This window comes from Cryptomeria japonica, chromosome 4, assembly GCF_030272615.1.
Source record: "Cryptomeria japonica chromosome 4, Sugi_1.0, whole genome shotgun sequence".
Classification (NCBI taxonomy): Eukaryota; Viridiplantae; Streptophyta; class Pinopsida; order Cupressales; family Cupressaceae; genus Cryptomeria; species Cryptomeria japonica.
The window spans coordinates 641359834-641431922 of NC_081408.1; the positions used below are offsets into that span (position 1 = coordinate 641359834).

Consider the following 72089-nt stretch of genomic DNA (forward strand, 5'->3'; position numbering starts at 1 on the left):
AACATCACTATCCACAATGGAGGAAGGTGGAGGAGGTAGAGAGGCTAAGCTAGGAGAGCTTTCCTTAAAGTGAACACTCCTCTCAATGAATACCTCATGTGTCTCTGGATCCATCAATTTGTATGCCTTAACACCCTCAGGATATCCAACAAATATGCAAGGTCGACTTTGAGGTTCCAATGCCTTGCATTTTTGTGGAGGTATGCGAGCCCATGCTGGACACCCAAAGACTCTGAAATGTCTCACAATCGGTTTCCTACCAGCCCAAGCTTCAAAAGGAGTAATACCTTGCAAAGCTTTGTGAGGAACCCGGTTCTGGATGTGTGTGGCACAACTGATAGCCTCTGCCCAAAAAGCGGGATCAAGAGAACGTGCATGTATCATACAACTAGCCATTTCTTTGAGAGTTTTATTCTTGCGTTCTGCAACCCCGTTTTGCTATGGAGTGTATGCAACAGAATGCTGAAGATCAATCCCCTCATATGTACAAGAATCCTCAAGTCTCTTGTTCACATATTCCCTTCCATTATCTGTGCGAAGAATCTTGACCACTTTCCCTAATTGCTTTTCCACACGAGTCTTGAAGTCCTAAAATCTGTCAAATACTTCACTCTTATGAATGAGAAAGTAGACCCAAGTGAAGCGGAAGTAGTCATCAATGAAGGTAAGAACATAGTGGGCCTTACTGAATGAAGGTGCTGGAAATGGACCTGCTACATCACTGTGAACAAGTTGAAGAACTTCCAAAGCTCTCCAAGTTTTCTCTTTATCAAACTTCTCTTCGGGATGCTTGCCCATGGAACAACCTGAACATACACCCTCTGAAAAACTGATTCGAGGAAGACCTGTGACCATGTCTTTAGTGCTTAGCTGCTGAAGATAGCGGTAGTTGAGGTGACCAAACCGCTCATGCCATAGCTTACTTTCTGAATTTGAATGAGTAAGCAAGGCCCTAGAAGGTGAACTTGGCACAAAGTGGGAGAATGAATAAAGTCTAGAGTTGTCATTGACTTGTCCCACTGCTACCAAGACATCATCATCAAGTTCCTTTACCACAGCTGAATCTGGGGTAAACTCAACCTTTTTCCCATTCCCATAGTGAGTGATTTGGTAGATGGAGAGAAGGTTGGTAGACAAGTTAGGAACATAGAGAACATTCTCAAATGTTCCATCATCCATGTCAACTGAACCTTCCCCTTCAACCTCTACTTGTGTGTCATCACCTATGTAAATGTGAGGTACCTTAGATGGCTCCAATGAAGAAAACTGCTCCTTTGTAGAACCCATGTGATATGAGGCACCCGAGTCAAGTATCCATTGCTGTGAAGAACCTGTTGTAGCCACAAATGCTTTCCTTTTTCCCTTAGACTGTGAGGAAGAGGAAGGAGTTGAATCCTTCTTTGTGTAGGCGGATGGCAAGTTGATGTTGTTTTTCTTGAGAAGATTGGTTAACTCATCAACTTGCTTTGCATGGCATCGATGCTCATCATGACCATACTTTTTGCAATATGAACAAGTTGGTTTATCCTTCTTAGGTGGTGTCCCCTTTTTGGAAGAGGATGTAAAATCGCCTTGTGATGGAGAGGATGATTGTCCTTTTTCCTGGTGTGGTTTAGACTTGGATTGCTTCTTCTTCTTGTTGGAATCTTTGTCTTGACTTCCTTGATTTCCTTGATTTGCTACCAAAGCCTTGGACTTTGAAGACTTGAGAAACCCCATGTTCAACTACTTAGATTGTTCCAATATCAACATTTCTGTGAAAGCATCAAATGAAGGCATAACATAAGAGCTCCCCACTGTCAAACGATGAGTTTGGAAGCTAGATACAAATGCTGCATATTCTGGTGCAAGCTTGTCCAACAAGTTGAATATCAATTGAACATCCTTCTTGTCAATTCCACAATCCTTTAGCTTTGCTCTTAGCTCATTTGCTTTGGTTACATAATCTTGGATTGTATCAAAATTCTTGGGATCTAAGTTGGTGAGCTCATTATCAATCTGATAACCTCTGATTTCATCAACTTGTCCATACAATTTTTGAAACATATCCCAAGCCTCTTTAATTGTTTTACACTTCTCAATGTGGAAAATGAGGTCATCTGATACATACTTGCGTAAGGTTCCAAGAGCCATGCAATTCTTTGTGAGCCATTCTAATTGAGCATTTGGATCAGCCTTAGGATCAGGTGGTGCTATTATTGTTCCATCTATGTAGTGTGTGAGACCCTTTTCCATTAGTTTACTCCATACTTTAATTTTCCATGATGCATAATTATGTGGAGTTAATGGTGGAAACTTATTAGGATTCATTGCAACAAGAATGGAAAGAGCATAAAGAGAGGCACAATCACACAAAACAGCCCCCCAAATTCACTCAATCAAAGAACCCCCCCAAATGTGATGATTTGGCACTTTATAAGTAGTGTGTATACAATGGGCCACTTGCAGAAAATGGCAAAGTGGACTTTTGATTTACAATTTTACAACTGCCTCAATAAGGCCAAAAGAGACTCAAACTGATAATGCAAGAGATCTAACTAAGACCCAAGCAATTTACAAGTACCTAATAGGCCAAATAAGACCAATATCTGAAAGTACATTTTTCACTCAAAATCTCTAAAATCTGATCATAGATTCTGAAAGTAGACAAAAAAATAAGCACTTTCAAAAAAGACAACACCTGAAAAGGAGGTCGTATGAGCTCAAACGAGGCCTTTGAAGTTGCAAAATTGAGGATTGGACAAGTACAGCTGAGAGAATCCAAAAATTCCAAAAAACCTGTGCACCGAAATTAGAAAATAACCACACCACTGCGAAGATCACAAAATTTTAGCCCATTTCAAAAAAAATTGCACCAAAAAAGGAGCAAAAATGAGCAAGATATGGCCTTCCAAAGTTGGATTGCAAAACTGAAAAGCCCAATGGAGAGGGGTCAAAAAAATTTCAAAAAGTGCTGATGTGGCGCTGATGTCAGCAATTCACTATGTTAAATTTGACGGTCGTATGACCGTCGCAAAAACTTTGCCTCCCTGCTGACTGGGCGTCCGTACTGTACGGACTGCTGACTGTACAAATGACTGTGTAGGCCGTATGGATGACGTGTTACTGTACGGACTGGCTGTGTGGCGCAGTGACGTGGCAGACGGTACGGTCTACGTGGCGTACGGAGGGCTATTTTCGGGCCACATGGCGGGGTCCTGTTGCTGACTGGACGCCTGCGTGGCGGTCGGGTCGATTGGGCGGCGCCGGGGTTCTTTTGCCGGCTGGAGTCTGTGCTTCGCCGGTGCTGGAGGCGGAGGCCGGCGGGGTCGGATCTCGGCACAGGCGGCGGCGGGAGTACCGGCGGGAGGAGAAACCGAGGTGGCCAGGGGAAATCGAGGCGGTGGCGTTCGGCAGTGGTCTGCGGCTGCTCGAAGGTACGACGCCCTGCAGAACCTGCGCGTAGCAGGTACTGTGTACGGGGGGGTCTGCAGACCCCCAAACAAAAGCCTTTTTTTTTTTGAAAATTTTTCAATTTTTTTTTTTCGAAATTTTTTTTTTGAAAAATAAATTTTTTTGTAAAAAAATTTCGAAATCCGTACGAAAATAGCCAAGATGGGAAAAAAAAATTTTCTCACCAAAATAGGTCGACTTTATAGTCAAAATTTATGGAAATGGCCTCCCGGATTCAACGGTGATGTCCAAATCGCTGTATGATGCCCCCCAAAAATGAAGATCCCCAAATCCGAAAGTAGAAGCCTTCCACGATGTCTCCAAAAACTGATCAATGAAGCCCCAAAAACTCTGATACCATGTTGGATTTTGCCAAGATCAAGGGCACAATGAAAAGCATAAAAGAGACAATAGAATGACAAGAACAAACTGTATTCTCATCAATATACAAAATGATCAACTGGATTAACCAATACAATGAATAGAGGCCTGCTTATATAGGCAAGGCCATATGGATGTATGAGCACACAAATATGACATGTGGCTCAATGAGAAACAAGGGTAGGTAAGAAATACTAAGGGTAGGTAGGAGAAATAATATAATATTCCACAAGAGGTGGATGACCCACCGAATGTGGAGTGTAACAGCAAAATAAGATCACAAAAGGTGGAATTTCTCCTACAAGCTCTATCCCTAAGTGCACACTTCCCTAAGTGTCTCAATTCCAGATTACAATGAGATGCATTAACCTAAGTTAACTTAAGTAAGTGTAATAATATCCAAAATGAATATTTATTTACACCAACACACCTCTTTGCCTACCCTTTGCCTTTTAGGGGATTTTTGGATGTCAGTGACATCTTCTATTGCTCTCTTTCCTTTTGAAGTAGAGGGCTCACCAGTTATCGGCACTAGCGCACTATACCTTGGCTTCTTATGCATCACATAATCACCCAGAGGGATGGCCTTGGAAAAGGTAGGCTTGGCTAAAACCAACTTAGCCCTTTCAGGATCGTTCCTCATTATAACCTCCCTCTTCTCCTTTAATGTCTGCATTAGGTGTTCAAAATAAAGAATTAAGAATTTAATTTTCTCCTCAAAGGGAGTAAAACTAGACAGAGTATCATAACCACTATCAAATTGGTGAATAAAATCAAGAGCCTTCTTGTATGCTACCCATTTTTCTCTTCTCAATTCTTGCTCATCTAGATTGAATTCATTTCTGATCAGATCCTCAGGAAAATGGAACTGATGTGGTCTACCTTTACATACTGCTCTCTTTCTGAACATACCATTGAAGAAATCTTCAGGGTCAACAAATCTTGATACTGCAATAGGCAACCTATATGGTTGAAAGAAATCATCAAAGTGTTTCCAGCCACCCTTGGTAATTACAAATTGATGAGCAATGGTGATGGTTGGGAAAATGGTCCCTTTTCCCCTATTTGTTAACTCTTCCTCTTGGACACCTCCGATTTGCCTTAGGATCTCTGCAATTCCTATCTTCAATGGGACTTGATAAGGAAGAAAATATGGAGTTCCTCTGAATCTATAAACTCTAAACACCGTAGAGACAGGGTATAAATATACATCACCCCAGTTGTGCACAATCTTGATACCTTCAGCAAATTCTTTAGGCCTAAGGAACTCTAGGAGGGCCTTAGGGATCCTAAGGTTTTGTTGGCACAAGAGAATCCTAAGCCTAGATGTAAAGCATCTGTCAAACTTCAAGTAACTGGCATCCTCTCTATCCCAAGACAAAATTGTGCTCCATAATTGCACAGGCATCTCTTCACCATCCTTTTCCTTAACCAGATCCATTTCATTAACGAAGTAATCAACACCTTTAAACAAAAACATATGCATGAGAAGAGAGTACCACCTAAAAGGTTTGTCTACCTTACCATTTTTAATCCCTATCAGCCCTGCATGGATTGCACCAGTGAGATAAGGTGCATAATCAAAAGTTACTGCCAGAGAGGGTTTTAAGATCTGTGCTATCATTAGCATATAGTGAGTTGGCATAGTGGTTTCAGCATCTTCCCCAAAAATATGACAAAGTGACCAATACATGCCTTTAGCCCTCAGAGTAAACAAATTCAGAGAGAAGTGTTCCACGGTACTAGGGCCTACAACAGTTAACCCTCCTATTTTGACAAAAAATTCTTTCAAAGGGCCGCTTCTGAGGTGATCTCTCTGCACATTGTAGACCTGTGCAACTGTATCAAAATTGATTGGCTCTAAGTAGTTTGATACCTCCCTGAGATTAAACACCTTCCTAAACTCATCATTGTTAATCTCAAATAAGGCTCCCCCATTCACATTTATCACACATTTAGCAATAGGGTCATAATTATTTGCAACCTGGGTTAATAAATCTACATCCATAAAAACCCCAGGGACTATGAGCTTTCCCACATCTAATTCCCATATACTGTTCATTGGAGCAGAGGAATGTCTTTGGCCAAAACCCACCTTGAAAAGTCCCAGCCTTGATATCCCTATCTGTGAATCCCTCAACCAGTTCCCTTTGTCATACAAACCATCTCCAATTCTCAAACGGGCAGCCTTGGGCACTAATTCTTTGATCTTAGCAGCGACATTTGTAGACATGGTCAATTGTTCCAAGAAATCATCACATATAGCTCTATCTTGATAATTCACTTTCCTTGTGAAATCTCTTCGTGGTGCCATCTTGAATTATAACTATATCAATTTAAAACTCAAACAAACCTCTGAGAATTTAAACACCCGATGAAACCAATTCGAACTGTAACTTTCAAAATGAGTGCAAAACTTACTTGTTGCCTGAAGAAACTCGCTCTGTGGAATGGTTCCTCTGCAAAATTCCTTGAAATGATACTAAAATTCCATTTATGCGAGGCTTAATAGGGCAATAGAGAATTGAATTGCGACATTAATCCATATTGAATTTTAAAAAAATCTCCAACTGACCACAAAGGAACTCTCATTGTCCTGGCTTTTCCCTATTTCGCGAAGATTAAAAACCACTCATTTGCTCAATCTTTACTCTCCACGGTGACTGCTAATCCTTTTCACTAACCATATGAAGTCCTCAATGCTAATGGTTTTTGCTATTTCACAAAGTTTAAAAACCTTGCATCTTCGGGCTGTGAAACAATGCTCATCATTGGATCTCTTTTGAGATGTGCAACCACTTGCCTTATTGATTGCCAGTAGATATCTCTTATGTGTCAGCCATTTATTCGTCCAGGATTGCGATGTGTTTTACTTAACCATGACAAATTACCTTTTGCCTTATTGATTTCCAGCATCCAACTATTCTGCCACATCATCCGCCATGTAACCGCCAGCTCATTTCACTATTTCGTGAAAGGTAAATTTCATGTTGCTTCTGGTTGCGAATCAACGTGGGCCATCCGATCAACTCCAAGTTGATCGGCCTTTAAAAACTAGGACTAGTCTATCTATTGGGCCCACCAAGCCTCCTTTCGCTACTTCGCGAAAGATAAACTCCATGCTATTTCACCCAACAAAATAACGCAGACCGTCAGATCCTTTTCAAGATGCACCTTCTTTACTTTCCACGTCATCCTCACGCTAGGCCCACTTCCCTTTCGCTGCTTCACGAAAGATAAACTCCAAGCATCTTTCCTTTACGAAACAACGTGGGCCATTGGATCAACTGGAAGATATCATCGGTTAACCTTCATTCTTTAACCCACCAGCCGGGCCCACCAATCTTTTCGCTGTTTCGTGAAAGGTAAACTCCGCACATTTCTTTCATATGAAACAGTGCCAACCATCAAATCGTCTTTGAGATGCGCGGTTTTTAACCAAGGGATCCACCCACCTTTCGGGCCGACCACTCTTTTCACTTCTTCGCGAAAGATAAAGTTTGGGCTATTTTCCTTTGTGAATTCACGCACACCGTTGAATCTACTAGAACTTGCATGGTTTTTACGGGACCCGACAAAGAACTATAAACTTAGGAAAAGGGTGCAAAATAAAACATTAATAGAGACCTGCCTAAGGCAAAAAGTCAAGGGGGGACCCCTTCACGATGGACCGACCCTTCCACTTAAGTGGAAAAGTAACATAGAAATAGAACGCGGGGATTCCAAGACATTAAAAGGGTAAATTTCAAAAACCCTAAACCTTTAGATAGATAGTATGGATTGACTAACACACATGTTAGTTGCGCATTTTACACCGTCGATTTTGCAGTTAACGGTTGTGATTGACTAACCTGTCACTAGTACGATAGGTCTATTTTAGAGCTAGAATAGCCGTGGCCTCAGACCAATAACTCAGAGGCAAGATGAAGTGCTAAGCACAATTTTGCAGATTTGAGCAGACTATGGAACAAAATCACCCAAAAGTCAAAATGGTAATAACAAGGAGTTCATCGAGAGAAGTTGTGCCAATAATGCAGTGGTCTTAGTCAGAATGTGGATTGGTATATTGAGATCATCGGGGTATCGGAGGGACAAGAAATAAACTATCCCCACACCTGATGACTTAAGTAAAAGGAAACCAAAGGTGAATGCATCAGAGAGAGTTATACCGATGGAGCGTTAAAATAAAAGGCAAAGAAGAGATTGAAGTGATGCCCATCGCGATGAAATGAACCATTGGGATAAAGAAAAAATAGCTATTCCGAGACTTGATAAGTGGGTCAGGGTAGTTTGTTCCGATCATAAAGCAAAAAGTGGTAAAGTATTAACAAACGACGCCAAACATTTGAATCATCGGGAGGAGTGTCACTGATTAGCCATTGGATTTCGTAATGAGAAGAACTAACTGTGACAATATAGTTTCCAGTAAGTGCATAAATTGAGTACATTCATTGCCGCACGAAGCAAATCTGTCAAAGATTGCAAATTTGTCCCAAATAGCTAGTATTGCAGAGCAGCATTTCTCACGAAGTAATTGCAAAAAGATATTAAGTGCTTACTGAGAAAATTTCTGAGTTACTGACTATAGAGTGAAATAATTTGCAGAAATGGAGGGGTCGGGCTCAAAAGGGAAGCGAAAAGCTGCCGAAGTATCCAATACTGCAACAAAGAAATCAGGTAGAAAGCTAAATCAGGACATGATAGACCAAATGGGATCTCTATGAGCTAGGTTACACAAAGCTAAGACAAATTTGCCTATCCATGAGTAGTTAGAGGACAAATACAGAGAGATTGGGGATATATTCACCATAGTGCGAGGGCACGAGTTGTTCCCTTTCCATCACTTCCGCAGGGATGAGCCCACACCAATTTCAAACCCATGGAAAAGGGGTCGCGGTAAACTTGTAGTACCTAATGTGTTTGTGAACATTGATTTGTTGAAGCTTTTAGTAAGAAATTATAATGCAAACAAGCGATGCATTATGTTGCCTGATGGGACTTCTCTAGTGCATTTTGCAAAGGCTACAATTCAGGAAGTTCTTGCAGTAGATTTGGAGGCGAAATTGCCTTTATCTTTTGTAGATTTGGAAGAAGAGTACAGGAAGATGGACACTACATACCAGGGTTGGAACCTCATTGTCCATAAACAAGAGAAGGGGAGGCTAATAGAGGATGAAGGTCCTCCATATGACATGACTATTTTTAAGAAGTATCTGCAATATACATATATGGCTTGTGGTCAGCTGGGAGGAGTTGAAGCTCCTGATGTGAAAAACATAGGACCACTTGTTCTAGCAACATAAGTTCAGAGGCATGAGCCTAGGGAATTTGACTTCGCTTCTTACCTGGTAGATAGATTGCATGAAGGTTTCTTAAACCTGAAAGACAATCCAGACAAATATTTCAGCAGTACTCACTGTTAATGCACATCATTTTATTTTATGGGATACTTAGAGGGTTATGGCCAGAAGAATTGAATGTAAATACAATTGGGAAAGATGGAAAGGAGCAACCAGTGCAATTATGGGTTTCCCTTTGGGATTATAGGTTTGCGAGTTCTCATTACCTCAAATTTGAGGAGTTCTTTGTCAAACCAGTTTTCTTTCTCTTTGGTGAGCCTCAGCAAGGATCATTTTCGCAGGAGGTTAAGAAGTTTCTTAGGCCTCACGAGCACCAAAATCCAAAGGTCAATCACAACTGGGGTGATTGGTACTCGTGCCAAAACTTCACTTTTGTTCGATGTTATGGATTTGAGGGTTATCCATATGTTCTCCCTAAGCCTGCACCAGACAGGATTGCTTTCTTGGAAATTGTAAGGCAGTTAAGTGTGTCTAATGCCAAACATTTCGGAGGAGCACACAAGCAAGATTTCCTCCCTGGCACACTTAACTTTCAGGATTTAAAATTGTATCAACTAGGGCATATGAGGCCATTGACAAGAAGCTCGTGGATGAATACAATTTGTTTCAGCACCTATCTTAGAGCATGCTATGATCCTGAGGGTTACATCCATTCAAGCAGGAAAAGACATGATTTGGCAGACTACCTCCATGAGGAGGATGAATTTGAAGACATGTGCAGGAATAAGGAGGTGGAAGAGCTTGCATGAGTTATGGAGACCTTGGAGAAGAAGCTAGGGGAAAGAAGGCACAAACTACAAAACATGGAGGGAGAACCAACCCAAAGTGATTCAGGGGAAAATGAAGTAGTCTCCAAGCTTCGTACCCCTGAGAAGGAGAAGGATTCAGAGGCAGAGGATAGGCTTATTGTTTCTCTAAATGCAGAAACAGATGAAAGAATTGCTGAACATGTTTCTTTTATATCTGATGATCAGTTCATTAAGTCTAAGGAATTCAAATAATTCTTGTACCACTTCAAGGGTAAGAAATTGAGGGAAGCAGTGCCAAATGTGACCCCTGAGAATGAAGCAGAAATGATGATGAGGTTGAAGAAAGACATTGACACAGAAGTTGAGACTATGACCCCGCAAAGGGGTAGGCAATTGCTAGTAGAGGCAGGAATAATTGTGTTTCCAGGATGGGACCTGAGCGCTTCATTTATTTTTGATTCTTTATTACATTCAGATAATAAGGATATGAAGTTAAACATCCAAGGAGTGCAAGATATTTTTACTGGATCAAGATATGATCCAAAGGAGGAAGAAATGTTATTGCGGGCCTTATATCCTCCTAATAAGAGGCCAAAAATCATTGATGTAGATAAAGCATTTTGTCATATGATGATCTTGAAGGTTGGAGAAGTAGATCCTATAGTCACAGCTGACATGGGTATCAATATTTCAAAATTTAATAAGGCCCAAGTGAAACATGAGATAGCAGAGAAGAATAAGTATAAGGCTTTGTATGAAGAGACCCTTAAGAGGAGTGGGCACCCTGTTCCCCAAATTACAGATTCAGGAGGCCAATGGAAGAAAAAATTTGAAAAGCTATCTTATGAACATAACAAGTTGAAAAAATAGATGAAGAGCATTAGGGTCAATACCACTTGCATGTTGCTAAGTAGGAGGTGGGAAAATATGGAGAAAGCATTGAATGAATTCTGGGGTGAATATCAAAGGAACATGGACAATATGATTTCACACACTAGAATTTGAGATAGACTCGACATGATGTTACAGGATGCAACAACCAAAGAGAAAGTAAAAAAGAAGGTGCAGGGTCTGCTTGTTACACATAATGGAGTTACAGAGGCATTGAAGTCTGAATTTGATGAATGCTAGCAGATTTGTGAGCATGGGGTTCTCAGTCTGGTAGATGATGTAGGTGTGATCAAAGACAAAACTATATGGATCTTTGAGTGTAAGTCTATGCTTAATGCAGCCCAAGCCATTGCCAGAGTAGATGTCCTTGACATGAATGACACGACTGATCAATTGGAAAAAATTTATACGATTGAGAATGCAGCCAAGGATGCCATCTTCAACGCTACAACATATAAGGATCCGACCTACTTGGGGCATATTAAAAAATTTGGACGACGGCTAGATCGAAAATCCTAGTGTGGTGTTTTAGTTTATGTAATGTAATTGATATCTTGGTTAGGCGTTTTAATTTCTCTTCAATTAGTTGTTAAGATAATGAAAGGGTGTGTCCTTTCATTCCTATCTTTCAGCATTTGTATTTGTATTGAGTCATCTTGCGTAACAAAGGGAGTTTTTTTTTTTCGGGGGGGGGGGGGGGTGTTGGAACATCATTACTGTAAGGACTGAAAGTCATATGTATTAGGAAATTTAATAGGAAGCAGAAGTGTCATTTTGTGTAAGAAAATTGCAATGAAGTATCTCCAAGTGTAGCTTCTTTGTACTGTCATTTCTTAGACATTAATATACAAGATTCACTATTTCTACTTCAAATGTATTGATTACTTTCTTTGTTGATGAAACATGCTTTGTCCTCTTCATAAATCTATTTAAGAATTTGCTGTAATGTGAATCACATTCTTTTACATTAAATGTGAGATTGGGTTCTTATTGTTTATTTGAGACATACTGAACCATTATAGTGATTATTCATATTGTCTCTTGAGTTGATAATGTTATCTGTCCACAAAGTATCATTATATTTTGAGATAGAGGCACTGTTAGGTTGTTAATTCTTTGAGATCCTGATTTAATATGCATTAGGTCCTTGAGAGATAATTATTCTTCTGAAACCTTTTGAATTATTCTATTGCATATTTCTTGAATGTCCTGAAACCATTTTATTTCCAAAATATAACAATCTTTGTACACAATTATCTTTTCATTCAGTTTTCAAATTTTAAAAGCATTCAAATAAAAGTAGTTAGCAGCAGCAGGAAATTATCTTGTGAAGAACTGTCTTAGTAAAGTTTAAATCCACTATAAATAACCTCTTTTGTGCTTGAGAGGAAGAGGCACACCCACCTGGGTTTAGTGGAGTCTAAAGTATAGAGGGAATTGGTCTTTGAACATCCCTGTTCGTTGCCCAAGGCTGATTGCACTACTTGAGGGTTTGGTGAGTCTTTTTGTTTTCCAATCTGTGGTTTTGGGCACCAACAACATGTTCGACCAAATGGAAGAGATAGGCAAATTAAGACCATGCTAAGGAGATTCATCATACCAAGTGAGGTGTTAGGAAACTATTTACCAATTTTTATGCATTTTCCATATTTTGAGGTGATGGTCCATATTTTGGATTAGGTTTTTGAATAATAGAATGCTCAAAGCTCCATATGTGTGTTTGATATTCATTTCAAGGATGATTGTCCCCTAGGTTGTTACTTTTCTCAAATTTGGCCTATGAGCCCTTGTAAGCCCAAAATAGCATAAATTTGCATTATGATCTAAAACAACTTCTAAAGCCTCATTAGGCATTTAGGCATATCGGTTTAATGTTAGGAAGTCATGGTAGGGTGTTTAGTATAAGTAAAAATGCATAAAAGGCAAAAATACACATTTGAGCAAAAGTTGTCATTGTTGCTTGACAACTTTTTGCAACTTTTTGAGAAATTTTGTATTTTTTTAGCAAATCGGTGGTTAGGCAACCGATGAAGTATTGGTTATGACCAAAATGGCATATAAAATGCTCTGAGAATGACCAAAATGACCAGAATAGAAACTCAATTGTGCTACAAGAATTTTATTTTATTTGTAGTCATATATATTGAAATGTTCGACTTTGATGTTATAAAACAATTTCAAAACAGAGAAGATAAGAGTACCAGTTGGTGTCAACAATTTTTTTTTTGTCTGCTAAAGCTATATTTTATATTAATTATGAAAATGTTTACATTCTAAAAGATAAACCTCGATGGCTAGCCGACTAGACCATCAAAGTCGGTGGACAGTATACATAACGGTCCATACATAACACATTCAAAAACATTTAAAAAAAAAAAAACAGTCCTTGCTTCAAAAAAGGTTGTATGTGCCATCTCGCTATGCCATGTGAATGGTGACCATGCCCTCTTCCACATCCAACACTTCCATGTTCCTAACTTGGTTAATTTATGTCTCCTTGTTGGAGCCTTCACCAAACTACAACACACGACCCTTCTTAGTTGTTCTTCCACAAGGTCGACCCCATCGTTTTGTGCATATAGGAACCGTTCATTGCACAAGTGCTCTATATTCCGACCAAGGTCCCCATTTTGCCATCTCCACACACACTTCCCAAACATCGACCATCTCAAGGTTTAGCTCTAGGAGCAATTGACAAGTGATGCATGATGAGATTTGGATCTATCCCTGGCATGTTTGCATAAGACCAAGTAAAGTTTATTTGCTTCTCCTTGACAAATTTGACAAATTTAGGTTTTCCTTTTCCGTCAGTGATACCGCTAGATGTATGGTTCTTGCTGCTGTTTAAGTGCTAATATTTATTGATTGAGTTGGCTCAATCAAGATGGGTAATCTCTCCTGGTAATGTTCAGGAAGAGTGTCAAGTCTCTCATCTTTAGGAGCCTCAAAAAGGTTTTCACCATTAGATACATCCTTTTCTTTTACTTATTTGTGATCTAATACTGCCATTAGATAGTTTTCACCATTAAATCTTTTTTCTATTTTGTTCATTTTACGATTGAGAGACTTGGTACTCCCCTGATTGCAGATATTGTTATATGGTTTGCTGGTGGAGCATGTTTTAAGGTTTACTGAGCAAAGGTATTGAACAATGGCCTCATCATTTTGGAATGTTGGTATGTCATTGTGCTCAGGTTCTTCACAATCTATAAGGTCAGGATATATGAGAGGTAGGGAGTCATTTGGCGGGTTAAGATCTGCCACTGTAAGAGTCATGATAGATATATTGTCATAGTTTTCCATAGCATGGGTGAGGTCTATAATAGTCTCAAGGTTTTTGATGGTACTATCGTTGATATTTCCTCTTTTGTATTGAAGTTGTTCGTTCTCTCTAGCCTCATAGATATATTGTGGTTCAAATTCAAACGATCTAGATCTTGAGCCTTATCCCTCATAATGAATGGCTGTGTATGCATAGATTGTATCCACCTCAATATCCTCAATGAAATCTGAATAAGTATCCCATTCATACTCATTGGAATCTGTTTTAGAATCGATGTCCGAAGTTACCCCACTGGACCGGACATAAATATTGTATGGCGAAAAGAGCTTACTGATAATCGATACTAGTTGGGTAGCTTGTTCTGATTCAAGATCTGTACTTGTTTGTACTATTTGGATTTTCTCATACATAGTTTCCCTTCTTTGAGTAGCAATCTCCTCAAGTTGTGGTTCGCATTTGGTTTGATCAGGGGCTTGTATATGATGTACTTTTTCTAAGAAGCCTCCTCTCTTTGGATAGCAAGTTCTTCTTGTCTCTTCTCATTTTCTTCATGCTCTTGTTCTTTTCTTGTCTTTCCTGTTGCTTGGTGTAGCACCTCTTTCCATGAGTCATTGTTATGTGTTATCTTTTCTCTCCATTGGGGTTTTTGATGGTGATCTCACTTTTGCATAGGTTGAACATGCTGGCCATACCCATGTCCTATTTTGTCTTTTGCAAGTTATGAGTGGGGTTGTATGGGTTCTAGGATGCCCTCTTGACGCTTGCCAATAGGTCCTTTTCCTTTGTATCCCATTCTTTGCATGATTCTAAACCCATTTCCATACTGTTATGTGGGAACAACTACTTCTAGGGTAGCAACTCTTATTTATTCCTCATCCTTATATAGCCAGCTAAGGATGTCCTTATCTTCTGATTCTTCCACAAGTGTGCTGATTTGGATAAATTTACCATCAAATTTCTTGATGGGTTGTGCTGCTTGATGTCTTGATGTGGAAGGTTGTCTGTGAGATTTTGGCAAGATTGGCATTTTTGATAGACATAGGGGTTCAAAAGAGAACTCCCCCATACCTTGGTCCTTTATCTTCATCTTTTACTCAAAGTCTATGGGCAATGACCTGAGATTTTCTTGATTGTGGATGATGAGGAAGCTTGGGCCTCCCTATTGTGCAGAACTAGAACATCTTGTGTTTCCCCCATAGCATTGTAGTACTGAAAGGGGTTAGTTTCTGCTGATATTGAAATCTCTTGTCCATTGTAGGGGAATTTGAGACATTGATGGTACGTGGAAGGTACCACTTGCATTTAATGGATCAAAGGATGACCCAATAGTATGTTGAATGTCAAGTCAATGCCCAAGACTTGGCACAATGTGTCTCTTTGCACAAGTCCTACTTGAATGGGTAGTACCACTGTTCCTTTGGATGACCTTTCTTCATCATCATAGGCTTTGATAGTGATCTTCTTTTTAGGATCAATAGATTTCTCGGAGAAGCCCAATTCCTGGATAACCTTTAAGGTACATATATTGAGACCAACTCCTGCATCTATTAGCACTCTTTTCACCCACTGTTTGTAGACAAGGACTTCAATATGGAGCGGGGTGTTGTGCGGGTGACTCAAGGAGACGTCATCATTTTATGAAAAGGATATGTTATGTGGAACTATCATATGTGCCACCATGGCTTGGAACCGATCGATATCGAGATTGTTTTTTCTACAAGAGATTGCTCCAAGATATCCTTATGCTTTGGTGAAAGTTTGAGTAATTCTAGTATTGATATTTGAGTGGGTGTCCTTTGTAATTGGCTGACTAGGTTATATTGAATCTTGGGGAGAGTTGTTATTTTGGATGTACCCCCCTTCAAGACATATTTTTGAGACCTTGTTGTCACATTTACATGTTGTTGTTTATCTTTGATTTTTATGACATTCACTTGATTGTCACATATTGATATATGATTTATGGTATTTTTGTATAAGTGATTGATGTGGGCTCCTTTGTTGTTGTTCGAAGTTGAAGCTCCTCCCTTGTCGTAATTAGGAAGAGAATTTTGAAGGCTTCATGATCATCATTGGTTTTATGACCATCTACCATTATGTCACCATTATCGATTAGATCTTGAACCAAGTTTTTCAACCTTAGGCAATCATTTGTGCGATGCCCTTTGTTTCTATGATATTCACAATAGTGCGTATTGTTCCACCATGGTGGTTTGATTTGGGGGTCAAAATCTCTCATGTTTGGTAATGTAATGACCTTATTTGCCAATAGTTCTTGAAATGCGGATTCAAGGGTTTGTCCAAAAGGTACTAACTTTCGTCGATATGGTCCTGGATTTAAATTAGCATTATTGTTATTCCCTTGGTTGATATTGCCTTGATTGGTTGTCCCTAGATTGTTGGTTCTTTGATTATTATTATTTTGGGGATTGGTCGATGGAGTAATGCTAGAGAGGTTTAACACGGGTAGTTTTGATTTAACATTGTCTACCACACCATCACTAACAATGTTTTTTATTTCTTGTCCAAAATTCGGACTTGTCTGAGTTGTTGTTATTATATTGATTGCTATAGGTGTTATTTCTTGATGAACTAACACCTTCCTTGGAGAACTTCAAGGTCCCTTTCTTGATGGAGGCTTCCTCAATCCTCTACTTAGATGCCATTCTTGTTCAGCTTTGCAAAACTAGGGAGACATTGTAGTTTGAGTTGATAACTCATTTCACTATTTAAATTGTCTATGAAGATCTCCATTTTTTATTTTTTCAGGTACATCTCGTGGATATCTTGAGACAATGCGCCTCCATCATTGTAAGAACACCATGAATGTTTCATTGTTCTTTTTCTTCGTATTGTATATGTCAAGCATGGTGATCTTATGTTGGATATCGAAGGAATATTGTGTAATGAATTTATTCACCAACTCATTGAATCATCTGATGGGAGGTGTGAGTTTTGACGAATCCATTTTTTTCCCTTCCAAATTTCTTGGGAATAGTCGCATCATGTATGTATCATTATGAGAAAACTTCAGGCTCATAGGACAAAATTCCCTGACATGATCATGGGGATCACTCTTACCATTGTATTTATCATACTTTGGTATATTTGAATTTGGCGGGAAAGGTATCATGTTTAGCCTCCTATCAAAGGGGTAAGGACAAATGTCCTCCAAAGAATACCTCGTTGTAGACCCTTGTTGCAGATTTGTAACTGTCATTGGAACGCTTGGAGTTGTTGTGTAATAATAGCTAGGGCCACATTGGACCTTTGATGATGAACATCCCCTTGTTCACTAATGTCATCATGATTATAGGTATTGTCTTGTTCATGGGTATGATTTTGGGTGTCATCTCCTCTTAGGTTCTCTTTATTCTGGGTATTGTATGTATAGGTCCTTGCCCTTGTTTGTGAGATTCTTTCATCAGTATTCCTTAAATTTCCTATGTCAAAATCTTCAGGAATCATAACTCCTTTACTAGTTAGCATGAGGAGATATTTTTGTTTATCTGAGTCTATAAGCCTTTCCATGAGTTTTTGGAAAGCGACATTCTCTTGAGATTGTTGGACAAGCTCCTCAGTGATCTCTTCTTCTTCCATGTTCATATTAAAAGGATTAGACTCCATTTGACTCATACTTGATTATGGTTGCGGGTCCTTTCCTTTGTTTATTTGAGATTGAGTGACAACGGGCATCAATAGATTTCTATAGTAGTGAATTCCTCCTCTTATAACGGGGTTCTTCGTGGGGTTGGTGGTTCAGATCAATCTTCGTGGTAGGTGATGCAATTTCTTGGAAACAAAGCAGGATTGATCCTTCCCCCACTGTTAAGGCGTTGATTGAATGCTGCTTTCTGAATGTAAGCTCTACTTCTCAAAGGTTCCTTGTCAAACTCTTTAGATTTTCCTTGGAGATACAATTGCATATGATGCAAGAAAACATGATGTGATTTAAAGAGTTGATGGTTGATGTAGAGAAATTTACTCCTCTTGATAAGTGCCTGAGGACTAGGTTGTCTCTTCTTCAACTTAGTCTTTTGATGAAGACTTCCTCTCAAAATATGAGAAGTCGTCATACAAATGATCAAAGAGTGTTGATGTTGGTGGTTGATATGGATACTTCATTTTAAATAATCAAGCTTACTAAGTTGAATAGAGGTTTTGTTTGATACGCCCCTATGAAAAAGCATGTCAAATGATATGGATAAAGTCTCCCGATATGGAAACTTGATTTGACTATCTTTAATACCCAGCTAGATATTGTTGTTGAGATAGTTGGATTATAAACTCTTGATCACTTGGTTTTGATACTCCTCTATGTTGATTGGATGAAAATCTTGCCTAAAGATAGTTGAAATGTTGATAACCACCTCCAAAGGTGCTTTATTGGATTTGTCAAAAGACCCAAAAGGGTATCTGAAACTGGTTATGAAATTTTCAAAAGGTTGATAGATTGCTCTCTATTTTTAGCCATTTTTGGCCATGTGCTAAAACAGAACTCTTGCGTGCTAAAAGATGAGTCCAAAGCACTACAAAGTTTGTTAGATGTGCTATACTACCCTGTAAATGCGCTATTTAGCATTGTCTGATAACATAGATGTTGATTTTGTAATGCACTAATCTTCTTTGCGCAAGCACTAATTTTTGGTTCCCATGCGTTATCCTATGGTCGCTATGCACTACACTGATGTTGTTATGTGCTAAAAGGGTGTTTGCAAGCGCTATCTGATTTTTACCAATGTTTTGCTACTTATGCGCTAATTTGATCTATGGAAGTGCCAAAATTTATTTTGAATGCGTTATTTTGTGGTTGAGATGCGCTATACTGATGCTCTGATGCGCTAACTGTCTTGATTTTCTTGGTTTGATGATTTTGTTGAAAGTTTGAAAATGATCTTTATGTTTTGATGGATGATTTTTTGATAAATGATTTCAAAACATAGTAGACAAAAGCAATAATAATTTTCCTATGCTAACAATAGTGTATGTTCTTTCGAGGATGTGTTCAAATCCCTGATGTTTTTGCTAGTTCTGATACAAAGAAGACATATCAAGTAGACTCTTTATTCAAGGGCCATTGACAATATCATAGCCCACTAGTCTCGATAATCCATCAGCTCAAACAACCTTGTCACCCCCTAGAGGGCGCCCATTTTTTTGCCTTTTTCTAGAAATTAACCCAAAGTGAATTGCTTCACAATTGGGTAGTTATCTTGGGAGATATATGGTGAGTAATATTGGTGCACTATGGCATTGCCAATGTTTGTCATCTGACTCGGCTCAAAGTCTCTATCGCTATGACTTTTAGTAAAGGCTTCTGTTTGAAGATACCCTTTGGTCACGCAAGTGCGATTGAGGCCTATAGCCCAACAAAGTACCAAACAAGATGTAGTCACGCAAGCGTAATTAAGACCTCAAGGCCCTAGAAAGTGCTCGATATGAGATCTCCAAAGAGATAACTCAAATATGCTCCATCCCCTAAGATTTTCATCTCAAAAGGTGATTTGATTATAGTGAGTTAGAATACTTGGCTTTAGTCGTACTCACTTGGGTCGTACCCTTCTCACTAGCCCCCTCAAGGCTTCGGGAAGGCAGACCCTCTAAAGGTTGTATTTGCTAAATTGAAAGAAAGCTTTAAAAATGGTGTGTTTGGCTTTTTGATCATGCAATTAAGGGGAGAGCATATACCTAACACCTTCGAAACACGGAATACACACTTTCTTTTTATCCAATATTGCAGTTGTTTTCTAAAAAGCTATCTTGGAGATGTTGCTCCAAAAGACATGTGGTTCTTTTTAACCCAAGATAGAAATGTGTGAAGGTAGTAAAACTTTGAACTTTTGAAAGTAAACCTTGTCAACAAAATGAATCACCAATTTAAACAACAACGATCTCAATTTTGAAAGCTTTGAAATGGTAAAGTGAAGGTTCTTTTTAAGCTTCCAAAATAACAGTGAGGTTCATTTTAATGAGAACCAAAGGAAAATGATGTTCAATTTTAACTCTTTGCAAAAATTGGAAAGTTTGTTTTGTTCTTTTTAGAGCCCAAAGGAATGTGATTCCTAACCTGCATAAAAGAAATATTTGAGTTTGTTGTTCCTTTTATCCATGCAAGAAAGAAAGATGAGTCTTGTTTTAAGCACCAAAAGAAAACATGAAGTTCATTTTATGCATCCAAAAGAAATCATAAGGTTCATTTTAAGCTTTTTATAAGAAAAGGAAAAATGAGTTCTTTTTACTAACTTTGAAGAAAGCAAATAAAACTAAACTAATTCCTTCTGTTCCTGCACAAAACTTGTTAGAACCTACACATAGTCAAATGGAAAAAGTCAAATCTTGATGGTGGGCTTCACAAGCCTAAATTTTGATCCTTTTACAAAGTTTTTGCTCTCTACCTGGTTTATGCACTAAAATACGGGACTGATGCATTATAAAATGATGCCAAAGCGCTAAAAGTTAGAGTCTGTGTGTTACTCTTAGGCCTTGATGCGCTAATTTGGTACTCCTACGTGCTAAGATATTAGAGAGGAATATGCGCTACAAAGAAGATCAAATGTGCTAAGGGATGGTTCCTGTGCGCTAAACAATACAATTAATGCGCAACATAAGGTCTCACATGCGCTATTTTGGTGTTTTGACATGATTTCTCTCTTCAACCTACACAAAAAATGATGTTATTTTTTGGGACCAGCCCCACGATGGGCGCCAAAAATGTATGCAGGATTTGTGGTGATCAAAATATCAAGATTGAGATCAAAATGGCCAAAATACCAATGAGACACTTGAGTGCAAGATTAACTAGTTTAACATCCCAAGGTGTGTCCCATTGGTCTCTATCTCATAGGATCCCTAAAGTCAATGTTTTTCTCTCAGATCATTGAGAAAATGACTTAGGAATGACAACTCCAAGAATGAGTGATATTATGATCTATATGCATGAATGCATTCTAAGATCTATATAATATGTTCAAAATCATAATATTAAACTAGGATGAAGATAATGATATGATAAAGATACTAACAAACTACCCTAACATGGATATGTTATGATATGAAATGCTTCTTAATGCTAAAATGCTATTATAACAAAGAGAGGCTAAAATTCTTGAAATAATTAGACTATAATGCAGATGCATGAAACTTGGATATGGAGAATGAAGAATGTGAGCTCTATTTATAGAGGAAATAGGGAAATGGATGGTTAATATTCAATAATATTAACAATGGCTAGGATTGAAAGTTACTCAATCCATGTTTACAATTTTCACCAATGAAATGGTGACAATTGTCAACAAGAGGTGGCTTGAGAGGGGATGCAAGAGACATTAAATTCTTGAGAAGACATGAGGGTCACCCTAAGAGAGTGTGGTTAGGGTTAACTGGTTAACTAGTGGATAAAGCTTTTAACCAAAGGGTAAACTCTTGTGCAAGGGTTAATAGGATAACTAGGATCAAAGCCATGAGTTCTTGATGAGACCCTTGGGTTAAATGAGGGTTAAGCTAGAGAGAAAGTCTCTAACCATGTGGTAAGGTTGAGTTAATCATTAATGGTTTGGGAGACTTTGCGGGTTAACTTGTTGAAGGCATAAAGCCTTTAATGCATTTTGAAGACTTTTGAGAAGTGACTTCTCTTAAGGAATGTGCAAATGTTTAAGAGATGAATTCGGCTAATTTAGGATGATTAGAAGAATCTAAAAGGCTCTAGAAGAAGATAATCATGCAAGTGGGAGAAATAGAATTTTAATTAAATTGAAATGTTTTATTTCAACTAAAATAGATGCAACTTGCATTTATAGGAAAATACAAGTTGGGGGGTATAATTTATTTATATGCAAGGATCAATTTAATTAAAATGGAGAAAGGGGATTTAATTAAATAAAGTGATTTATTTAAGGCTAGAAAGGGAGGGGGTTAGATGAATTTAATTAAATAAATTGAATTTTTCATTTAATCAAATAGATGAAAATGAAGAAATTAATTAAATATGATTTAATTAATAAGGGGATGCAGTTTAAATAAATATTAAATATTTATTTAAGAAGGTGGTCAGATTTATATGTCTACAATATTTTCACTATATCATTATATATGCACTATTGCAATCTTCTATATATTTCACATGTATCAATCCTTCACTTCTTTTGACATTATATCTCATTATGATTGTTGGTATTTTCTATCATGCAAACTCTTAGTTTTTTTCTTTTTGGATATGTAACCTTAATTTTATTCATTTACATAGTTCTTGTCTCATTTGTTTAGTTGAAATTGAATGTTGATTGCACATTTGTACACTTATTTGCTAGTATTGATTGATTTAATACTACCTCATCAAATCCATAGCCATGGTCATCTTCATTCTTTGTCATCCCATTATATCCTATTTACTTCCAATATTCATCATTGCTTCATGCAATCTGAATGTTTCCTTAACTGAGAAAACATATACATAATGCTAATTTTTACTATCTAACAATCAAGTTGTTACAATTTTGCATAGAAAATTAATGTAAGTCTCTTCATGGGTTTAATGCATTTTATTTTCTATGAAGGATCAAAGTGAATGAGTGCCCACACGAAATTATTAAAGTCTCTTTATAATAAAGAATCAAAACATAACAAATCTATAGCAAAATATCTCTTTTCAATTAATATGAAAGTAATGCTTAGATTTACAAAAGATAATTCATTTTTGTGTGATGTATGAACTCTAATTTTATTAATTATTAAAAGATTTATGAGTTGGGTGTATGATATAATTAATAATGACATTAGGAAACTTATTAACCTTGAAAAATTCTAGTAATTTTTCACATTTATGCAAACCCTATTGTAATCTATACTCAACAAATTCAAGTAATATTGATCTTTGCAAGGATTGACATAAGTATGAATAGCTAGAACAAAATTTAACGATATAGATCATTCGTCAAATTGTTCTAAGTATAGGACATGCATGATTTTATTTATATATTCTTCTTATAAACTTCCTTTGTACCATCAATCATTATAGTACTTAATATTTTAAGGATAATTTGTCTATCATTTCAAATCAAATAATCATGGTTATTATTGTCAACTAGACAATTGTGGTTAATGATTGTCAATATTGATTTTGATGGTTGGCTAGTTAGTCATAGATGTTCTAGTTATAAAAAAGGTAATCAATTTTATAAAGTTAACAAAATATCTAAGTTTTAGTTTTTATTCTTAACAACATGATATTTCTAACTTTAAATGTTGTATATCAAAATGTTATTTTTACTTAGTTTTGTGAAGGACAATAAAATGAGTAATATTAGAACTATTAATAATATTTAATTAAATTTATTAATTATTTTTATTATATCTATAAAAGATATTATTTTTCACTAATTAGAGTAGATTGAGAAAATGATATCGAATTATACAAACAAATCTAGACATAAAGTATTATTATTTATAAAATATACATAATTATTGCACCTCCATTACAATCTTGGAGTAAAATTCATAAAGAATCTAAAATCAAGATTATATTTCAAAATTAGATTAGACAAAAAAAAAAAGACTTTTCCATAAAATATTGTAAATTAAATTACTCTACACATATAAAATTATATTACAAAATTATACTTATAAAATTAATTTATATAATTCTCTAGACATAACCCACCTGAAAAGACGATGGGCATGTCTTTATTAGCTGGTGAAGCGACGTTTTATGGACTATGCACGGTAACGTGCTTCTCAAGAAAGCACACATTCCACAGCGTTAGAAAAGAAAACTAAACAAAAATTAAAATAGCGAAAATTGGATGGTTGCGATTTTTTTTAACGTCTTTGTTTACCTTCTCACACAATCTGCGTCATCCATGTCTCAAAGTCAATCGATACGCCTTTGACATAACTATTTTTAATAATTATGTTTTATCATTGAGACCTTAATAGGAGATTTTCATTGAGCCGCCGTGACGTCTGAGAGTATTTTTAGATCTTTGGTGATCGAAATAATTATTCAAAACTTCAATGTGATCAGCTGGGTTTGGAAAAATGTATACAACAAACTCGCCTATAATACGGGATTATCCCAAACAAACAATCGACAAGTGCCTTCTTGTGTGTTGCTCAAGTTTTTGGAGGTTCGTTCCACTAATCAGAAATGTCGAATAACCCTGAGCATGGGCTTGTCGAGGGTTTTGATGGTACAATTGTTGGAAGTTGAAGTCCAACAGACTTCTTCCCTGTTTGCCGTCAAAATTTTTGGCTATTCATATTCTTCCTGGAAGCTCTTTAAGAGCTGATTGTAATTCATTTTTTAAAGTTGATTGCCAGAGCTGATTGCAGCTGTGTAGATGCAAACCAGATTGGTGAATAATATAGTGATTCCCCTGCTTCAAGTGTGGATGTAGGCAATTGCCGACCCATGATAAATCTGTGTGTTCTTGTTGTTTGTGTTGTGTATATTTAATTGTGTTTATCTGCTGTTTTCAATTCAATTTTTTCATCCTAACAATTGGTATCAGAGCGAGGTTAGATCGTTGTTTAGATTTTGGTGTTTGAATTTCCAGAATCATGGAAGAATTGAAGATAGAGAAGTTCTCCGGTCAGAGTTTCGGATTATGGAAAGTGCAGATGGAGTCTTTGTTGATAAAGCAAGACCTTTCAATCACACTTGAAGGGATAGCAAAGAAACCAGCTGGGATGGCTGATGAAGATTTTGTAAAATTGGACAAGAAGGCGAGAGTGACAATTTTTCTTTCGCTGTCCAATAATGTTCTCTTCAATGTCACGGGTGATGCAACAACAAAAGAAGTATGGGATAGACTCTCAGCCATGTATGAAATGGCTTCGACTGCAAATAAAGTTTTTATTATGAAGCGCTTGTACAAACTGAAAATGAAGAAAGGTTGTGCTATGGCAAACCACATCAATGAATTTAATACATTGATTAGTCAAGCGACTTCGGTGGGGATGACACAAGATGATGAAAGCAACGCTGTTTTGTTATTGTGTTCTTTACCAAGCAACTGGGATGGTGTTGTAACAGTAGTTAGCACATCTATATTTGGTAAAAATAAATTAGTTTTTAATGATGTAGCAGCTACTCTTCTCAGCGAGGATTTGAGAAGAAAGAATGATGAACCTTCATTCGGTGAAGCTTTAACGGTGGTTAGCACCGATAATAGAGGTAGAAGTCATAACAGAGACAGAAATAATTACCATAGACGTTCGAAATCAACAAAGAGATCGAAGTCTAGAAACAGAAATGGTGAATGTTGGTTTTGTGGCAAAGCGGGTCATGTGAAAAAGGATTGCAAAAATTTCAAAAGAGCACAAGAGAGAGTGCGGGACAGCGAAGCAAATACCGTTTATGATAAAGATGATAGCGTCTTAATCCTTTCAACAACCGACACTACTCCGGATTCATGGGTGCTTGATTCCAGTGCCTCTTACCATGCTACATTATGTCTTGAAGCATTCATCAACTATCATGAAGGGCACTTTGGCAATGTTTTTTTAGGAGATAACAAAGCTTGTGAAATTGCAGGCAAAGGGGATGTATTGCTGCCATTAGAAGGTGGTAAAACATGGCTGCTCAAAGATGTTCGCCATGTCCCAAAATTGAAGCAGAATTTGATATCTGTTGGATAGCTCTTTAGTCAAGGTCTAAATGTTAATTTTCTTCCAGATACATGGAAAGTAACACATGGTACCATGCTGATTGCAAATGGTAATAAAGTGGGAAGTCTTTACATTTTTAAGACTCATGGTGAAGTGGGAGCTACGATGGTGATTGAGGATAGCAAAGCAAATCTTTGGCATCAAAGACTTGGGCTCATTAGCAAGAAAGGTCTCCATGTTATGCATACAAGAAATCAGCTACCGGGCCTCAAGCTTGTGGACTTAGCCTTTTGTGAACATTGCCTCTATGGCAAACAAAAGAGAGTCAGTTTTTTGAAAGGTGGGCGTGACACAAAGACAACACCGTTGGAGCTTGTACACTCAGATGTTTTTGGACCAACTGAGGTAACCTCCATTGGAGGAGCTAACTATTTTGTAACATTTCTTGAAGATTGCACAAGAAAAGTATGGATTTATATGCTTTCTAGGAAATCAAAAGTGTTTTCAAAATTAAAAATTTTCAAGGCATTAGTTGAAAATCAGATTGGGCATAGGATTAAATGCTTACAAACCGATAACGGTGGGGAATTTTGTTCACATGAATTTGATAATTTTTGTGCTGATAATGGGATTAGAAGAATCAAGGTTGTTCCTTTCACTCCTCAAGAAAACGGTGCAGCCGAGAGGATGAATAGAACAATCCTTGAGAAGGCACGATGTATGTTGTTTAATGCAGGTTTAGGAAAAGATTTTTGGGCAAAAGCGTGTAACACAAGAGTGTATTTAATTAACCAAAGTCCATCATCTAAATTGGATTTTGGTATTCCGGAAGAGGAATGGCAAGGGAAGAGGATTTCATATTCGCATCTTCATGTGTTTGGATGCAAAGCCTTCTCGCATATACCCAAAGAAAAGATGTCGTGCCCAAACTTTAGGGCACAAAAACGGAACAACAAAATTTTTTTTTGACGTCATGAACTCGCTATAAATCCTAATATTAAAGTTTTGTCTTATCTATGATGTAACTATATTTACTTCCAAGGTTGGAGAAATTAACCAACTCGAGCGAGCGACTTTCTGGGAGGGGATTAATTAGCCTCAAGGATTTAGTCAGCTAGCTCAATTACCTAAGACAAGCTGTCGCTAATTAAATCAAGGGATATTTGATTATCTTAAGGTATTATATCGTTCCCAATCCATATAAGGATAATGCTATTAATTAAATGATGCACATGCGAAATCATTATATACATCCAACTGATGAGGGTTCGAATTTCTACAATGTCATTTGCCCACTAAAATTCCGACAATAAACTAGGGCCAATTCTAATCTTTCCTAAATCCCCTGATATGGTCGATTAATTTAAATTTGGCCCAAGCTTACCCCCAAGGGTTTATGGTCCATAAAAGTGGTTCTACAAATTCCCCTTTTAAATTTTCCTAATACCCCAAATATAATGAGGGAAGTCTATTGATTAATTAATTAAATTAATCGAGTTAAGGTATGGTGTTTCCAATTTTGATAACCCCTTCATTCTTAAATCCCTTTTTAAAATTTTACTATTTTAAAATTTCAAATCTCCTAAGGAGTAAATGGACGTATAATAATTCTATCATTAATTAACCCCATTTCATATATTAAAACCAAGTTTAAAAACTCCAATCTAAATGGTCATATAAAAATTCCATTATGGAATTGCCCCCAAATATATATGTATATTTAAAAATCAAGGTTTAAAATCCCCAACTTAAACTCCTCATCTATATATATAGATTCTTAAATACTAACCCTCATTATAAAATTAAAAAAAAAACCAATTTAAATGCCCCCAAATCTAAATCTCCTATATGTAGATAAATATATTCATTTATATATATATATATATATATATATATATATATATATATATATATATATATATATATATTCTTATAATGCTAACCCTAACCCGAAATGGGGTTAGGGTTGCATTTTTTTACATATTACACTTGTCTTATGTTATTTTTACCCTTTTCTTTTTTTTTACATATTATACCCTAACCCGAAATGGGTTAGGGTTTTATATTAACCCTTTTTCTTTGTTTGTTTTCTTTCTCTTTTTTTTTGTTTTGGAATGTGACTGCAGGTACGGAGGCGGAGGGTTTCATGCGGGGAGAAGCGGTGGAGGAGGAAGGGTTTCGGGCGCCGCTGTGCATACGCACAGTGGCGGCAGCGCCGCCCACTGTGTGTACACACAGTGGCGGACGGCATAGCCGCCGCCCACTGTGTATACACACAGTGGCGGGCACCGTTCACTGTGCGTAGCACAGTGGCGGCTGCGACCGCCCACTGTGTTACACACAGTGCGGTGCCTTTCGGCGCCGCCCACTGTGTGTAACACAGTGGCTCGGCCGTGGCCGTCCACTGTGTTACGCACAGTGACCCGCGTGTCTCCTCTCTCTTTTTTTTTTTAAAAAAAAAAACATTATTAAAATGCATAGTTCGTGGGTTGATAAAAACATGTTATAAGATGTGATTTTTTTGAATATATCGAATATATATATATATATATATATATATATATATATATATATATATATATATATATATATATATATATATATATATATATATACTTGTATATATATGTTTAAATACACATATATCCAATTGTTATGATCAGATCATAACATAAATGTCTTTGTTGGTTTTGTTCTACAGACATCTACAGGGTATGTTTTTCAGATGCAGATATATATATATATATATATATATATATATATATATATATATATATATATATATATATATATATATATATATATATGAAGTTCATTCTGCAATTCTTTTGTATGTTTGAAACAGAGATGCGCAAGTCCAAAATGCATCCTTTATTTTGTTGTTACAGGGGTATGCACATACAGGAAATCTTATATATATATATTTTCTATATATATAGGCATATATTTTCAATATATATACTTATATACATATAGAAATATATTTATGACTAAATGTTGAAGTAATAGGGTTAAAAACCCTTATATCGTTTTGAGATTTTAAACATCTACATTCTGTTTCTTATTTTTTTGTTTTCTAACAGTATTTAGATTAGATCTATTTTCTTCTTCTTCCTTTTATTTAAAATTTTCTACAGAAATAAAACAAATTCTGTTTACCCCCTTTTTTTTTTCAGTCATAAAATAACAGAAATCTAAATTGTGCAAATTAATAGTGAGAAATAAAAACAATACTAGTTCTCTGTTTTCCTTTTAAAACAGTCATAAAATTACAGAATTTACATTATGCAAGTAAATAATAACCCTACTGCATTTCTTTTTCTTTTCCTTACTAATGCAGTAAATAAACTAGTGATTAGTAAATAAGGGATTCTAGTGCATTTTTTTTTTCCTTTTTCTGTTTCTTTCCTTTAATATTGTAGTAAATAACAAGAGAATAGACTAGATTTAAAATGTAAACTACAGCAAACACTATAGACATTTAAGCATAAAATGAAATTTACATTGTTTTTTCCAGAATGATAGTTACAATAACCCAAATAAGAAAATGGGTAGGAAATCTAAACAGTCATCTTTCTCTAATTTTTTTTTTTTACACAGAAAATAGAAATCACATTTATTTAAATAGAACAGAATCATTTAAGCCCTATATTTACATATGCACTTTCTCTTCCTTTTTCTTTTTGCTACAAATCATAAGGTTACATTTCTTTCTTCTTTTCTGCATTTAAATGAAAATCAGAAATCTGAAATAGAAGTCTGCAACACAAAATCTGCAACTCCTAGTCTTTTTCCCCAAGCCACCTGCAAGTAAATTTTAGGACTGTGACCATGGGATGCTCACCTCCCAGCCTAGGCTTACCAGAAGCCACCCCCGAGCTAGGAGAATCAAGACCTAGACGGGTTACAACCAAGCAATACAACATAACAATAGGGAAAACACACAACACATACACCTTCCCATCCCAAGCTACACTATCACCACATTTGTGGAGATCAATCTATGGGTGGAAGTGGACCAAGTACCATTGGGGAGACTGCAGCCAAAAATATAACACAAGCCACCTCATGGCAACACAAAATACCCAACAGAATTCATCTCACACACCTTATGCCCCCCAAAGGCTCAAAGCCATTTCTCTCCCCTTATGACCCCCAAATGCATACACAAGGCTATGCAGCAAGGGTCACAAAGGACACCCTTGAGATCACTCTCCTTAAGGAGAGCCTCTCACCCAAGGCTGTCATGCTTCTTCCACCCCAAGATCATCCTACTCTCCCAAGAGTAGAAGATCTTGGACACTCCCAAAGCAAGAACACAAAACAGAAAAAGAAACATAGGAAAGAACTACACATTATTTTCTTCAACAACATTATACATACACACTTTCTTTACAAGCATTTCTTTCCTTCAACAAAACAACATAACTAAGATAAACAACATGAACAAGAGGAGATAACAACCAACCTTATTCTGCCAATAGGTATGCTAAACTTAGTTGGAGATGAGCTGCCCAATCCACACAACTTTCTGCAATCCTTGGCCCCCAAATTCCTCTAATTCCTAAAACTGGTTTTCTCTTCCAAATTTTTTTCCAAAAATCTCCAAAAGTGGAGAGTGGGTGATTAGCTCACTAAGCTTCCATTCTTAGCCTGAGAAGGCCTCTCTCACTCCTTCCAACCTCTTGGATAGAGTGAGTGATCTCCCATTGGGTTGGTCTTCCCTAGGTCTTACACACTCCCTAACCTAGGTGCCTAGAGAAGGGAAATGGAATGGGGAAGAGGGATTACTATCTCCAAGAAGGTTCTCCTTCCAAGGATGGCACTCCTATAGATGGAATTCGTCCATCTTGGGAAAACCACTTTTTTGGGTGGTTAAACAAGTCCTAAGGGAAAGACACATGGCCAATTTTGGCCTTCACCCATAGGTACCCCATGAGGCCTAATAGAAAAGCTCTAAAATTGACTCTAGGAGTTGATTTGACCTTCAGAAAGTCCACCTGAAGTTAACCTACGGGTCAACTCTGAGTTGACCTTCCTTGTGGCTCTCTAACCTAGATTTCTTGGTTCCTTCAAGGATAATTAGGGGATATAACCATTAACAAAAATAAAACTTTCAAAAAGGTGACATGACAATTGCCAACACAACATACTACATAGGTGTCAAGTGACACTACAAAATAATTCCACATCACAATAACCACATGGCAATTGTCCCTTAAACAATTTAATCAATCAAATAAATACAAATTACACTCATGCAACATTTTACATTTACGAATAAAATACAGTACATACGGGGTGTTGTCTCTCCAAATAGACAACCCCTAGCTTTACTAACGCACATTGGCCTAGGCTTGATTCTCCCTAATATTTCCATGGTCACATGGATATTTTCCTGCACATCTCAATTTAAACATTAGTACTTCCCAAATAGCCTCATATAATATATAAAATCACATAATCAGAATACAATACATTCATTCTACAAAGACTTGACATTATGAAATATAATTTGTCACAATTCAAAGCAATTTCCTCATAATCCTCAAAATTTGATCCATCTACAAGATATGCAAACATTTTCCTAACATTATATCAAATCCTGAAATTCAGATAATAATCTGCATCATCACAATATTACCCTAATCTAGCATCATATAATACTTTATAATCCACAAGGCATAGAAATGAAGCATCCACATATATCAATGTTACCAAAATCGCGGGACCATGAAAAGTTCTATATCCATAGTGTGTCAAAACTAGCATCCAAAATAGTTCCAAAATAAAAATAACTGAAGAGATAGGATGGGTCGGGGTAGGGCCTCACAAAAGCGAACAGAATTGGATTAAAAGTTGCTGAAATGTATCTTTGTGGGGTATGGAGAAGAGTAGTTTGGTTTCAGATTGTGGGATCCAGTTCACAAAAAGATTGTTTGAAGTAGAGATGTAGTTTTCCATGAAACCTCCTTTTCTGCACTGAAAGATGCAAATAAATCAGAGACAGATTATGTCCCTATGTCTCTATTTCAGAATTCGACTACCAATGTTCTGCCTCTGACCTCTCATTCAGTGGGAGCTCCTATGACATCTACATCTATTGAATACAATTCTCAATCTGAGAATGATGAAGTGAGTGTTGAAAATAATTGGTCTTCTTTTAATTCAAAATTTGGGGGTCTGTAAAAAAGAGCACATTTGGAAGATCACTCTTATGGTGAGCATCTTGGCTCATGTTATTCAACCTTGGTTGAGCATACTCCATGGTGCTCTGCATCTCCACCACATTCTACAAGTGCATTCTCCCCAAGGCATGATGCAATGCCTTCATGTGCAGCACACCCACTGCAGTCCCCACACTCTGCAGATTGCAGCTCTCCTCATGAGCTCCCTGTAGCTTGCGCACCCTCCACGCGAGCTCCTTGCTGCCTCCCCCATGCTCCTCCCGCAGTCTCCTCTCCACGCAAGCTCCCTATTGGCCTCCTTGCCTCCCCACCCCGCGAGCCCTCCTTGTAGACTCCCCGCGATCCCTCGACAGCTCCAACTCCTTCGCAGGCCCACTCCCGTCCGTTCCCTGCCTGCAGACCACTCCACGGGGCTGCCCCTGCAGAACTATCCTCTGGAGTCCCACCGTGGGGTCATCCTCCAACACAAACCATGGAGGATGCCACCATGGCTCCCCACTCTCTACAAATTCGACAACCCCCTGCAGTGGGATATGGTGCCACGACACCTAGCTCTCCTCACACGCTCAGAACGTAGGCAAAGCAAGGTCTTCATTCTCGCAATTTGACAGCAACAAATGTGGACAAAAATCCACAGGTCAGTAAAACTCCTAGGCAAATTAAAAATGGGAGAGATGTTCGCTTGCTTGAATAGGGATCACAAAAATTAAATGATTCTACTACTCTAGCCGAGAGTCAATTGAGGAAATCAACCAAACAGAGGCGACCTCCTGCAAAATTTTCTGATTATGACTTATTGTTCTATGAAGAGGCTGAACCTTCTTTGCTCATCTCTGATCAAACAGAGCTTGCAACATACAAAGAGGCTTGTAAAAATGCAGACCATGATAACTAGCACGTTGCAATGTGCGAAGAAATGGACGCACTAGTGAGGAATCAGACATGGGATTTGGTGCCACTTCCGCCTAACAGAAAGGCATTGAGAAATAAATGGGTGTATAAACTAAAAGATGAAGCCGATGGTCACAAACAATTTCGAGCGAGACTGGTTGTAAAGGGATATGCTCAGCAGCAAGACCTCGACTTCAAAGAAATTTTCTCGCCAGTAGTTAAAATGACTACCATCCGAGTAGTATTGGGATTAGTTGCAGCATGGGATCTTGAACTTGAATAGCTGGATGTGAAGACAACATTTCTCCATGGCAACCTTGATGAGGAATTATTTATGCATCAGCTGGAAGGGTTCATTAAAAATGGGTAGGAACACCTTTATTGCAGATTGAAATGTAGTTTGTATGGGCTTAAGCAAGCCCCCCGGCAGTGGTATCTTAAATTTGACAAATTCATGATTGATCACAAGTTTACTCGGAGCGAGTCTGATCCTTGTATCTATTACAAGAAGCTTCCTAATGGCGAATTTGTCATTCTTCTCCTTTATGTGGATGATATGCTCGTAGCCGGCACAAGCATGAGGATTGTGAGTGAACTTAAAACTCACTTAGCAAAGTAATTTGCCATGAAAGATTTAGGGGCAGCAAAGAAGATCTTAGGAATGACTATTTTTCAGGATAGAAAAAAGAGAGAACTCAAACTATCTCAGCAAGACTACATTAAAAAAGTCTTGGACAGATTTGGTATGGCAGATGCTAAGACTGTTTGTGTACTTTTAGCCTCTCATTTTTAGTTGTCTTCTCAATTGTGTCCTAAAACAAAAGAAGATAAGGAATTTATGGATAAAATTCCATACAAATCTGCAGCTGGAAGCCTCATGTATGCTATGGTGTCTACTCGATCGGACATTGCTTATGCCATGGGATTAGTGAGCAGATTTATGGCTAATCCAGGCAAATCACATTGGGAGGCAGTTAAGTATATCTTGAGGTATCTCAAAGGTACTTCTGACTTTTGTTTATGGTTTGGAAAGGACAAGGCAGTTTTGCAAGGGTTTACCGATTCTGATTTTGCCGGTGACTTAGACAAAAGAAAGTCTACTTTTGGTTATGCTTTCACATTTGCCGGGGCAGCAATTAGTTGGGCTTCAAAATTGTAACATACAGTTGCTCAATCAACCGCGGAAGCAGAATACATAGCTCTTTCTGAGGGAGCAAAAGAGATGGTATGGTTGCAACTCTTGTTCAGCGAGTTGGGTTTGAAGCAATCAAATTTTGCTTTGTTTTGTGATAACAACAGTGCAATTTTTATGACTAAACATCAAACATCTTAGCCGAGGTCAAAACATGTTGATGTTTGCAGTCATTATGTTCACCATACAGTTGAAGAAGGCAAGTTTCATGTAGACAAGATTCATACCGATTTGAATCCAGCTAATGTACTCACTAAAGTAGTTAAGTGGGAGAAGTTCGATTTCTGCCAAGCTTCTCTTGACCTTTCCAATAACTGACAACAGAACTAAGTGGGGGAATTTACTTGTTGCAGCAATTCGTTGGCCTTCAGTGGGAGATTGTTGGAAGTTGAAGTCCAACGGACTCCTTCCCTGTTTGCCATCAAAACTCTTGGCTATTCATATTCTTCCTGGAAGCTCTTTAAGAGCTGATTGTAATTCATTTTCTAAAGTTGATTGCTAGAGTTGATTGCAACTGTGTAGATGTAAACCAAATTGGTGAATAATATAGTGATTCCCCTGCTTCAAGTGTGGATATAGGCAATTGCTGAACCACGATAAATATGTGTGTTCTTGTTGTTTGTGTTGTGTATATTTAATTGTGTTTATCTACTGTTTTCAATTCCATTTCTTCGTCCTAACAACAATTACACTTCACAGCGATGGATCCATTGTTCGGGCAGAGAACACACTTCAATCTTCCTTCTTTCCAGAGCATGATAATTATGGACACGTTCCATACAAAGACATTGTGCTTGATGAGGACTCTGGTTTGTGGGTGCGCCTCTACTTGGAACCCGACACAAAAAATAGAGTACCCGTAGTAATGTATTTTCCCTGGGGAGGATTTAACATGCTAAGTTCTGCAACCACGCAGTTTCACCATATGTTGCAGATGTGGGCAGCCAAATTGGGCGTAATGATCATGTCTATGAATTACCGATTAGCTTCTGAGCACCGCCTTCCCGCCGCCTACGAAGATTCCATTGTGGCGCTACGGTGGATGGAGAGAGAGGGTGTCACCAGGGATCCATGGTTGCGCTCCTATGCCAACTTTTTAAAGCTATTTCTAGCCAACGAAAGTGCAAGAGCGAATATCACCCATCATGTGGGCGTCTAGGCGGCGAGCGAAAGTGTGGAAAACAAAATCCAAATCAAGGGGTTGACTTTGCTGTACCCGTTTTTCAGGGGAGAAGAGTGGATGCTTGTAGAATTTTCCAAACCTGCAAACAAAGTGCAGATCTGCACAAGATCTAGCTAGAAAATAATAAAAGCAAAACTACAGATAATAGCACAATAGATGAAAACTAGAGCAGCTAAGAAAGGAAATTGTATTAACCCATTGTTTAATTTACAACTGCAAAATATGCAGATTTATACAAAATAACCTTAGAAATGATGGTAAAGTTTTGGGAGATTGTGAAGACTAACTTGCTGTTCACATTAGTTAGCTTATTACAAAGAGCACATAAATCATGCAAATAGCATGCAATCACCAGTTTTTCATAAGTCACAGCTTATTGTAAGGAGCATGCATCAACAGTTATCCATAAATCACGAAGAGTTGAACTGCAGGTAATGTTACGCTAACAATGCCGTCGAAAATGGAAGACGGTTCCTTGTTAACTGTGGAGAATTATGAAAGCATGTGGAGATTGGCTCTGCCCATGGGAAGTAACAGGGATCATCCTTACTCGAATCCTCTCACAAAAGGGGAAAGATTGTGCACTCTGGAGCTTCCACCAGTGCTGTGTGCTATTGGTGGGCGTGATATACTGAGAGATAAAGACTTGGAATACTGTGAGGCTCTCATGAAATGGGGGAAACAAATTGAGGTGCATAGTTTCGCCGAGGAAGACCACGACTTCACTATCATGAAAATGGAAGGCCAAAGCTCGCTCCAAGTCCTCGGCCTCATCGCTGACTTTGTCAAATTAAATGTTGCATGACCCGATAGAAGAGATTTTTCCTGTGATGATACGTTGTTTCGGAAAATATTAATAAAAAGAGTTCAAATTTCTGCCTAAAAGACTTTTTAGTATTTTTCTTTTTCTTTTTTAGAATCTAGGGAGAGGATCAGTAGTTGAGCTCATTCAAATTGTTGTGATAGAAGTTGTTGATTTAGGATTTAATCTCCATATTTGTTGATTTAATGTCCAATTTTTGTACAACATTGCACCAATAATTGTGACTTTAAAGCTATTACAATAATTGAATGAAATATACCTTTTGTTGTGAAAAGAAACCAATCATATGATGCCACATCAACTGCACAAGTATTGAGGCACATTTTGCATGTCTATTGGCCTCACCTTTCTTTTGGGCTATTTTTGACACCTTGTCAAAAAGCATGCTGATGCGGCATCATATTTGATGATGTGGCCCTGAAACCTTAGTTATAAGCAGGCAATTTGCCAAGTAAGTTGCTGTAAAAAATTGGGAGTGATTTGAAATTTTCACATAGGATTTTGAGAAGCGCAAAGTTAGGGTGCACAACTATTGGGTCCTCTTCCCTATCCCATCGATATAACATTAGATTTAATCAACAATTTTTTGGTTGAATTTAAATAATTGGTATTATAGTCAATATATTGGTTTGTCATGGGAGAAAATCTCAAATAAATAACTAATGTTCAGATTATAATGTATTTAAAATTTGATTTTTATACAATTTAATCTTTTTTATTGTCTCTTGTTTATTTTGTTTATTTTTTCTAATATAAAAATTATATATATTTTTCTTAAAATTTACAGAAATTTTAAATTTTTATGATTTTATATAGAAAATAAAATTATTTTTTCGATTTAGTTTAAGAGAATCTAATAAGATGTGTACATATAAATACTAGCAATGACACCTTGGTGTGCAATGGGTATGCTGAAGAGGTGTGGAAGGTTGATTAGGAAAAAATCTAGTCTATTTTTTGCATAAATTTATGTATTAGGTGAAGTGAATTAGTAGTCCATGATTTTGTTTGTGCAACAAAGGTCACAATGCAGAAGGGATAGCTTAAAATCAACTATGCATCCACTTACACTATCCAATTATAACTAAAACAAAACCTTTGAATAAAGAAGAAAGTCAAGTTTCATTATGTACAGGTTCATGTGCAAAAGGGTAAGAGTGAGAGAGAGGTTGAGATAGGGATAGAAAGAGGTATATATAGAGGGGGAAGAGTGAGAGAGGGATGGGTAAAGAGATAGAGATAGAGATAGAGATAGAGATAGAGATAGAGATAGAGATAGATAAAGGAAGATACACATAGAAATGAAGATAGAGCAAGAGAGGAAGGGGAAAAAATGGATAGAGAGATACAGAGGTAGAGGGAGAGATAAATATATAAAAATATGGGATAGAGAGGGAGAGATAGAGATATAAGGAGATATAGAGTGGGGGAGAGGGAAAGCAATAAATAGATGGACAAATAGAGATAACTAGAGATAGAAAAACATAAATGGAATGTGACAAAAATAGAGGGAGATAGAGCAAGAGAAATACATATATTGGAAGATAAAGAAAGAGATATATAGATATAAAGGAAGAAAGTAGGAGAGACGGGTAGAGATAAAGAGATAGATAAGGGGGTAAGGGAGGAAATGAGGGAGGAAGAGATGGGTAGAAATAGAGAGGATGGGAAGATATATAGAGGGAAGGCCTAGGGGAGGAGAGAGAGAGAGAGAGAGAGAGTACATTAGAGAGATCAAGAGATATAAAAAGAGGGAGTGATGAGGAGAGAAGGAGAGAATATATATATATATATATATATATATATATATATCAGAGAGAGAGAGAGAGAGAGAAGATGGAAATCAACATATAACTTCTTAGCCAAAACTGTGATATGATTTGCTTGTGCAGTAAAATGGTAATATTTAAGAATGACAGTCCACATTCACATTTAACAGTATATTTGTATTTTTGTGTTAACTTTGAATACTTTGGAGATTGTTGTTATTTCTTGTAGATGGCGAATATTTGTAGTGGAATTTGAATAGTGCCATAATCAGTGAATATAGTGAGCTCATCATTTCACATTGATGGAACAGTTGATGTGTTTTGTGCGTGGCTAATGATGGCTTGACAGTTGCGCACACAATAGATTTTCTTCATGATTCAAAGAGGACAATTACTTAGAGATTAAATGACCATATAGATTGGTAAGACCAACATATCTTACCCAGGGGGAGTCATTGTCTTTATTACTTAAGTGAATTCTTGTTGTAATTTTCAGAGCGCTTAGTGTGTTAATCTTGATATCCGTGGTTAGTATCAGTGCTTCCTTGTTTAGACAGTGTGTTTTCATGGTATTAAAAGATATGATTTTGTCTTGGTCAAACTGATTATGCTCTGCTGAAATGGTATGGTAAAATAATAAATACTTGTGTCAAAGAAGTGTCATGCATGGCATAGTGACAAGCCAATTGCCTTTGAAGAGAGCATGAAGATTTCATCACTAAACATATTTGATCTAGGTTCATGCATATTCCCAAGGGGACCTTTCATGTTAATACTTCCGTTTGATCTTTGATAATGATTAGCAGTGAAAGTTGTGCATACTTTTCAACAACAAACTAAAGTGAATACCTTGTTGTAAAACTTGCAATATCTAATAGTTTTTGTGGCTCATGACATGGCTATGAAAGTGTTAAGTTCCTTGCTATTAATTTATACTACTGATCTTCTTGTGATATGAGTTATCTTGATAGAGCAATGGAAAATTAGTTTGTCTTCCTATCTTTAGGCAAGGTTTTCAGTTTTGGATTGCTTCATTATGGTGATATGATTTTCATGACATTGGGTATTGATGACAACACTTGGTTGACATGATATGATAGGTAGTTATGGTATTGGAAATTACTATATTGTTTCACTAATCTTTTCAGATTTGGAAAAAGACTAGTTTCTAGTAACTTGTTATAGTTGATAATGCATTTCAGCAAAAGTGATAACATTTTTGTGGCTACATCCATACTTCTTCATTGGTGTACATGTTGATTGTAGGAACACAAGATTCAAATGTTAATGTTGTTAGTATCAATAAAACATGAAATAGAAATGAAATTACAATCCTAAGCATGCATATCAAGAGTGATATTAAACAGATTATAGAAAGCACACAAAATGGAGGAAAGACACTAAACCCTCCCAAATGCTCTCCAAAATGCTCATAGTTTCTCCTCCCTTGTTCCTCTCCTCTCCAAGTTCCACATGAGTGTAGCTCTCAGCTTTTTGCACTATTATGGATGTCTTATGGAGATTCAAGATTATGAAAAATGACTAATTATGCAAATGCAACAAGCTACATATGAGAAAATCCTAATTGATCTATGTTAATTTTATCCAAAATTACAAAGAAAAGTGCTCCTAGATGCTCTCTCAAATTTGGTATAAGTTTGATGCATACAAGATTTTTGGATTGGATGAAGAAGGAATGGGCTCTATTTATAGGAAAAACAGGGCAATGGATGGTTGAGATTGAGTAATCTCAACAAGGGTCAGGATTGATGGGTTTATGATCCATGTGAGGGCTTTCAACCCAATCCTAGGATGACAAATGTCAACATGAGATGGCTTGAGAGGAGAGGGAAGACGCATTGAATGCTTGAGATGACTTGAAGGGTACCTTGGGAGGTAAGGTTAGGCTTGAGTTGAATGAATAAAGCCTTTATCCAATGAATAATTCCTTCATCCAATGGACAAAATCTTGTGGAAGAGTTAGTGGGGATAACCATGGTCAAAGAAATAAATGCTTGAAGACACCCATGAGTGAAATGAGGGTTGAGTTAGAGAAAAAGTCTCTAACCATGTGAGTGAGTTGAGTTTAACCATTGATGGTTATGTAAGAACCATAAATGGTTATGTAAGAGCCATTAATGGTTTGGAGGAATTTAGGGGTTAACTTGTTGAAGACATAAAGCTTTTAATGTTGAAGGAGCTAAAATGCATGTCAATAGCGCTAAAGCGCAACCTGTGTGTGGCAATTTTGGCAGTTTTCACAAAAAAGTTACTTTTTCAATCAGAAGGTTGTGAGTTCGATTCATGTCGGGTTCACCAAATGATACATTGCAAAAAGGATGTCAGGAACACAAGATTCAAACATTAATGTTGTTAATATAAATCATAAATGAAATAGAAATGAAACTACAATCCTAAGCATGCATATCAAGAGAGATATTAAACAGATTATAGAAAGCACACAAAAATGGAGGAAAAAAAATAAACCCTTCCAAATTCTCTCCAAAATTCTCATAGTTGCTCCTCCCATGTTCCTCTCCTCTCCATGTTCCACATGAGTGTAGCTCTCAGCTTTTTGCACTATTATGGATGTCTTATAGAGATTCAATATTATGAAAAATGACTAATTATGCAAATGCAACAAGCTAAATATGAGAAAAGCCTAATTAATCTATGTTAATTTTATCCAAAATAACAAAGAAAAGTGCTCCTAGATGCTCTCTCAAATTTGGTATAAGTTTGATGCATACAAGATTTCTGGATCGGATGAAGAAGGAATAGGCTCTATTTATAGAAAAAACAGGGCAATGGATGGTTGAGATTGAGTAATCTCAACAAAGGTCAGGATTGATGGGTTTATGATCCATGTGAGGGCTTTCAACCCAATCCCAGGATGACAAATGTCAACATGAGATGGCTTGAGAGGAGAGGGAAGACGCATTGAATGCTTGAGATGACTTGAAGGTTACCTTGGGAGGTAAGGTTAGACTTGAGTTGAATGAATAAATCCTTTATCCAATGGACACACTCATGTGCAAGAGTTAGTGGGGATAACCATGGTCAAAGAAATAAATGCTTGAAGAGACCCATGAGTCAAATGAGGGTTGAGTTAGAGGGAAAGTCTCTAACCATGTGGGTGAGTTGATTTTAACCATTAATGGTTATGTAAGAGCCATAAATGGTTATGTAAGAGCCATTAATGGTTTGGAGGACTTTAGGGGTTAACTTGTTGAAGACATAAAGCTTTTAATGCTTTTCAAAGACTTTGAGGCTTTGCGAAGTGACTTCAAGTTGCTTAGGAATGTGACAATAATTAGGGGATGGGATTAGGCTAATTTAGAATGAATTAAAAGAATCTAGAATGGGTTTAGAAGAGTCAGGTGGGTTTGGTGGGTGAGAGAAAATAGGATTTTAATTAAAATACAATTCATTATTTCAACTAAATAGGTGCAACTTGCATTTGTAGGAGAATGCAAGTGGGGGGGTAGTTTATGGATTTAAATAAATATTTGTTATTTATTTAAATGGGGAAAGGGGGTTAAATTAAATAAGTGTGCTTTATTCATTTAATTGATTTAGGGTGTGGCTTAATGAATTAATTTAAATTAAATTGAATAATTTATTTAGTTAATAGGAGAAGAGTTTGAGGATGAAATTAATTAAATATTATTTTAATTAACTGATTATTGATGGTTAAATAATCAAATAAATAGTAAATATTTATTTAATTAAGTGGACAGATTTATGTGTCTACTTACATTATACTTAAAATATACTAAAAAAAAAACAATTCTAATTTAATTAAAAAATCCATATAATTGTAATTATAATAATAAAATTATTCTTAAACTTAATTATTAAAAAAAAATTATATTATTTTAATTATATTTATGTGATATGAATTATAATTGATCTAAATATTTAATAATCATATACTTGTATAATAAAAATATTTAAGTAAAAATAGACATTTTTTAAATGATTAATTAAATTTATGATTAATAGTTATTAAATTATCTTTTATTTACTAAAATGATTAAAAAGAAAATCATGATTAAAAGTTATTAAATTATCCTAGCAAAAGGGAGTCGAAGTTAGTTGTCAAACTTTCTTATGCATACATTAGTCCCCTCACCTTTAACTTCCTTACTTGAGGTCTTAACTTTGCCTTGACTCCCTACACCATCCCACACGTTGACTTCCTTATCGAGATTGAAAATGTGGTTCATGCCCTCCCTATTGATGTTGCTGAAGAGGTAAGACAAGATTGTGTCGTGGCTTTACGTCTTGCTAAACCTTCCAAATGCAACATTCCTAAAGCAGAGATGCTTGCCTTTAATAATCTCACGTGGAATAATGACCTTATTATTTCAAGAGTGGACAAAGGTAACACCATGGTCATTATGAGCAAGCATGATTACTTGGCCAAAATGGAGGATGTTCTCTCAAATACCAGTAGCTACAAAATTGTTTCTCGTAATCCATGCCCTAAGATATTGAAGAAAGTTAGATTGGCTATCTCCAACTCTTCCTTGGATGAAACTACCAAACTTCGTCTTCTTCATTCCAAGGAAGTGACCCCATGTATATATGGGGTCCCAAACATTCATAAAGCCAATATTCCTTTGAGACCCATTGTTGATACCATTGGATCTCCTACTTACAAATTAGCCACCTTTCTTGTCAAATTAATCTCTCCGCTTGTTGGTAACTCCAACTCTTTCATTAAATATTCCAACCATTTTGTCCAGTTTATCAAGGACACCAAGTTGAACACTCATGACATCCTTGTGAGCTTCAACGTGGTCTCCCTCTTCACTAAGGTCCCCATTCCTGACTCCATTGAGATAGTTAAGCGTAAGGTCAATGAGGAGATCACTTCTTTGGTGGAACTTTATTTAAGGTCAACCTTCTTCTCTTTCCAAGGCATTAGATATGAACATATGGATGGTGTAGCCATGGGCTCCCCTTTCTCGCCAATTATAGCTAACTTATACATGGAACATTTTGAGGAAGTGGCCTTACATTCTTTTCCCCTCAAGCCAAAGTGGTGGAAGCAATATATGGATGATACTAATTTCTGTTGGCCTCATGGTTTGGACAAGTTAGAATATTTTTCGGCTCACCTCAACAAAATTTCTCATACTATCACATTCACCTAAGAGCTTGAATCCAACAACCAATTACCTTTCCTCGATGTCCTAATCCTTAAAAAACCTAACGACTCCCTTGGTCACTGGGTGTTCCGCAAAGCTACCCACACAAACTTATATCTCCATTCATCTTCGCATTACTGCCCTAGCTAGAAAGTTGGGATCCTTAAGACCCTTTCTTTAAGAGCCCATCATATTTGGGACAATGATAACTTAAACCAAGAACTCTCCCATCTTCGTCAAGTCTTCAGGTGGAATGGCTACTCTTACAAGAGAATCACTACGGCCTTCCGCCAAGCCAAATCCTATTTCCTCTCCATCTCCAACCCTTTGCCCTCTCATCCATCTTTATCCCCATTTGTTTTTCTTCCTTGTATTGAATGAATTTCCCATAAGTTATAAAAAAACCTTTTAAAAAAAGGTCTTCATTGTGCCTTCAAACCTGTCTCCACCTTAAAGAGACATGTCCCCCCGCTTAAGGACTCCCATAATGCCTTTTTAGATTCAGGTGTCTATAAGGTCGTCTGCTCCTATGGCACCCCGTACATAGGAGAAACAAGCCGATCGTTCATCACTAGAATTAAAGAGCATGGTGGCGACATCAAACATGAGTGTGTCCTCAAATCAGCCTTAGCTGAGCATTCGTCAACCACCAAGCATCACATTTGTTTGGAGGACACTCAGATATTGTATATGGAGGAAAAAATCTTCAAAAGGAAACTAAAGGAGGCTATTGAAATTATTAATCATCTGTTCAATCTTAATCATGATGATGGGATGAACCCTAGTATCTCCTGGCACCCGTTGCTTTATTTCCTCAAGTTTCATCACCGCCCCCCCTTGACTTCTCCCCCTTTCTTTGAAATTTTTCCTTCGCTCTTCTCCCTCCTCTTTTGTTCCTCTTCCCCTCTTTTTTTTCTCTCTCACTCTGTTTGGGTTCCTTCTTTCTCTCTCATTGCTTTTTGTTTTTTACCTCTTTTTAGTAGCTCTTCTTCTAATTTGACTCATCTTTTTTGTTCCCTTTCTTATTTGTCAGTTTGATTGGTGTTTTTTATGTTCTCTTGTGCTCTTTTTGCTCTTCCATATATATATATACACACACTTAGGTATGTATGTATGTATTTGCATTTTTCTTCTATAGATATGGGTTTACATATATATATATTTTTCATTTTTGTCTGTGTTCTATATTTTCTTGTATATTGACTTTTTGTCTACTATTCTTCTTCTTGCACTTTTTTGTGTTGCATATATATAGTAGGGTATTTTTAAATATATATATATATATATATATATATATATATATTTTGATCGATAATGGGCCGAGGCCGTAAATTTTATTAATTTTGAAAAAAATAATTACAATACTATACAAATTCGGTTTGGTGTGGGCACCGGTAGGAAAGAACCAAATGAAAAAAACCTCCCTCCCTTGCCCAAGGAAAAATCCTGGAATAATTTACATGTCCCTGGTAGCCAGAAATATGGCTTCTTAAGGGATTACAATAATAATTTGACCAATACATCTTGTTGTCGACAATTTAAACATGAATTCTACATTAAGGGACTGAATTGTAGGTGAATCCTTCAGGTGGTAAGGAACGAGCGGGGAGACCAAGGATTTATTCGAAGGATGACCGAGCTGGGGATGAACGAGCTAGATTCTAAATACTGCAAACACAAAGCAATGCATTCCTGCACACTCAGAGTTAGAATAACAATATTACCACATAATATCATGGAAGGAAGGAGGCCGTCTGCATCGACTCCATCTAAGACTCAGAGACTGGTGCCCTTAAAGTTCCCATAATAAGGTTGTCCTACAAAACTGCATTCTACAAAAATGAAAACATAAAACGAATCAAGGCCATTACAACCATGGTCAAAAAATTGATGGGATTAAAGGTGAGCTGCTTGGTAGAGCAAAACGAGGGGAGGGAACCCAATGTACCCCATCCACATGATCCCGGATGCATGAAGGTGAAATATTAACAAAAGTATCTACACCATCATACCTATAACCACATGAATGCAGATATGTTAATATTTTTGCTTTGCATTATATGAACACACCTGTATCTATGTGTGTATACTTGTGCTGAGATAGATACTTCATTAATAAACTTATAGCATAAAATTGCATCCTTTCTACGTCCTAAAGTCGATGATATAAATATGTGAAAACCACTAAAAAAGGTATTGCATATCATAGGAGTTATCTTAAGCGTCTGTATATAATAGTTTTTATCTTGAACGTCTGATTACTATAAACATATAGCTTCAGAAAAGAAAGTAATCTCCTATCTTAAAAATAGTAAAGTATCAGAGTCTTTCAAATAGATTAGCTTGGCTTAGATTAAACATATTGTTGCCAACAACATCATACTCAAAAGGCAAGCCCTTTTCATCGAGACCTTACTTGGTCTGATGGTGAACCCTTTGGTGAATCAGAGGATTTCAAATTCTCCATCTCGGCTATCATGTCCATGTTGAGCCCTTCGTCCCGAAGGTATATGGTGCAGGAGCACCTGAGCACCTGAATGCTCAAATCCTAGCAGGTATAGCATTTTGTTGCAAATTAAGCATGTGTGTTTATTTTATGCTTCTAGTAGGTTTAATAGGTTTGTTTTGTGGTGTAATAAGGCTTGGAACTCATTTGTGTTTAAGAGTTTCCAAGATTTTTGTTTTTTTCTCAGTGGGCCAAAAACTGTCAATTTTGGGTCCAAATGAGCATTTTTGAATTTTTGATGTTGTAAATCCTTGAAAGGAATTGGAGCATGTTTATTTAGTGTTTCAAATGATTTTGAGTCATTGGTTTGAGTGCCAAGTCACCGGGAGTCAAAATGCAACTTTTTGAGCAACAAAAGTTGTCAAAAGTTGTCAAAAAGTGCAAAAAAGTGACTTTTGGTGGTTTTGGTTAGTTCCAGCCTATACCTATCCATACAAAGGCTTCAATAAGTTGGCACATGTTTAAAAACCATGTTCCCATGATTGTATGTATGGTTCATGTTGGAAAAGTAAGAGAAATACTTGTTTTTGCTCTTGTTTTGTGAGTTTTAACTAGTTTTCTGCACTTTTGAGAGTACAGTCCGTACCATGGCCCCATGAGTCTGTACTATTCCTATTTTTGATTGGTGTGATCTCATTTAATGTTTGATTAGTGGTTTGGAACAAGTTTGTTTGAAGTGCTCTTGAGAAAGGCATTGTTTTGTGGTTCCAATGGAAGATCATTCATGGTCCAACTGATTTCTTCAAAGTCTCTTCATCCATGGCTTTGAGGAAATTTGTTGGATCCTCTGTACATACTGTATCATACATATATTTTCCTTTTCTAGCAATGCACAAGTGTTTTTAAGCCCATGGCAAGTGTGTGAAGTGAGCAACTTGGCTTGGGTGTTCTTAAATTTGTTTGAATGGTACTTTGTTGTTCATAGCACTGTACTTTGAAATGTTGAAGAAGAATCAAGTTGTCAAGAGTCATCATTGTACTTTACCATCCTTGTCTCTCTCATGACTTGGTTGGATGCAAGAAGAAAAGGTGTAAACAGACTGTAAGACAGTGTGTCACTGTTTCACTGTTAAAACCTCATTGCCAACCTCCCTAAATGGACAGTATGGAATGATGGATTCCTCTTTATGCATTATGGGAATGTATTTGCAAGTTTTTTAAAATGTTAAGAAGACAAGATACACCATTTGATTGTAAAGGACCTAAATAAGGATCCTAGAAAAGTGTATTTCTTTGTCACAGTCTTATAAGGCTATCATGTTTTGTGGCATTGTTTTGAGTATTCAAACTTATAAGATCCTTGAAGAGGATATATGTACTGTTTTACCTTGTCATTAACACCTTTTTGCAGGCCAGGGACAGAGTAAGGAAGTGAATTAAACAAGAAATAAAGTTGCAATCAGTTTCTAATACTGTCAAAATGCAGTGATGGCGGGTGTATGGGCAAACAGTCATAAGAAAACCTTTCCTATTTGTTTTGCAGGGTGTTACAACTTCTAACAAGGCATAGTTGCATCTGTATTTGATAACCTTTCATTGTATTTGGTTTACCAACGTTGAAAATGTATGAAAAACATAAAAAACATGTTGTCCCAGTCCTCTAGATTGTTATTTCTGAGTAAATGCAACAGTATGACATTTGTTTGATATAATGACAGTATTAGAAGATAAGTTTTGAATCCTTGGGAGTGTTGTGTAGATGTTATAACAAGGTTTTAACATTTAAATTTGGGTCTAGTATCATGGGGAAGACCTTTAATTTACAAACCCTCACTAAAACCTTCAAAAACCCTTGAAAAATGCATTTTTTGTGGGACAGTCCTCAAACAGTCTGTACAGTACTTGCCATAGCAAAAATCCTTGATTCTTCATCATCAATAGACCACATCTCCAAGGGTTTGTCATGAAGTTTAGCAGGTTGAGCAGGGTGAACAAATTTCATTAAAAACTAGGGCTAATTCTAGTAGCCTTTTTGGAGCAAATTTGACAATTTCATGAAATCGGTAAGGAAGGAGAAGCAAATGATTGTTTCAAACCATCAAAACTGATAAGTTAAGACCTGAGACACCCTACTACAAGATCCATAGCATTGCATTAAGTCATTTGATCAAAATGACCATTTGAACCTAGAAGTTGCCTTGAGCAAACCAACGTTCTTTGCATCCAATTTGGATATTTTCATTCTTGGAAGGTGATGGACAATCATCATACTTTGCAAACCTTTCCAGATGCTCAATCAATAGATTAATATGATTGAAATCCTTAAAGGTGTAAATAATATTAGGTAAACCATGGTTCTCCAACAGTTGCCCATTCCTGGAAGAGAGGAGATTCAGCCAGTTGGACAACCAAACTTGTTCATTTTTGGTGACACACAAGAGGACCTCATTTCAGACTTGAATGCCTTAGCATGGAAGGTAAGGAGGAGTGATGTCCAATACAATAGGGTGCAAGCAGTGTTGAATAGAGAGGAGGAGATAGGAGAAAGGTTTAGAAGAATCCCATTTGTGCCTAGGGATTGATTTGGGAAGCACATTGAGAACAAAAGCCCACCAACCTCAAAGAAGACCAACTTCTACTCTACCTCCTCATCAGTATATTGCTAACCAGTGGCTATAGGGAGGTGTTTTCACATTGAACCACCACATGAGGAAGTTGACATTCCTCTAGATGATGAGCCGTCTATTGGCAAACTTCGCGGGGTTGTCATGAATTAGTATAGGGAACCGAGGAACTTGGCGGTTGTTCCACATTAAGATATCATAATGCCTTGGCTTGGGGTCCAACAGATCAGAAATATCATTAACCATTACCTAGTCAAGCTCGATCAAAATGCTATGATTAAAAACCTTTAAACATAATTCCCTGATGAATTCCCTATTAGGCTCGAAATGAAGAACTACGGCTAAGAACATAGAGGAAATATCAAAATTTTCTCTGGTCCTATCCTCATTTTTGATAAAATCTTCCCCTAAAATCTAAGTAACCTCGTTAATGACTAGGTTGTGAGGGTATTTCATAAGGCCTTTCAGCTGAGCTGCCTTTATTTCCCCAGATTTGGTCATTTGTCTTTTAGAGCTCGAGGTCTTTTTGTATTTCGCTTAGCAAAAAATGGAGAGGCAGAGAAGAGGTGGCCTAAATAAAGTGAGAGGTCTGTCTCAAAAATCGGGAGTGAGAATGAATTGAACTTAATGTGAGTGAGCCAAAATAATTATTCCTCATCAATAAGCATTGGTGAGAGTACTTGCTTGAGAGGCATATCGTAAAGAAATGAATGCAAAGCCATCCTCGAAATTCCATCATTTGACATCGCACATGCTTAGTGTCTGATTAATATTTGCATGATCGACATGTGTGGAGATGATTGATACAGCTCACCTGTCGAGATGAAATTCTCAAAAGAGGGTACAGCCGGATTTCAAAATTCGAAGTGGATTAATGAAGTGATAATAACGGGAGAGGAAGACATCAAGCATTAGGATTGCCGAGACAATGATTTCCTAGCAATCTCCAGTAAAATAGCCAAAGCCCATAGAGTGGATAAATGAGTGGATGTCGAATATATATATATATATATATATATATGCGTTTATGTATGTATAAATATTTATATATATATCATCTGATGTTATATTAATGAATATATATCAATATGTATATACACATATGTATAGATATATGTGTATACCTATATATAAAATTCGTTGATTGGTATATATATATATATATATATATATATATATATATATATATATATATATATATATATATATATATATATATATATATATATATATATATATATATATATATATATATATATATATATATATATATATATATATGCAGATACATATATGTCTATACCTTATGTATATATCAATATTCATATATCTAAATGAATACCTATATATAAATGTAACTACTTATCGAGGTGTGGATATTAAATATATATATATTGTGAATTTAGTATATATATATATATGTAAGTATGACTACATGTGTATCAACATATACATACATATATGTATATTTATGAGTATATATATATGTGTGTGTGTGTATATATATATACATATACATATATATATGTATATATATGTGTGTGTGTGTGTCTGTGTGTATGTGTATATATATGTATATATATGTATATATACATATATATATACACATATATATATACATACATATATATATACATACATATATATGTACATACATATACATATATATACATACATATACATACATATACATACATATATATATGTATATATATGTATATATATGTATATATATATACATACATATATATATATATATATATTGATACTTGTCCTTGCAAATGTATCTCTCGAGCTGTGAGGGGAGGAATGACTGATCTTGAATTCAGGGTTTGGACCATTGGATTCCTATTTTTGAATATGTAAGGAAAGTAAAACAGACTGGGGGTGGAGAAGAGCAGGGATGAAGGATAAATATTTTCTCGCGGAAGGAAGACCAAAGATTCAGGATGAGTGATAAAACAAACCTAGAACAAATGAAATAACTGAAAGGAACTAGAGCAGGCTATTGCTTGTATCTGGGAGAGAAGGTGGGGGGAGATGGGGGATTGAGCCTGGGATACCAGCCTATTGCGGATGACATATGATAAAATCTAGGTGGACAAAGGCATTGCCTTATCAGGCAGAGAATTGATTTTGCCTAAGATTTTGAGCTCCTTGCCATCTGCTCCTATGTTAGAAAGTTCATCTGCTCTACGATTTCCTTCTCTGTAAGTATGATTGATGATAACAGAGTTGAAATAGGGAAGAAAGTCCCTGGCCCTTTTGATTAAATTATTGATTTTCCAGTTGCAAGAGATACCTGATCTGAGGGAATTGATGATGATTGCAGAGTCTCCTTCAATTTCTAGATTCTCGATACCTAATTCATGGCAGAGCAACATCCCTTCTACCACCGCAGTGGCTTTTGCCACATTATTAGTGGTTTTCCCTATAGGTTATGCGATAATTATATCATAAAAAATTATGCGATAAAGGTTATGCAATAATTATATCATAAAAAATTATCAAATAGTGTTGTCTAATAACAAAAATTGTAAAGCTCATCAAATGCATGATAATAAGTCGTGTTCCAAAAATACGTCCCTTCCAATTATATCGAGTGTACTCGCTATGTGCATGCAAAAACCGTGTTGCCAAAAAAAACATTCATCAATAGACCTGCATTTTGAACACATCCTTAATATACACATAACAAACTTGAACATTAAGGTTTAATGATCATTGTTTGAAATGAAATGCATGATAAAAAAATAAGGCACCATTAAAGACCTACTACTCAAGTGTTTCTGAAGGGTCATCTCTTTGTTTAAGAGTATCCAGTATTGCTTCATGATTAGCAGTAGTCACTGTCCATAGCTCTTTGGTCTTCAGTTTTGCTTGATGCTTCAACAACTTGACATTTGTAGCTATAATAAGGTGTGAATAAATTATAATGGTTTTGTGTCTCTCATAGTCTTCAAATGCAGGTATGCCATTCTTTCTAATCATGTATGTTCACAACCAAGTTCCCACAACAACAACTGAACCTGTAGGATATGTGAACCCATCATCATCTGTCACTGGTTGTGTTAGCTTTTTTTTTCCCTATACACATCATGCCAACCAATATTCTGATCTCTCTTCATTCCCTTGCAGTGCAACAACTACAAAAACATGTCCTGGCTGTACAAGATCTGATAGACGATCATACTCAAGTGAACTTTCCATGTCATCGTTTGACAAGGATATTGTTTGAGATAAAGGAGTTAGATAGTGGGGAACCCACATATCAACCCACTCACTTGACTCGCACTGATCCTAATCACACCAAACACAACTCTGACAAAAACAAGCCAATGCTCGTGTCCAAATGGTCCATGTACTTGAATCTAAGCTAAGAAATGAATGCATCTTTGAAGAATCTTTAATTGTTTGACAATCCAATCTATCTCCCACTTTTCCTTGCTCAACCAACCAAAAGAATCTGCTCACTATTGAATCAAGAGTACCTCCATGTGACAATGCTGAACTACACCAATCAACAATAGAATGTGCATTAGAGAAATTTGCACCTGAAATCTTCAATTGCTCCTTAACTAGAGCTCTCTTCAAACATGCACCTGCTCCATCATGCTCTCCCTTCCCATGCCCCGTCTCAAAAAAACACCAAATATGAGGTATATGCCTCTCCACATGCATTCTACTCAACCAATAAAACATACGGGCATTCTTGAATTGACTCATACAATTATCTAACCATATTATATGTTGGTCAATTGCAATATATTTCTCATGCAAGAACTCAAAAAAATTCTTGAAAGAATGTTGCACATATTCGGAGGAGTGTGATCTATCATCACTCATATAAAAATGATACTCCCTGATTATCTTCCTGTCCTCTTCTATACTATCAGGAGCATGTCTATATGTAATGTGAACAAAAATAGCAATCTGGACTGAATTGTAGTACTGAGACTGTACCTCATTTTGTGGTTGCAATGTATAGTTCTCTGCAAAATCAACCACCGATACAATAGTGCCATTGGGAAAGAGTTCTTACACATCCTGAATTGTTGATCCAACCACTGAGACCTATGGGTGTGCCTTTCATACTTGTAGAAAAGATTTTCATTAAAATCCAAAATAAAATCAGCAATACTCACTTCTCTTGAGACTAATTCGCATCTAGAACCTTCACCTCCACTCTTCAAAGTATATTTCACTGTCTCATATCTTTTTTTCTCAACATAATTATTTCCAAACTCGTGTTCGTTGCCCTCATGAAAACATGAAACAAACTTTGACAACCCACCACATTCTGAGCACTTCTCATTCAAGCAATCATTTCTATAGAAATAGCAGCCATCATCTCTAGGGCATAAAAATAGATCTTGCAAGTCTCTTGATGATCTTGGAAATAGCATTGCACCACACTCCTACAAAATCTCATTAGTATGCATCATAGAACGAATATGACATAAAAGTTCATGGTACATTGAAAACTCCACATGGTACTTGCAACAACAGGTATTGCGAATCTTAAGAGGAACACAATAAAATGGTTTCAAAGATTCAAGGCCCTTTGTGATATTTGCAAATTGGATGTAATTCACAAAAAATTTTGTACAACATTGTTTGGCTTGATTCCAAGAAATGTTTGGGATGCGGTGTGCGGTCTTGGTTGCTGATTCTTAATTTCAAAACGTCCTTTACATTGGGTGACACTCTAGAATTAGAGTGCCAAAATTGTTGAATCTCTTCCTTCACATTGTCAATCAACTTTCTATCAACATGTGGAAGCCTCCCACCAAATGCCCATGTATCTTGTTGAAGTGGATCGTCAAGCCTTTGTCTTTGTGCAGTACTCTATCCAAAGTTTTACGGTTTATGTTAAAATCAACACAAGTTTGTCTCATTTGACGAGCCTTCCTCAATTGATGGCTTACTAAGGAGGTTGTACTCACTCTTCGAGTGGCTCTCTTATCTCTTTCTTTGGTATTCTTTCCAATAGAATTGAGAGCGTCAAATAGATTTTTTGCAATAATAAAATTTCTCTCCGTCTTCTTGTTCATACGAATCTTCAATTTCTTTAGCAATGGTCTCATCTTTATCATCTTTAGCAATTGAACAAAGAGTTGGCATTGCTCGGTCAATGTCTTATTGCTAAAATTTTGGTTGAAAAGTTATGTAGCCCACAACCAAACGGTTCTTGTTGACCTCTTGCCTTCAAGATTCACAATAATGTTCTCATCGATTTCAAATAACCATTTTGGGGTTCTTGAAGGTCTTGGATTTGGAATTTGTCTTTCATCCATGAGAGGGTCTTCATTTCTAAAGTAATTAGGTGTTACATATGGTTCACTTGGTGAGGCAATTCCACCTTCAATGTTAAAGTTTTCCACATTTTCACCTCCTATGTCAAAATTTTCCACATTTTGAGCATTTTCATTATCACTTTCAACATTTTCAAAATTTTCAATATTTTCACTTTCAAAATTTACATTTTCATTTACAATAACTTGTGGCACATTTTCAATTTCAATTTCCTCTTCAGTTGAAGTAACATTAGCAATATTTAACATACCTTGTCTTCTCCTCCTATGACATTCTCTATCTCTTTCTCTATACACTTCAACTTGGTCATTTGAAAGTTTTCTTTTGCGTTTAGACTTCCGACGACTACTACTCCCCATTTCCCTCCACACATATGCTCCTTCGTGATTGACAATGTAAGTTTTCACTTTAAGAATCTCCCAAAAGCACAAATTTGTCTCTAGCTGTTTGAAACCCCGTGATCCTCGACAGAAAACATAAGACCCAGACTGTCGGCCGTTGGAATCTACAGAATGGCCCACAAACCCTTTTTTTTTTTGGTTTTTAGTACTAAAATCGGATATCGGATATTGAATTTTATCTGATATCCAATTTTTGTACAAAAATATGTGGTCCCCCCAAAAAATTCTCGTTGCCGCCATTTATGAACTAAACTGCCACATGACAGAAATCCGATATCCGATTAAATCGGATATCGGATTTTATTGGTCATATTTTAGAGAGAGAGAGAGAGAGGAGAGAGAGAGAGAGAGAGAGAGAGAGAGAGAGAGAGAGAGAGAGAGAGAGAGAGAGAGAGAGAGAGAGGAGAGGGAGAGAAAGCGAAAGAGAGGGAGAGAAGGAGAAGAGAGAGAGAGAGAGAGAGAGAGAGAGAGAGAGAGAGAGAGAGAGAGAGAAAGAGAAAGAGAGAGAGAATATGACCCCTAATGTTATGATTTGGTGTCTTAAGGGGTCCTATGGCGTCGTTAGGGGTCATATGGTGTCTTGTGACACCATCGGACCCCTTAAGACACCAAATCATGTCGTTAGGGGTCATATTGTGTCTTCCGGGGTCGTAGGACACAATATGACCCCTAAAAACATTATTTGGTGTTGTTAGGGGTCATATGGTGTCCATAGGGGTCATATGGTGTCTTGGGACACCATAGGACCCCTTAAGACACAATATGACCCCTTAGGACACAATATGACCCAAAGCGACCCAATATGGTGTCATTAGGGCTCATATGGTGTCCTAAGAGGTCATAAGGGTTCATGGGACACCATATGACCCCTAACGACACCATCAGACCCCTAACGACACCATCGGACCCCTTAAGACACCAAATCATGTCATTAAGGGTCATATTGTGTCCTACGACCCCGTAAGACACAATTTGACCCCTAATGACATGATTTGGTGTCTTAAGGGGTCTTATGGTGTCATATGGTGTCCCATGAACCCTTATGACCTCTTAGGACATCATATGACCCCTAATGACACCATAGGACCCCTTAAGACACCAAATCATGTCGTTAGGGGTCATATTGTGTCTTACGGGGTCGTAGGACACAATATGATCCCTAACGACATGATTTGGTGTCTTAAGGGGTCTGATGGTGTCGTTAGGGGTCATATGGTGTCCATAGGGGTCATATGGTGTCCCATGAACCCTTATGACCTCTTAGGACACCATATGACCCCTAATGACAACATATTGTTGTGTCTTAAGGGGTCATATTGTGTCTTAAGGCGTCCTACGGTGTAAATATGACCCCTAACGACATGATTTGGTTTCTTAAGGGGTCCTATGGTGTCCCAAGACACCATATGACCCCTAACGACACCAAATCATGTCGTTAGGGGTCATATTGTGTCCTACGACCATAGGACCCCTTAAGACACAATATGACCCCTTAGGACACAAAATGACCCAAAGCGACCCAATATGGTGTCACTAGGGGTTATATGGTGTCCTAAGAGGTCATAAGGGTTCATGAGACACCATATGACACCATAGGACCCCTTAAGGGGTCATATTGTGTCTTACGGGGTCGTAGGACACAATATGACCCCTTACGACACAATTTGGTGTCTTAAGGGGTCTTATGGTGTCACAAGACACCATATGACCCCTAATGACACCAATCGACCCCTTAAGACACCAAATCATAACATTAGGGGTCATATTGTGTCTTATGGGGTCATAGGGGTAATGATTTGGTATCTTAAGGGGTCCGATGGTGTCGTTAGGGGTCATTGGTGTCCATAGGGGTCATATGGTGTCCCATGAACCCTTATGACCTCTTAGGACACCATATTACCCCTAATGACAACATATTGTTGTGTCCTGAGGGGTCATATTGTGTCTTAAGGGGTCGTATGGTGTAAATATGACCCCTAACGACATGATTTGGTGTTGTAAGGGGTCCTATGATGTCACAAGACACCATATGACCCCTAACGACACCATAGGACCCCTTAAGACACCAAATCATGTCATTAGGGGTCATATGGTGTCTTGAGACACCATAGGACCCCTTAAGACGCAATATGACCCCTTAGGACACAATATGACCCAAAGCGACCCAATATGGTGTCACTAGGGGTTATATGGTGTCCTAAGAGGTCATAAGGGTTCATGGGACACCATATGACACCATAGGACCCCTTAAGAGACCAAATCATGTTGTTAGGGGTCATATTGTGTCTTACGGGGTTGTAGGACACAATATGACCCCTAACGACACAATTTGGTGTCTTAAGGGGTCTTATGGTGTCACAAGACACCATATGACCCCTAATGACACCAATCGACCCCTTAAGACACCAAATCATAACATTAGGGGTCATATTGTGTCTTACGGGGTCGTAGGACACAGTATGACCCCTAATGACATGATTTGGTGTCTTAAGGGGTCCGATGGTGTCGTTAGGGGTCATATGGTGTCCCATGAACCCTTATGACCTCTTAGGACACCATATGACCCCTAATGACACCATATTGGGTCGCTTTGGGTCATATTATGTCCTAAGGGGTCTTATGGTCTCTCTCTCTCTCTCTCTCTCCCTCTCCTTCTCTCTCTCTCTCTCTCTCTCTCTCTCTCTCTCCCTCTCCTCCTCTCTCTCTCTCCCTCTCTCTCCCTCCCCTCTCTCTCCCTCTCTCCCTCTCTCCCTCTCCTCCTCTCTCTCTCTCTCTCTCTCTCTCTCTCTCTCTCTCTCTCTCTCCCTCCCTCCCTCTCCTCCTCTTCCTCCTCTTCCTCTCTCTCTGTCTCTGTCTCTGTCTCTCTCTGTCTCTGTCTCTGTCTCTCTCTCTCTCTCTCTCTCTCTCTCTCTCTCTCTCTCTCTCTCTCTCTCTCTCTCCTCTCTCCTTCTCTCTCTCTCTCTAAAATATGACCAATAAAATCCGATATCCGATTTAATCGGATATCGGATTTCTGCCATGTGGCAGTTTACTTCATAAATGGCGGCAAAGGGAAATTCTTTGGGGACCACAAATTTTTGTACAAAAATTGGATATCGGATAAAATCAAATATCCGATATCTGATTTTTGTACTCAAATTTTCAAATTTCAAATTTCGGCTCGGGAATGCTTTGGTATTAGGCTTGGAAGTGACAAGCCTGGAAAGTCAATTGAAAAAACGTGTTTTTCAGTATTCCTTGATTTTCCAAACTTTACACTGGTGGCTGGCGACTTTTTTTGTAGCCAAAATTGATAAAATGAAAAGGGTTTTTTAAGGACGTTCCCAGATTTCCAATAATATAAGGCTTGTCTTATTTTGACTTTAGTAAATAATTATTATTTATTTTCTAATTGAATTCTAACAATAGTCCTAATTGATATACTGATTGAAAAACACTCATAACTTTCAAACGGTATAACATTTTTTGAAACCGAAACATGTGTCACATCTTATGCTTCGTCTACTATAGGGAAATTTTTTTTAAAAAAAAATTCATAAGGTTTTGACCAAGTTAAGGTGGTCAGACGTAGGAGTTTTTGAATTTCTGAAAAGCTGTAGTAAAAAAATCATAAATAATTATTTAATTCATAAAAAATTGAAAAAAAATATGTGTCACATCCGGACATGAGTCTAATACTTATATTATAAATATTATAAAAAAATATTAATATTTGATTGTGATTAGGGTGGTCAGACATACGTCTACTTCTTATTTTTTTCCTGAAATTTTAGTACCACTGCATTGAAATTTGAAATTTTCATCAAATAGGATTTTTTTTTTCCAAAAAACAACTAGTAGCTTAGAAACTAAATTCAATTTTCTATATATTCTCTTCTTACATATTTTAAAAATAATGTTCACAACTTATTCAAATTTTCATGTCAAGTTGCATAACTCTGATTTTTCTGAAATTTCATTGCCACTTAAGGGCCTGTTTTGGCACACCATGATCCTGCACATACCCATTAACCAGAATAAAGAATTTGGGGGTAGAGATGCATGCATAAATCAGGTTAATCCAATTTTTATTAAAGCCAAAGGTTGCCATGAATTTGCATAGGAATCTCCAATCCACTTTGTCGTAAGCCTTTTTGATATCTATCTTGATGAATAGAGGGCCTAGAGGTAGTATGAGCATAATAGATTGCCTCATGGGTGAGAATGACCCCGTCTAGGATGGATCTGCTAGGCACGAAACCTAACCATTCTTCCGAGATGATAACTTGAAGCAAAGGTTTGAGTCTATTTGCTAATGCTTTTGTGAACATTTTGTAGAGCGTGTTGTAGAGGGCAATCGGTCTAAATTCATCTAGGGTGGCAGCAGAGGCTTGTTTTGGGATGAGGGCAATAAAGGTGTTGTTAATCTCTCGAAGGATCCTACCTAAATTCCTAGCTCCTTCAAGAGAAACCACTAATTCTACTCCCAGAAAATGCTAGCATGCTTGGAAAAAGGCAGTTGGAAAGCCGTTTGGCGTGGGAGCTTTATTAGGGTGTAATTATTTAACTACTTTCTCAATTTCCATTATTGTGAAGCTCTGGTTGAGAGCCATGTTCTGTTCGTTAGAGATTAGTGTGGGGATATTCTGAAGGAGGCTTTCCTGGACGATCAAGTTGGAAGATTCCGAATAGAGAAGGGTTTGGAAAAAAATTGTGGTATGGTTGGTTATACCTTCAGGATCTTCTATCAAATTGCCATTACCATCAATGATTTTAGTGATTTTGTTTCTTCTCCTTCTTACTTTAGTATTGGCATGAAAGAATTTAGTATTTCTGTCCCTGTCAGTTAGCCAAGTATCTCATGATTTTTGTTTCCAAAATGTTTCCTCTTTTGACAGGATGTCTTCATATTTTTTCATGAGGGTTTTCTCCTTCAAATATCGTTCTTGATCCATACCACCCTTGATCACTAGTTCATTTAGATCATTTAGTTCAAGTTCAATTTTTTCCTAGTTCCAAGAGAGAAGAGCTTGTTTGATCAATTTAAGCTTAGATACAAAGCAAAAGAGCTTGGACCCAGATACCTTGTATGATGACCACCACTTTTCTAACATATCTATGAAATTATCTTCTTTCAGCCACATGAGCTCCAGTTTAAATGGACATTTCACTAGCTTGAGGTCTTCAGCTAAAGATAATTGGATCGGAAAGTGATCCGAACCTGAGAAGGGGAGAATGGATGCCTTAACTAGGATATTGTTGAGGAAGCCTGAGTTATCCTTAACAAGGAACCTATCCATTCTTTTTGCTACCATGCTGAAACCAGATCTTCTGTTGGTCCATGTGAAGACACCATTATCTGTTTGAATGTCCGTGAGGTTATTCTGAAAGGTCCAATCTTTAAAGTCAACTAAGGATTGGGGCTCTCTGGAGCAACCACCAGATTTCTCAGCTAGACTACTTATGGTGTTGAAATCGCCACATATAATATAATCTGTGATCTTATTCCTACTCATGGAAGAGGATAGTTCCTGCCAGACTACTTGTTTTAGGTTATTCAAGATAGGACCATAGACATTGATCAAATTAAATCTAAAGTTATTATTAATGCATTTGATATCTAATCCCATCCAGGAACTGTTGATCTCTATGATATCAAGAGAAATGTGACAAGGGTCCCATATAATACCTAGGCTTCGAAACACCCCAATCACAGGGACACCTATCCAATTGTACTTTCCTAAATGTTTCCCAAAAGACTCCTCTGCAAGAGAGTCAAGCTTGGTTTCCTGAAGAATAGTGATTTCAGCTTTTACTTGAATATACAATGCTTGAAGATGCGCTGCTTGTTAGGGGCATTTATACCCCTGTAAAGCGGAAAAAATCGAACCCTAGTTGTTCTCCCCTCCCCAACTCTGAGGAGAGAGAAGGGAGAGTCACTAGGGGTGATGGTTTTCACTTGGGAGAGACTTTACATTCAAAAGAGGGGTTGAAACCCACAAGATCCAATCCTGCACAATTCAAGATTGGATTCTAAATGAGTTTCAAGGGTTGTGATAGCAAGGATACCCTCTTTTGTAAAGAATGTAGATAGAAAGATTGAACTAGGAATGCATGTAAAGTAGGAAAGATTCGCTTATAAGCAGAGATAAGGATATGGGATGAAGCTGTGGACCTGGAATTAGCAGTAAAATGTCGAGACGGTGCTGTTCTGCAAATTTGAGCGAAAGTTGACGTGACGATGGCGCCCGGTGTGCACACGGTCCTCCGAAAAATCTGCGAAACGAAGGGGGATCTGTTCGTCTCTGCACAAGGATTCCAGATCTTCAATTACAGCCGCGTACCTGCAACATGCGAAGGTGTAATGTATGTAGTATGTAATGTGTTGTAAGTGATCTCCTCTTCAATGGTTGAATCCTTGTCTTGAATGCAACACCTAGCCTTGAATGGAGACTTAGAATGCTCAATTGCTTGAAGGAATGCTTGAATGCTTGAATGTTTGAATAACGCTTTCGCGCCTTGCTCACATATGTCCTCCTCCCTTTTTGAGAGAGGAAATGTAGTTTATATACTTGTCAATTAGGGCTGATAAACTGATTTTCCTAACCTTAGGCCAACCAGGAAACATTATTTCCCAATTTGCAAACTTAAAGACCCGAAGCCCCATAAGAGACCGGGCCCAAAATAGGGCCAGGGATCAGGGCGCTGGGCGCCATGGTCCCACCTCCCGGGACAACAGGGTGCAAGGAGGATCAGGCCAGGGTGTTGAGAAATGCAGTTTTTGGTGTCATGAACAAGTTTCGGGGTCTCCATTCAGGTTCCGTGTTGCATCGCCATCGTGAAGACCCAAATGCAGTCGAAATTGCAAGTGTCGCAATTTTAGGACGCTACATTTAGCCCCCACTTTAGCGGGAGTATAAGCGTATGGTCATACTTCCGGTAAAGTACAAGGAAACAACATTGAAAAACTTTCACCACGTCAAGGAGGCAAGATACACCAAGCCCCCAGTGGACTAAGGATCTTACGACTTCGATCGACAAAGTAAAAGGGAAGATCACGAGGGAGAACCATGACTGTCAGTAGTAAGGTTCCCTCACTATGAGTCATGCAAGAAAGATATCAAAATTTTCAAGGCAAAGCTAAATTTGTCAAGAAATTTTCAAGTATCTTGAAAAGATATGAACGGGATGTATGCCCCCCTACATTAAAGCGATCGCACATGCCTCACCGGGGGTGATTGCTTTAAGGTAGTGATACATATAGGAAATGAGAAAGGAGCACGTTATCACAAGGATTTAGCCCCCAAGTGTAAGATAAGCCCAAGGATAATGGACACAAAACACAAAGCACAAGGTGACTTCGCTTTCCTCGGGGTCAGTATGCTGTATGATAATTCATGTATATCATATGTATGTATGCATAATTGTTCTTCATTCCCCAATCAAGGAAGGTCACCTAGAAGAAGGGAACACATGTGTCTTTTGAGTCAACATGAGAGAGACCAAAAGAGATCTTAATGCTTTGCATCGTCCTCAAGTAGACAACACTAAGGACAACCAATAGAAGAATGAGAATAACACATAGAAGAAGTAACAAAAGGTCAAGAGAGGAGGAGAGAGTCTGCTATGCTAATGAAACTAGTCTAGCACGTCATCTACCCCCCGATCTTGCTGATCAATATTTCGGTAAGGTAGGAAACATGCTAGAGGAGGAACAACCAACACAGCAGATGGAGCTATCACAAGATCCAAACAAGGGCTATGTTCATGTTCTGAGCCACGTTGTTCTTGTCTAGGAGCTAGGATAAGTGCTTTAGAAAATTCGTTAGATAAATGGTTATCAACATCAACATATTCATATTCACTATCAGAATGAACAGGAGTAACATTTTCATCATGCATAACATTTTCATCTATATCATCATCAAGATTTATAAAAATAGGATCTTTAACTCGCACAGGATCAAGGCCATCATGCATCTTATGTTTAGGAGATTTCGGCTCAATCGTCGGCTGAGGAGAGAATGGAATAATACTGGCTGAAGGTGTTTTTGGGGATTGCAAAGTTTGAGAAGCAGCTGCCTGAGCTCTAAGATGACATTTTCGTCGGTGTTCACGTGCAGAACGATTTCGTCTAGTCTTAGTAGGAAGTTGAGAAGATTGAGGAGGAGGAATGTTCTCATCCTTATCACTTGGGTGTTTAGGTTGTGGTCTCTTAGGTTGAATAATAGGAGAAGAGGAAGGTCTCTTCTCTCCATAAGAGGAAGGAGGAGGAACTGCTCCATACAAAGGAGGAATATTTGGTTTAGGAAGGAGACCAAGTCCATCATGACGAGGAGGTATAGGTCTACTTTTAGGAAGTTTATTAGATATAGGCATAGTCACACTCATAGGGATGGGTTGGGAATCTTTTTGAGGAAAGACATTAGTTTTATATTTCAAAGGAAGAACTTCCTTCTCAAGAATGATAGGAATGTCAAGTTTGGGTGCTCTAGGTTCACTTAGAGATAGGATCATATCTTTTTTCCACTTTTGATAAGATTTGAAAAGATGATCACTTCGCAGAGGAAGAGATTGGAATTGTTTAGGCCAAAAGTAATCAATAGGAACGCTAGAAGTTCTTTCAGTAGGTTTAAAGAGACTATGATTGACAGTAACAACTTCACCATTATGGGGAAATTTCAAGCACTTGTGAATAGGAGAAGCAATAGCTTTCATGGAAGATAGCCAAGGATAGCCTAGCTTCACACGAAATTGTTCGGACGATGGAATAATAGCAAAGCTCACATCAAGGGATTTGTTATGGACCTCAATAGGTAATGTAATAGAACTAATTGCAGGAGAAGAAAATGCATCAAATAATTTCACAACCACATTTGTTTCGTCATAGATCACTTGATTCAATTGCAAAGTAAAAAGAAATTCTTCAGTAATGACATTAATCATACAAGAAGGATCAATAAGCATTCCACGGCAAGGTGTATTCTTGACTTTTGCAACTATATATAAAGGACCATCAGGTGCCCTGATACTTCTCACTGGAATCAAAGGTGATGGAAGGTTCTTTAGGGATTTTCTGCTGCTCCACAAAGTTAATCACATTAGGAGTCATAGACACAAGATCATCAGGTGAGACAGAGGAATCAGTAGTATCAATCGCATTAGAGGTATGAGAAGGCAATGGATCAGTAAAAATCTGAAGATTTTGGTTAGGAGGAGCTACAGATGTGTTGCCTTTATCATTCACACCAGAAACAGAGATAGTATTATTATCAATCAAATCTTGAATTTTACCCTTCAAAGCAAAACATTTTTCAGTATCATGCCCAGGTTGACGATGAAATTGACAAAAAGATTTGTTATCAAAATAGGGTGAATTAATCTTTGCAGGATCTATTTGCATTATAGGAGGAAGGGTAAGCACATTTTGTTCCAATAACTTATTCATAATACTATGCAATGATTCATTCAAAGGAGTAAACTTTCTTTCTTTCTTGAAAAACATAGAAATAGGAGGCACACCTGATGCTGCATTCACATTGTTGTTGATGATGTTTTCATTAAATTTAATTGACTCTCTGTTCGGTTTAAACTTCCCAAATGGTTGTTGACTACTATCACCCTTATCACTCGGAGCCATAGGATTTGCTTGTTCCATTTGACTCACAGTCAGTTGATAATTGTGAAGAGTTGCGCACAACTGTTGGAAAGAAGTAAACTCAGAAAACAGGAGTTTTTCTCTAATATCTTTTTGTAAATTAGAAATAAAGATTCTTTGAATATCATTGTCAGGTACTGGAAAGGAAATTTGAGCATACAAATGCTTATATCTACCAATGAAATCAGTCACTTTTTCTTTAACATCTTGTTTACAATGCATTAAATCAATCAAAGTAACTTTAGGACTTATATTGTTTTGAAATTGATGAATAAAAGCATTTGAAAGTTGTTCAAAAGAAGTAATAGAATAGGAAGGCAACGAGCAATACCATTGTAGGCCTTTATCTCTTAATGTTCTAGTAAACAGTTTTGCAAGCAACCTTTGATCATAAGCAAAATCGATACATATTGTTTGAAAGGTCTTAACATGTGTTAGAGGATCACCCTTACCATTATAAAGCTCCAAATGTGGAATTTCAACATGTTTAGGGGGGATAGCTCGAACAATGTCAAGAGAAAGTGGGCTCGCAACATCAAATGTGGGCACACTAAACTTAGATTGATTCATAGAGGCAATTTGTTGCTGTAAAGAGGAGACAGTTTGTGCAAGATTGTTAATGGTTGCTTCAGTCGAGGAGTTCATATTAGACGTGTTAGATTGTGATGGAGGTGTTATGTTATTGAAAGAAGGTAGAGAGTAAGGTGGTGGGGCACTATGATAGTTAGTCATAGGAGATGATTGGAAAGGAGGAACACTACAAGGAGGAATGGAATGGTTAAATGAATTGCCCCCTTGCGTCGTGTTTATTTGTGGAGATATAATAGGAACACTTATTGAAGGAATGAATGAAGAATTTGGATTGAATGAAGGAAGAGGGTTGATTGAAGAAGAAGGATTGCCCCCATGACTAGTGATCATAGGAGGAATGTTTTGTATTGAAGTAGTCATTATGTTTGATGTAAAAGTAGGTATACTAGCAATAGGAGTTGTCAAAGGAATAGAATGATTAACTTGAGTAGGAGGTTGTGTATAACCTAAAGTTTCGGCACAACTCTTCATAGGCATCACATTTGAATCCACAATGTGTGCAATACCACGCAAAATATCAATTCCATTCTTATCACTTTGAACCATACGTTTTAGACCCTCAATTAAGGAAAGAGCTTCACTATCAGGGTATTCTTGAGACATCCATTGTCGAAAATCATCAAATTGGTTATCCAATTTTGAAATTTGTTCTACAGAAACCTCATGGAGAGATTCTTCATCATTAAGAGGATTAGAGGAATTACCCATGTCCTCGTTAAAAAGGCCATTCAAATTAGGTTCCATCTCCTCGGTAATTACACCTTGGAAAGACTTAATACTAAGGCTTCGTCTAACGGGAATAGTGTAAGTAGGACTTATTGTTGTAAAACTCATGCACTAAAGAGAGAGAGAAGATTTTGAATTTTAGAGGTAGCAAATTTCAATAAAATCAGCCAATCTCCTAGATTTAAGCTGTTAAATACAATCAGGACAATCTCCCAAAATTTCGGAAAAAATGTCCGGGACCGTGGCGAACGGAGTGCACACGGTCCTCGCAATTTTTTTTGAAATTTTCAGGGATGAAAGTTATGATGATTTTAAAGCTAATCTGAAAAAATTGAGAGATTTTACGATCTGTAGATAGGCCAAATTAAAGTTGCAATCTCGAAATTGAACCCTACCAAGATTGTTGAAAAATGTAAAATTTGAATTTTGAAAAAGAGAGGGAAACTGAAATTTTGAATTTTATGATTTTAGAGGGAATACTGAAAGCAATGCAGGCTTTGAAATTTAAAAGTTGACTCGATTTCATGCAAAATTCGAATTTGAAAGTGGAAATCAAGGTTGTTGCAATTAAACACTTAATTTCAAAAGTCACAAACTACAAAAATTTGAATAAAGCACTGAAATTTCGGATGAATGCTAACGCACTTTTCAGATTTAGGACTGTAAGAAACACAATTTTGATATGAATTTTAATTTCAACAATTTTTGAATGATTAGAAGCCTCAATCCAAGCAATCGCTAGACCAACTTTGACTTTAATTTTGAAAGTGTTAAAATTGATAAAATCAGCCAAAATTCTGGATTTTAGCAGAAAAATACAGTAAGATCTCGCTCCCAAAATTTCGGAAAAAATGTTGGGGACGATGGCGCTCGGGGTGCACACAGTCCTTGCAACTTTTTTCCAAATTTTCAGGGATGAAAGATATTGTGATTTTATTGCGGAATCCAAAGTTACAGCCGATTTGGAGGTGTTTTGATCAGTCAAATTATCAGTCAAAGGTTGAATCAAGAAGGTTTTAAAAATTAGGGTTATGACACTTAACCACTTAATTTTCAGAATTAAAGCACAAATATGAATTGACAATTTGCAATAGAAGGGTAGATCTAAAACAAGCATTAACAATTAAACATTTCACAAGCTTAATTACTAAAAAGAAAATTTTAGGGTTTTTATGCAATTAGCATCTAAAATTTGCAAAAGATCAAACATGGAAATGTAATTAAGGAAACAAAATTTTCAGATCTAACCATGAATAATCAGAATGAGGATGTTCACGTCGGGTTCACCAAAATGTAAAGCGGAAAAAATCGAACCCTAGTCGTTCTCCCCTCCCCAACTCCGAGGAGAGAGAAGGGAGAGTCACTAGGGTTGATGGTTTTCACTTGGGAGAGACTTTACATTCAAAAGAGGGGTTGAAACCCACAAGATCCAATCCCGCACAATGCAAGATTGGATTCTAAATGAGTTTCAAGGGTTGTGATAGCAAGGATACCCTCTTTTGTAAAGAATGTAGATAGAAAGATTGAACTAGGAATGCATGTAAAGTAGGAAAGATTCGCTTATAAGCAGAGATAAGGATATGGGATGAAGCTACGGACCTGGAATTAGCAGTAAAATGTCGAGACGGTGCTGTTCTGCAAATTTGAGCGAAAGTTGATGGGACGATGGCGCCCGACGTGCACACGATCCTTCGAAAAATCCGCGAAACGAAGGGGGATCTGTTCGTCTCTGCACAAGGATTCCAGATCTTCAATTACAGCCGCGTACCTGCAACATGCAAAGGTGTAATGTATGTAGTATGTAATGTGTTGTAAGTGATCTCCTCTTCAATGGTTGAATCCTTGTCTTGAATGCAACACCTAGCCTTGAATGGAGACTTAGAATGCTCAATTGCTTGAAGGAATGCTTGAATGCTTGAATGTTTGAATAACGCTTTCGCGCCTTGCTCACATATGTCCTCCTCCCTTTTTGAGAGAGGAAATGTAGTTTATATACTTGTCAATTAGGGCTGATAGACTGATTTTCCCGACCTTAGGCCGACCAGGAAACATTATTTCCCAATTTGCAAACTTAAAGACCCGAAGCCCCATAAGAGACCGGGCCCAAAATAGGGCCAGGGACCAGGGCGCTGGGCGCCATGGTCCCACCTCCCGGGACAGCAGGGTGCAAGGAGGATCAGGCCAGGGTGCTGAGAAATGCAGTTTTTGGTGTCATGAACAAGTTTCGGGGTCTCCATTCAGGTTCCGTGTTGCATCGCCATCGTGAAGACCCAAATGCAGTCGAAATTGCAAGTGTCGCAATTTTAGGACGCTACAACCCCTAACATTCCAAGATAACAACTTCATGGTGATGTGGGAGGGAACTTCCCCCTCCCTACATTGAAAACATCTGTAAGATTGGTTTGGTCCAAAGCTTTCCCATCCATAAGTCTTAACTCTGAATTTGATCTTCTCCCTCTCTTCTTCTGAGAGGATCTGCAATCAGGTTTGTTTCTAGCCACCATGTTGAGGCCTAGGCCTAATGGGCCGTCCTCCATAGTTTTCCCTTCATTAAGATCAGGGGGAGCCTCTCCATGAGTCTCTATCTTGGAAGATAACAGAGGGGAAGGAGGGGGGGGAGATGAATTAAACACTAGGTCTAGCTGATCCTTATTATAAGTGAAATCTACTGAGCCTTCCTTTTCTAGGACATCATCAAAATCACCTTGTGCATCTTCATCAGCCAAACTACACTCCACAATCTCCAGCTGCTCAACAATGTCTTCTTTTAAGGAGTTGGTAAATTCAAGTAGATCGCTTAATGCCTCTCTATTCAAAGAGATAGAGTCCTTGTCCAGTTTTGTGTTAACTTGAACTACGTTGGAGGATAGATTCATAGCAGGTGAAGAGGGTCTCGATACCTGACTGACCATGGGGGCGCGAGATGGGCCTGATGTGATATTCCTAAGAGGAGGGTTATGTTCTTTTGTATCAAATGAAGTGAAATTTGTGATGTCTTTCATAGGAGTCATAGCCAAGGGGTGAGGTAATGTGGCAGAAGTGGGTAGGTCTGCCCTGGATTTGGCGAGGGCAAGCCTTCTGAAGAAATATTCCTAGGAGGCAGGGGTTGAGGCTCAGGATCTAAGGGAAACTAGCTATCGTCAAGATGTGTTTTGTCAATAACAGAGTTAGGGTTAACTTTTATTTCTCTGATAGCATTACTCTTGTGACAAATAAACAATTCTGAGGTGTCAATGATGTTGTCGTAAAATGAAGGAAAGATATCCCGCTTCCCTTTTGATGAAATTATATCAACAGGGCTCAATTTAGGTTTAGTGGACTTAAGGTCAATTAATATTTTTATATCTTTCTCATAGTTGTTATCCCTAGAGCCTGTAAAGGACAAGCATTTCGCTAACCCTTCCACTAATGATTCTATTAATTCAGGTGTATGAAATTCCATTGGAAGAGGGCCAATGTTGACCCAATATATGGAGCTCTCGAAGGAAAAGGTTTTAGGATTAAAATTGGGAATCCAGTCTATGCAGTAAAATATGCAACCATTAAGAAATTTTTCTTTACTTCTGAGCAGATCCTTCTTAACCATAGAATTAATGCATGAGATTAATATACATTGAGAGGCCAAATTGAAGATACTTACTAGTTTGTGGAATTTGGTTTCCCACCAATCTTTGACTTCATCGAAGTTATGAGAGGGCACTCTCCATTTAGCAATGAAGCTGTTGTTTTGATGAAAGATGACATTCTTCTCTAGGGCGACTGAGACGACCTTGATCATGTGATTTCGACCACTAGGGTTTGGGGGAGGAAGGCATGATTTGACTTTCTGATGCACAAAATGAGGAATGTATGAACTTTTATTATGAATTTACCGTGAGGAAGCTTTCAAGGTTGGATTTGCCTTGAGCCATGGAGAGTTTAGCACCTTTTTGAATTCTCTGGCTTGCCTTATTGTTTTATTGGGATACCCTGCTAGAGGAGGAAAGGAGGGGGGAAAACATGCATATTTGGTACCCTCAAGAAGTGACTAGGAGGACAGAGCAGAGTAGGGCGTTGTTGTCGAGGATACCATTTAGGGTTTGCTAGGTTATGGTGGGCAAACCTATTCCGTTTGGATTTTCTGCTCTCCACCACCTGCCAAATTCCATCATCTTCGCTTGAGGGCTACTTGCATTTAGGGGGGGAGAAGATAGTGAGCCACATGATAGGTGAGTTTGGAGCATTCGCTGAGAGCCAAAATTGCTTATGAACAGAATTCATCGAAACTGAAAAATTCACCTGGCTTTTTCTCTTTTCCACACACACACACACACACACACACATATTTTGTTGTTTCCTCTTATTCGCCTTTTTATTATCTTTTTTATTGTTATTTATGTTGTTTATTTTTCTCTTGGTTATTTTTTTTTCTTCTTTTTATTAGTTTTTTCCTTTCCTTTTTCTTTCTAATTTTGCTCTTTAGGTTTTCATCTTGTAGCTTTTAGGTGTTCTCATTGCTTTATTGGTTTTTTCTCCTTTATTTATTGTTTTTTCTATTTTTTTCTCCCTTGATCATTGTTCCCTCTCTTACCCCTCATCTCTTTTTATTCTCTCTCTCTCAGATCTGCAACACACTATTTTTCATCTCCTTGGAATTATTTTTCATCTTGATGATGAATCACGGAGTGTGATTCAAAATGTTGATGATAAAAAATTGCATACACAATCGAATCCAGAAAAAATTAAGAGAATTATCTTTTTTTTATATTAAAATGATTAAAAAGTAAAGTATGATTTTCAAAAGTATTAAAAATAAATTGATTTAAAAAAAAAAACTTACACAAAATTATAATTATAAAGAATAAGTATAATAATTTTGAATAGAAATATGTTTTTTTTAATAAAAGTGGACTATTCCACTAAACTTTTTTATTAATTTTTTTTATTTTTTACACAGGATTCAAAGAGCATACCAGAGGAAAGAACCCTGGGAAGAAAACCTTCAGTCATAGCTCATAAAATAAACCTGTAGTATCTAACAGATTAGTTTATACACCCCGTCCAAAACCACATACAAAATGCGGTCACAAGACATATAATATCAGTTTTACATAGAGCCCATATGGCAATTTGCAAAAAAAACCAAAAAAAAACCTATCAGATAATTTTCAAATGTAGACTCCACAACTGCTATCAATGGAAGAAGAATTATTTTTCCAAAGCCCTGTGCCAAATCCTATGAGCCAAAAACCTTCCTGCCCAAAAAGAAAGTATAAAAAAACCTTTGGAAAAACACTATTGTATCAAATACCATGAGCTCTAACTCTCCTCCAGACAATGAACATGAATACTTGAAATGAAAGGGGAAAGCGAGAATAATTATCGTCATAAAATTTTACATCAACATTAATCAAGAAGATCACATAACTATTGTTGCAAACCTTACCATACCCTAGAAGGAATTTCCTCAAAACCAACCTCTCACTGATTAGCATTGCTATTAATGGCTAAATTTGCCAAATAATCTTCAATCTTATTAACTTCTCTGTAACAGTGGGATAACAAGAAAGATTCAAACAATTCTATTTTTTGTAAAATGACATCAAGTATATACTGCAAATTTCAACAATTAGATTTTTTTTCATAACGCATTGAATAATTACCATAGAATCACCTTCAATTATTAAGTCCTTAAATCCCAAAGAGATTTCCATATCCAATCCAAAAGGCGAAGCATGAAATTCCACATAATTGTTAGTTTTAAAACCAATAGCATGACACTTAGCTCGAATAAAATTTGCATTGTGATCATAAATTACCATGCCTACCCTAGCTGACCCAAGGTTACCATGAGAGGCCCCATCAAAAATCAGTTTAAAGTGCCCCTGCAGAGGAGGTTTCCATCTAGCAGAGCATCTCTTACCTACTGCATCATTTAAAAAAAAAATTGAACAATGAGAGGGTAAAACTGACAACATCTTCTAAACTCTAGTAACTCTACTATCCCAGTGCGAAAAAGAAGTAAGATTTTCCAAATTCTTATAAAAAAACAACAAAGAAACCTCAGAGATTGAAGACTCAATTTTTAATAGAACCTCAGATACAAGAGAACTAGTTTTATTTAATATTTTGTTGTTTCGCTCTAGCCAAATATTCCAAATCATAATAGATGGAGATATGATCCAAAGACATGCATAAAAAGATGAGGCAAACATAAAGGGCCAAGATCTAAAATGGGAAATGAGATCTTTACCAATAACAAGGGATATATTTAACTTCTCAAACAACCACTACCGACATTCATAAGCATAATCACAATGTAGGAACATGTGTGAAGAAGATTCCAAATTTTTGTTAGAAAGGACACAAGGGAAAACAACAGTAATACCAAGCCTGTCCAGTCTCATACCTGTAAGGACTCTATCCTGAACTACCAACCAAGCAAAGGCTCCAACTTTAGGAAGACAAGCCGAATGCCAAAACAACTTATAAGGCCAGGATGATAAATCCTTAGCAACCATAAGAGAGTTGTAACCATCTTTAACAATGTACGCACCATAAATATTCTTTGTCCAAATAAGTTCATCCTCAGAATCAGAAAGAAATACAATTCTATCCCCCAAAATCTTCACAAAATCTAATTTCATACTTTGATCAACATCTAAGAAATCAATCGACTTCCATCTAGCTAGCTTAAGGGGTGCACTAGTCACAATTTCAAAATAATCTGCTATAAAAACACCCCAAAGGGAGGAAAGAATATTGATCAGAGGAGACCAATCCCTAATATTCACTAGAGGTGTGTGTCCATTCCATACTTCATCCCAAAATCTGACCTTTCTACCATTGTGAAGAATCCATGAGAGATGAGGCAAAATAACTGATCTACATTTACAAAGGAAATTCCAAATAGTAGAACTCGAAAGCAAATTTGAGACTTTAAAAATGTGCTCTCTCGGCCCATTCTTTAAATATTTGGCAAACATAATCTGTGCCCATAAGGAGCTAGGCTTGTCATATAATTTCCAAACAAACTTAGCACCTAAGGCTAAATTCTGATTCTCCAGACTTTGAATTCCTGCTCCCCCAAGTTTCTTAGGCAAACATACCTTATCCCATGCAACTAAAGGGAGTTTCTTCTTGCCATCTTTATTATTGTTCCAAAGAAAATCTCTAAGAGTATCCTGTAAACTAACAATAGCTGCTTTTGGAGACTTCAAAACAGACATGAGATATATGGGAACAACATTCAAAATAGACTTGATCAGAACAATTTTACCCACCAAAGTTAACCATCTATGATTCCATGAGAGAATTCTTTTAGAAATAACCGAAATAATCTTATCCTGTTTAACAAAGAAAGGAATCCCAAGGTAAGTACATGGAAGATTTCCAGTCTGAAATCCCCAAAAAGATTGCAACCTATGCTGAACCAGTTGTGATGTATTAAGGAAGAAAATATTTGAT

General features: G+C 37.3%; 1 protein-coding gene across 1 annotated transcript; it reads left to right on the forward strand.

The window, feature by feature from the left end:
- The first annotated feature begins 35602 nt into the window (after nt 1-35602).
- LOC131047742 (probable carboxylesterase 15) lies at nt 35603-35959 on the forward strand. Its single transcript, XM_057981537.1, has one exon. The coding sequence runs from the start codon at nt 35603-35605 to the stop codon at nt 35957-35959; it is 357 nt and encodes a 118-aa protein (XP_057837520.1).
- Nucleotides 35960-72089: the final 36130 nt, after the last annotated feature.

Excerpts from the sequence above, each read along its gene's own strand:
- LOC131047742 (XM_057981537.1), top strand. The coding sequence starts at position 35,603 with ATGCCGTCGAAAATGGAAGACGGTTCCTTGTTAACTGTGGAGAATTAT.